We start from the raw sequence: 72,089 nt of genomic DNA, 5'->3' as shown, positions 1-72,089 counted from the left end.
TACAGAAGATCGCTACTCAAATGCAACCAAATCAAGGGAGCACATCGGGAATGCTGGTACTTACATGTAATCGTTGTGGCATAGATCATTTGATTGCTCAATGTCCACATAATCCTAATGCACCCAAGATTACGCCATTGAATTTGGTTGAGGTCACCAACCAAGCACGAGGAACCACACCCGTTGTACCTGCGAATGTAGTTACACGGTCAATGCTTCAAAATCAAAACTACATTCTTGAAGAGAGGGATACTGCATCAATCGCTCAGGCAAAGAAAAAGAAAACACGACGAAAGAAATCGCTTAATGCCACGAGCTCCAAGCCCAGTTCAAAGACTAACATAGGGACAGGAGACGACCCCGTGTATATGAATGATCCTGAAGATGATTTTGATTCAATAGAAACCATGGGGACCAAAGCCACTACCTTAAGGAAGGAACCCACTCGGGAGCTCAATGAAGGAGAATCAAGCGAGTACATAAATAAGGGGAAACAGAAGGAAACTTCCTCAGCCCCACAACCAAGTCAGTCAATGCCTTCTCGGCCACCCAAACTGACTGAGACTCCCCAAGACAAGCCACATGGGCCAAAAACCCTCAAGAAAAAGATTGGAACTTACCCAAACCCAGTTGAGGAGATTGAACAAGTGCAACACTTAAGGGGTTTGGTGGAAGAAACATAAAGAGAACTGGAGCCAAACCCTAGAAAAATCAACATTCCAGACACAGTGTTTCCTACGTAAGTTCAGCCTCACAGGAACCATAAACCGTTAGCTATACCTAGTATCATTCGAGAAGAAAGTGAGGATAGGACATCAGGAAGTGGGCAAACACCCTTTTTGCTTGAAAGAATGTTTAGTGAGGGAATGCCTGACCCCATTGAAGAGGAAGTGATTCCATCTTCACCAGTCCCTAGTCAAGGGGCGATGTCTCGAAAAGTACCGTTGAATGTGTCTAAGCTACTGGATTTCATGTCCTCTGAAATCAGAACCACGATCATATCCAAATTATACGGAGATCCTGAGCTATTCTTAGCTCTTCGGGCATTTCTCAATGGAGAACTAAAGGCGGGGTTACCACAATTTGCAAATATGGATAGACCTGACACGCTTCAAGATGAAGGGGAACATTGGGATCTACAACCCAACCTAGATGAAGACTCGGTCATTGAAATACCTGTGAACAAGTTGGGACAGTACTTTGAAGGTGACGAATCTAATGCAACCCTCCCCATTACTACCAAGGGATTAACTTTAAAGGGAATCCTTGATGGTGGTGCTAGAGTGAGCATTGTGACTAAAAACTGTTGGGAATCTATGGGGAGACCTCACCTCGAAGTCACAAACATAGTGGTTAAGATGGCAAATGGAACTATTGCTAAACCTATTGGAATGTTAAGGGACCTTAAGATCAAGGTTTTGGGATACAAGGTAAGACATACCTTCATTGTAATGGATTTCTCCAAGCATCCTATGTCATATCAAATGATCTTAGGACGTCCTTTCATGAGGGAAGCACAAATGGTGCATGACTGGTCGAAAAACCATGTCTACCTACAATTCCAGGACTCTGTCATTCGAGTTGATCTTGAGAATGGTCGTGCACATCCTTTAGGAAGCAAGGTTATCATTGATAATCGATCGGATACCACTATTCACTCCGCCCCATTAAGGTATTGCTATACATGCAAAAAAGAGACTGATGATGGGAAAGATTCTCCTTATATGGATGTCCTACCGGGTATGACTGAGTCGGATAACGTGGATTGGGTACACCTAGCGGCAACCATAGACACATGGGGAAATAGAGGCACAAGTTGGGTAACACCTGAGGGGCAAGATATGCCACCGTTAGTGCCAATAAACATGATAGGTGTTATGCACTTGACTCCTGATGGCGAGAACGTGGCAAACTCCATCGACAATGAAAGTAGCAAAGACTCTGACCAATGCAACTCTGAGTATGAATCTCAAGAAGAAACTGACCCTGAGCCTGATGGGAAAAATGAATCAAATATTCACCCAAATGTGGAAGCAAGGTGCTCAAGGCTTAGGACAGTGACCTCCTGCAGTTCATTCGAAAGTGAAGATCGACCAAGTGAGTCCGAATCTGATAGAAACAAAAATAAAAAACTTGGTAAGAAGAAAACGAGACATAAGCGCCAACGCTATCGAGCTAATGTACGAACTGCAATAAATAAGGAGAGATCCACTGCAAAATGGCTTAGTTATGTAGGAGCCATTGACGCTCATCGGAAGATAGCCTCCAAAGTGTCATGTGGTGTATTCCGCAACCTCCTGACATCGCCCAATTAGAAATCGAAGAGAAGCCAAAACTAAGTCGTACTGCAAGAAGGCGGCAAAACCAAGAGTTGGCTCAGCAACAAAAGGAAGCAGAATTGAAAGAAAAAAGCCTGGCACAACAAGAACCAGTAGACTTACACCCCGCCCCCGAGCATTTCAAATCATTCACTACAGGGGAACGTAAAGTGGTCTACACAAAAGCCCAATGAACACCTACCAATGGGAGTAGCGGTGTCTACGATGGCCCTGCGGTAGTTAAGGAGATAGACTTAGCAGATCCGGGTGAGGAGTCTAAACCAGTTTTTATTGCTCAAGACCTCACCAAGGTGGAAGAAGCTGCACTTACGAAGCTTCTTAAAGAATTCAAGGACATATTTACCTGGACATATCATGATATGAAGGGTGTTCCACCCTCGGTGGTGCAACACACGATTCCAATGATTAGCACTGCTAAACCAGTCCAGCAACGTCCCTACCCAATGAATCCTAAGTACGCAAAGATTGTACAAGAGGAAATTGAAAAGCTTGTAAAATGTGGATTCATATACCCTATTGAGCACTCAGAATGGGTTTCTCCGATAGTCTCATCGTACCAAAGAAGAATGGGAAACTCAGAGTGTGTGTTGATCTCAAAAAGGTTAATGCAGCCACCAGAAGGGATCATTACCCCTTGCCATATTCTGAACATGTGCTTGAAAGAGTGGCAGGCAAGGAGGCATATAGCTTTTTAGATGGGTACTCGGGTTACAATCAGATCACAATTGCAGTCGAGGACCAAGCTAAAACAGCATTTATCACGGAGTTTGGAGTGTTTGCCTTTCGTGTCATGGCTTTTGGCTTGACCAATGCACCTGCAACATTCCAACGATTGATAAACACGGCCTTTCAGGAATATCTAAGGGACTTCTGTGAAGCTTTCTTAGATGATCTTTGTGTTCATTCCTCTTGGGACGAGCACTTGATGTGTTTACGAAAAATATTTGAAAGGTGTAGATTATATCGCATCTCATTGAATCCTTTCAAATGCCAATTCTGGGTTAAACACGGAGTTATCTTAGGGCATATAGTGTCCAAAAATGGGATCTCCACCGACGAGAGTAAAATCAAGGTCATTCTGGAATTGCCTCCACCCACCAACTATAAGGGAGTCCAACGCTTTATGGGCCACGTTGGTTATTATCGAAGATTTATTCTATTCTTCGCCGAGATAGCTCGACCATTGTATAAGCTTCTCATCGAGTTTATTTGGACCGAAGAATGTGACCGTGCCTATGAGCTATTAAAGAAGGCCTTGGCGAGTGCTCCAATCTTGAGAATGCCTAACTGGGATTTACTCTTCCATGTGCATATTGATGCATCAAACTTTGCTATTGGGTGTGTTTTAACTCAACCTGGAGAACACAAGCTAGACTATCCCATTAGCTTTGCCAGTCGCCAGTTGAACGATGCTGAGATGAACTACACCACTACGGAGCGAGAAGGGTTGGCAATGATATATGCAGTAAGGAAATTTCGTTATTACCTCCTTGCCACCAAGTTTGTTTTCTATGTAGATCATCAAGCATTGTTGTATCTGGTAAACAAACCATGCTCCACAGGAAGAATCACACGATGGCTATTGATTCTTCTTGAGTTTGATTTCACTGTTGTTGTGAGACCTGGCAAAAAACATGTTATGGCTGATCATTTGTCTCGCATACCTAATGGTGAGGCTCCTACGGGGGTTGATGATGACTTACCGGACACTTTCCTGTTCATGGTGGAGACAATGCCTGAATGGAGTGAGAAGATTGTTAACTTTTTGGTTAATGGCTTTCCACCCAAGGAGCTTCGTAAAGATCTAGCTCGAAAGCTGATCAAAGAATGCGAACCCTATTGCCTGATAGCTGGGAATCTTTATAAAAGAGGAAAGGATGACGTTCTTAGGCATTGTGCCCGAGAGGATGAGTATCTACACATTTTCCAAGAGGCACATATGGGCGTAGCCGGTGGTCACTTCTCAGGAGACTTAACTGCGCGAAAGATCTTACAATCAGGGTATTGGTGGCCCACTATGTTCCAAGATGCATCACTCTTTGTGAAGGGTTGCGATGAATGCCAACGATATAAGAAACCCCAGAGGAAAGATCAGATGCCCCTACATCCAATCAAAGTAAACCAACCATTTGAAAAGTGGGGTTTAGACTTTGTAGGTCCAATTAGCCCAGCGGCCCGAAACACACAATCTCGCTATATTATTGTGGCCACTAACTATATGACCAAATGGGCTGAAGCGAAAGCGACACGTAAGGCAGATGCGAGGACAACAGCCAAGTTTCTCTTTGAAAATATAATCACACGCTTCGGTTGTCCTTTTGAACTTGTGAGCGACAGGGACTGTAATCTTAGGGCACAAATGGATGATGGCCACCAAGTGCAATATCGATTGGGCAACCAGACAAGTCACAACGCAAGAACCAACACTAGGTCGGACCGCTCAAAATCCCGCTCCTAAGCCATCGACTCTGGACAAAATGCTGGATAACGAAAAATCACAAAGTCCAGTGGTGGCAAAACCATCTTCGATTGTTGGCCACCCCTCTAACGCTTCAACGCTAAGAGTGGAAACAGGCAAGGTGGTCCCTAAATCTTCGCTTACTATGCCAAAGAGTACATACAAATGGGTCCCCAAAGCTTCGTTAACAGCTACTTCCCCTACTCAATCTCGTTTAGCCACCAAGAAGCCTCGTAAAAGGAAAGCAGCTACCCACCCGAGAAAGTGCCGGCAATGTAACATCACGATGGATCCCTAAAAAATTATTAGTAGCCCAAGGGTACTACGAGGGGAATGACCAGATTTGGGTCCCTAAACATAAGTTGAATCCCTCTACATCACCTATAAAACCTTGCAAACCAATTGTTGCCACCCCAATGACAATTCAAGACCGTGGTAAGGGAAAGGTAATAGAGTGCTCCACACCACTTCTTCCAGAGTTAGTTTGGATTCCCAAACGATATCGATCATTACCACCTAGCTCAGGAAGGGGGGAGCCACATGAAGCTTCTAGCTCCTCATGCCAGGCACACACTCATATAGAAGTTTCTACATGCTCTGCACCTACTCTTGTCAACACCCAACAAAAAACCGATGAGTCTACGTCTCCCCTTGTAATAGTATCGTCGGAAACCATTTCCTCCATTCGTCATGGGAGCGTACACTACCATCTTTGCAATTGGATGTAGCCACAAGGGTCATAAAAAGCTATCTGCCCACATCACAACCTATGACCCGCTGGACAAATTGGTTCCAAGAGGCTGCAACATCATTGCAAATAATATGATCTACCCAAGGAAAGGGGGAGCATGTACTCACGCTTGAAATTCTATTGCTTCCTCCTTAACCTTCTCCCCTGACCATGTAATTGCCAAATTCAAGGGGATGTATATATATAGCTTCATACATAGAAAAGAAAAGAGAAAAACAAAAATAGTAAAAAGAGCAAGAGCACAAAAACAAGAGAAATATCCGTATACAATCAAGAACTAGATTGACCTGTCATAAACCTACTGATGCTATATCTGTGTTTGCAGATATGGGAGATGCCCGATCATCATACACTTCATCCACTCCTACCTTTGGTGAGAGGTATCATCTGTACCTTTCTCAGATATTCCACATGTGCTATCCTGTAATTGAAACTGAATGGGATCATATAGATGTACTAGCCAGAGAGGAAAATGTTGAAGAATTAGAATGGCTAATTCGCTTATTGACCATGACTGACCCCTACTCCATAGAGGACATATCCTCGATAGCCCAATGCTTTCCTTTTTCACAAGATGACTATGACTGACCCCTACTCCGTAGAGGACATATCCTCGATAGCCCAATGCTTTCCTTTTCCACAAGATGACTATCCTCGCATGGTTACATTTTTGATGAGTTTATGTGGATGGGAAAATGAAAAAGAAATATCTGACAATGATGAATGGACGGATGAAACTCATGGCACTACTGAGATTGACTTTATTTGTTTGGATGATGCGGATAGAGGCTTAGCCTTAGGACTAGAGCCAGGACTCTACAACATCCTCTTACCGTATCCTCAGTAGTAGTGTGGTGACTGGTAGGTAGGTTAGTGTTTTTAAGCTTTTTCTAGTTTAGATTCCTTAAACAAGTCTTGAAATTTTCACACTGATATGCCTCTCGAGGTATAGTGCTTGTTAGTTGATTGTACAGGTTAAAAAAGTTTGAGGTGGGTTCGCTTTCAAGTCCTGAGACTGCCGCAACGTTCATCAAAATATATCTACATCAAATTGCAAGCTATCTCATTGAATCAAGGAGATCCCCAATTACAGGTGTAATTCTTCCATACCCACTCTCTTTCCTTTTTACTATTCAATCAATTGCATAAACTATAATGCATGACCACATGGAAATTGTCAATGTACTACTTAGTTTTTGAAGTTGCTTGCATGCTAGTGTAAATCATTAATGAGCTTAACTTTATTGGAAATATTCCTAGGCAGCATGACGTCTTTAGTTAACCTTGGAATATGATTGTCTTAGGTCTAGGGTCAAACCATCTTAATGTTTGACACCTGGCCATGTGTGTGTTGACCTCTAGGACATAGCTATTACCCCTTTGTCGAAAGGATGCAAGACAAATTATAGTTCAGGAGCGAAGATCAAAAGAAATAGATTTAAAAAAAAAGCCTACAATAAATGGCAATACAAGTCTATGATGTGCTTTAGTGTTGGCCTATCGCCTTATTGATACTTGGTAGGCGAGGAGTATTCTACTCCAGACCGATGCCTTGGTTGGTAGGGGGTAGCCTTACCTAAAGTGAGCTAATAGATTCCTGGATAATGCCTTGTGTTAAACATGGTACCAGGATCGATGTTAGTTTTGCCTTAGGAAGGTCGCCATTGTGTGTAAAAATTGTCACGTGCAAAAAAAAAAAAAAAAAGAGGCAAAAAGCTCCTGTAACTCTGATGTTTCTTGTTTCCCTAGGCTTGTGGTATTAACTTGTTCTAGAGTAGACACAATGTGGTCATGTGTTTATTTATTAAGCTTGGTTATTTTCCTTGACTTAGGCCAGTTATAAACCTTGATTAACCTTTGACACCTTGCTTACTCTTGATTTACTTTCAATAATTTTAAACTCCTATTAATTTGCTACACTAGCTCACTCATGTGACCCTTAAACTAAGTTCTCATACAACATCCATTGTGGTCTAACATGCTTGAATTTATACACTTTATATCTTTTGAATTCCAGCATACTTTCACTCTACTTCCCTGTTTTGCAGACGGTCAACAACAACCCTCTCGAGCTTACCATACCACCATAGCTTCCGAGGACAGAATCTACATCATCAAGAAGGGGGGCATGTTAACCCATGAGACGGACATTGAGACGTACTATGTTTTACGTCATTAATTTAAATATTCTGAGTCATGGGCCGGGCTTGTCGGCACCATATGTTAAGGATGAAGGGATTGGGTGATCGCCGATGAGAGGCGCACCTTGAATATTAGTAGGATAAGGGTTAGGGTCGGCCGGCCATGTATGGGCGCACAAGTGTGAACGGCCAAGTCACCTATAAGAGTCAAATGTAACCCTAAAATCCTCATTCTCATGTGTTGTGAATACAAGAGTGCTCTTGCCTTATCTCCTTGGTTTTCTTCTCCTGCGTGTGTGTGAGAGAGAGAGAGAGAGAGCGTGAGAGAGCGATCGAGCACTGTGTAGCGGCACGGCGGCGGCGGAGAGGCGGTAGAGCGGCGCGACGGCGGCTCCTTCTTCACGGCTGCGACGCGGGAATCCTTCAAGGCGGCGGTTAAGCGGTGAGTGACACACCTTTTGCATTCTGTTTTGAGCTTGCCTTACTGGTTGTATGCTTGCAGCCATTCGTGGCTCGCATATACGGTGTCCGGCAAGTCCCCAGCTACGACCTGTGCGGCAAAAGCGCACAATAAGAAAGCATGGCATGTGATGAAGTAGAAAAATGATGGTGATAAGACTAGAAAAACATTTAAGTAAGAGGCAAAAGATGGAAGGAAAGGAAAAACCAAATCACTATTTTTAGAAATCACAACATGATTAGGGTGGAAGATTTTCTATAATGGTAGGCGCCCCTTTTTTTTGGAATCTATTAATATGTGTCAATTGTATTGGGAACGACATTTTCATGGTCGTGAAAAACTAGAGATTATTACAACATGAAAAACTTAATGCTTTTCTATCCTTTATCTTTTATTCTCACCTTTGATCTTTATGAAGTGCATTTAGCAAAGAAATATGTCATACACATGAATGCATGGAGACGTGTAAATGCAAGAATTTTTTTCATTGAGTGAAAAATGTTGAGTGACTGTGTGGAGACGTGAAAAATGCAAGAATGTTTTTCATTAAGTGAAAAACTAGGAGTTTTTCATGGTGCAAAAAACTAATGATTCTTTGATGTTCGACTTTGAAGGGTTAAGTTGTTGTTTTTTACTTTAAAGGGTGAAGTTGTTAGAAAATTTTGGTAAGGGGTCCCCAATAATGTTTTCCTCTTGGCTTTCATGGTTATGAAAACCCAAAGTTTTTTACAGGTGATCATCTACTTAGTTTGTCCTTCTCGATGCTTAGGGTTGATGGAGAAGTTAAGGAGGCTTTCAGCATATGTTATGTGTGTTCCTCCTTGTGGCATAAAAACCCCTAATTTTTTCATGGCCATGAAAAACTAAATGGTTTAGAGTTGATGTGGAGAAGTTAAGGAGGCCTTCAGTATAAGTTATGTGTGTTCCTCTTGTCATGGTTAATTTTTTACCTAAATCTTTTTGGTTTTTTGTCATCTTGATGATTGTGTGGGTGCTTGGACCCACAAACATACTTATACTTTTTTGTAGAGGTGGATGGAAAATGTAAACTTAAAAGGTGGATGGCAAGTGTAATCAGCGATTCTCCAGCTCTTGTCTTGAAGAGAACATTGTAGCTCTTTCTCCATATCCAATGTATTAGGGTGTTCACCATCGTCATTGTAGTAGGTCCTTGTGGTTCCTTTCCTTTGTTCAGATTGGGTGCTTGTGTTTTTGCTACCTTTTCTTTCCCTTTGGATCAAGCATTCACCTATTTTACTCTAGCCTTTGATGCTAGTTTAGTGTTGTTTTTGCTACAAGAATGTTCTTGCGCTTCTTTTTTAACATCTTCTGAGGTTATTGTGACTTCTTGCCATCACTTTTCTTCTCTTCTAGGTTGGTTCTAGGTATCCCTTTCTTGGGGACTCTAATACTACTGTTTCTTGTGCTTCTTTCCCCATATCTTCGAGGTTATTGTGGCTTCTTGGCCATCACTCTTCTTCTCTTTGGGCTGGTTTTAGGTCTCCCATTCTTGGTTGGACTTTTAATGATAGAGGACTCTAATACTACTCTTTTTTAAATCCTCTTTTTACTTTGGTATCTAGATTTTGTTAAAATTACAGCAATGTGATGAGCTATGGTGGATCAAATGCTAGAATTAATATCATTAACAAAAAGATTAGATGGTAATTAAGATGTGATTAGATGGTAATTAAGATGTGATTAGTGAGCAATTAACTGATAGCTTAATGTAGGTATGGATAATAAAAAACCAGCAAATTCTCATTAGGCAAATGCCTCAATTTATAGAGTTTACATCCAAGCATCTAATCCCACATTTCTCCTTGATTCACTCCACCTCTTTTGCTTGATTCTCTCCACCTCTCTCCCAGAATATCTCCACACCTCCTAAATCTCCTCATGCTACCCTTTACTCTCTCCCAATAGATACTTCTCACCTTTTCACTCACATTCATAGATTCTCTTTTACAGCCTCTAGCCAACCTGGACCCTATACCAAGTTTCCCTCTTACTTGATAGTCCGCGACTAGTGCCTCAAGTCCCTAAACTCATATTCCTTGACACTCTCTCTCTCTCTCTCTATGTGTCCAAGGCTACTACAAGTGCCCATGACCTTGACTAAAGTGCTCACACATACATCTACCACATAGCCTACATCATCGATGGCTCAGAGGTGGTTTTACTCTATTGGGGCAGGTTAGATTGGGTTGTGGGATTTCTCTCTCTCTCTCTCTCTCTCTCTCTCTCTCTCTCTCTCTCTCTCTCTCTCTCTCTCTCTCTCTCTCTCTCTCTCTCTCTCTCTGAGATTTTCACATGGCTCCTCACTCTTTGGAGCCTCACATCTTCTCTTGTCTCTTCAGTCTTCTTGTCGTGGCAGCTTCTCTTCACGCGTCCATGTCTTCCTCTTCTTTCAGTCTTCTTGTTGTGGGGCAGCTTCTCTTCACACATCCATGTCTTCCTTCAATGCTTCCTCTAGCTTATCTTCTTGGTGTGGATCTTCCTCTTGGAAAGAGATGTTCTTATTCTTTCATGGCTGGGGCCATGAGCTTGTCTGTCAGTTCTTTCTCCATGTGAGCAATAGACTTGATCAAATCAAATTCTAACTTCACCAGCTTGTAGAGCACCCTTGAAAACCCCTAGGGCCAAGAGGAATTAGACCCATTGCATGTGATGAAGCAGATATTTCAATTTCTCCTCAAAAAAATGGCACCTGCAAATTAGCAAAAAATCTAGAGCTCTGGTAGGCGGTTTGCTGCGCTGATTTGATGGGCTAGAGCACAAGTGAGTTAGCTATGTATACCTAAAGTGGCTTGAGCTAATGTTGCTCCCTTCTTGGAGGGAGGGAGATCAAGCCCCTCCACTGGCTGGGGGTACAGTGGGCTACTTGAAAATAACTTAAAAATGATTATTTTCTAATCATTTACTAATCCTAATTAGTTAGATAATGGGCTCATAAGCTTGATGGATTCTAGGCTAGGCTCTGATACCATGTTAAAATTATAGCAATGTGATGAGCTATGGTGGATCAAATGCTAGAATCAACATCATTAACAAAGAGAGTAGATGATAATTAAGATGTGATTAGTGAGCAATTAACTGATAGCTTAATGTAGGCATGGATAATCAAAAACCAACAAATTCTCATTAGGCCAATGCCTCAATTTATAGAGTTACATCCAAGCATCTAATCCCACTGATTTCTCCTTGATTCACTCCACCTCTCCCACAATATCTCGACACCTCCTAAATCTCCTCATGCTACCCTTTATTCTCTCCTAGCAGATACTTCTCACCTTTTCACAGGTTTTCTCACATTTACAGATTCTCTTTTATAGCCTCTAGCCAAGGGCTTGTTCCATTCACTTGTATATTTCAACAGATTTATGCTACAACTTCATAGTAGCCTTGATCTTCTAGTGCCATTACTAGTACACCCAATAATTCTTAATCTACTTTGAGGTTTTTCTTAGGTGTTCACTTTGTGGCCTTGACCTTTGTTGAGGGTTTGGTCATCAATGTTAAGAATTATCATGTTTAGTACTTTTCTTGTTCCACATGATGACGTTTTGTTTTGGTATACCTTCTTTTTTTCTTCATACTACCCTTGAGATTAAAGAAGATATTTCTTCATACTACCCTTGAGATTAAAGAAGATATTTCTTTACCCATTGACTTCGAGATAGAATTAGCCTTTTATATTGAAGGGTGGTTCTTCATGGCCATCTCCTTCTCCATCGATAGCTTATTAGTAGTGGTTCTTCATGGCTATCTCCTTCTCCACACAGTTCATCAGTCATCACTATGAATTTACTCCCTAGCTTCTACTAGCATACAACCTTTGTCTTAGCTGTTCTAGATCTGCAATTGAAGCTCCCTTCATAGGAGCACACGAGTGTGGAGCTTTGTTATCTATTGTATCACTTCAATAATACAACATTCTTCACTATATCTATTATTATGCAATTTGAGTTTTAAAAGTGTGTGATATGAAAGAGCATACTTCTTATGAGTGTTCTTTTGTATCCTCTTATAGAATTATTATGTTCATATTTTTTTGTATTTTTTCATGCATTTTTTGCAAGCTAAGAAACATGCAAATATATATATAAAAAATAGTCCTAAAAATACTTAATTACTTGTATAAAAGCCATTTTCTAGAATTAGGACCATTAATCACACCCCATCAAGCCCAAAATCCTCAAAAACTACCAAAAACCAAGATACACTAACTCTCGGGTTAGGGACATGAGCCCACAATCCCATGCAAAAAGACGTGAGTCTGACCACGTAAATCTACATGGACACATGAAATGTGATCCTCGACTTGTGAGCTCTGAGCTTGGACACGTGAGCCTCCATACATGAGTTGTGAACCTAGACTTGTATAGCTATGAGTCTAGACATGGACATATGTGAGCTGTGAGTCTGGACATATGTGATGTGAGTCTGGACACACATGAGCCTCCATACATGAGCATAGAGACACGAGTTTAGAGAGGTAGGTATACCCAACATTGTACCAACTAATTGTTGAAATATACAAGTGAAAAGGGTGTGTGCGGCAGGAACAAGCCCTTAGAGGCTGTAAAAGAGAATCTGTAAATGTGAGAGAAGCTGTGAAAAGGTGAGAAGTATCTACTGGGAGAGAATAAAGGGTAGCATGAGGAGATTTAGGAGGTGTGGAGATATTCTGGGAAGAGGTGGAGAGAATCAATCAAAAGAGGTGGAGTGAATCAAGGAGAGATCAGTGGGATTAGATGCTTGGATGTAAACTCTATAAATTGAGGCATTTTTCTGATGAGAATTTGCTAGTTTTTTATTATCCATGCCTACATTAAGCTATCAGTTAATTGCTCACTAATTACATCTTAATTATCATCTAATCTCTTTTTTAATGATGTTGATTCTAGCATTTGATCCACCATAGCTCATCACATTGCTGCAAATTTAACATGGTATCAGAACCTAGCCTGGAATCCATCAAATTTATGATCCCATTAGGTTGCTAAACACCTAGCTAATTAGGATTAAGAGATAATCACTTTTTAGTCTTTTTCCAACAAGCTCTCTGCACCCCCAGCTAGTGGAGGGGCTTGATCTCCCTCTAGGCTTAACAATAGCCTCCAAGCTTTTAGCCACACATAGCCACAAGCCCCATGCTCTAGCCCATTAAAGAGATTCGTCAAACCACCTTCTACACAAGAGCTACAAATCGTGAAATCACTGGTGCCTTTTTTCTGAAGAGAATTGGAGATCCTGTCTGCAACCAGATGAAATGGCTCTAATTCCTCTTGGCCCTAGGGGTTTTCAAGGGTGCTCTACAAGCTGGTGAAGACAATTTTTGATTTGATCAAGTCTACAGTGAGATCCAAGCTCTTCATAAAATCTGCCAGGTGACTTTGGTAAAACAGAGATTAAGCATTCAATGTTTGGTCAAATCTTGTGTTTCTTGGCTTAAACCTCTACTAGACTAATTGCTATTGATGGTCTTGAAAGGATTTGAGCTCATTTGAACTCTAAGGCCCCAGATCTGGACTCCCCACATACTCTGTCTTTTGTACATAAAATAGAGGATTAATTTGCTAATCAGTGATTAATCAACACTAATCATTGTATTTTGGTAAAATTGAGGGTTCAAATTAACCATTGGTGGGTATCTGATACTAAAGATCCCTATAACTTCATATTGCAATTCGGAGATGGTTTGATACTCTAACCATTCCGTACAGATTTGTTACCCTTGGTTTAATGTAATTTCTGGTTTAATGTAATTTTTGGTGAATGTATGCTGATAAATCTGTTGTAATCATCACCTAAACACCAAATTGAGTTGTAAAAGGGTAGACACTGCCCTTGAATCTTGAAATTGGATCAAGAGGTAAGACCCCCTTCACATCATCATGAGTACGGCACAAGAGATAGCCAAATTTAATGGGGAGCAATTTTATACATGGCAAACAAAAACCATGTATTTGCTCATGAGGAAAAATCTGTGGGGGCTAGTTGAGGGAAGAGATGAATGCCCAGAGGTGAGAGGGGAAAATGAGTGGAAGAGCAAGAATGAGAAAGCATTAGGACTTATCGCACTCAGTTTAAATGATGAAATCATTCATCACATCATAGGGATACAATGGGCAAAAGATGCATGGGATGAACTCAATAAATTATTTTACACTCAAGCAAAAAATTCAAAGATAAATCTGTTAATACAATTCTACAAACTGGATATGAAGGAAAGTGAACCTTTAATCACACACTTGAACAGATATAAAAGCATTAAGCAACAACTGTCAACCATTGGCAAAAAGGTAGAAGATGATGAGGCACTAGCAGTGCTTCTGAAGAGTGTGGACAAAGGTGAATATGAAAACATTGTAGCAACATTAAAGAATGTATCTGAATTGAAGTTACACGAGATAGAAGGAGCTCTACTAGAGCAAGAGACCAGAGTCAAAGAGAAGAAATGGCAAGACTCAACAACTGGAGAAGAAAAAGCAATCTTCACGCGAGGAGGATTCTCTCGAGGACGAGGACAAGGAAGAGGCAGAGTAGGAGGAAGGAACTTCACTTGCCACAACTGTGGGAAGCTAGGACACATGGCAAGAGACTGCTATCTACAGCAACCCAGTGGTGGAGAAGAAACGACATCGGCAAACTTTATGGAGGCTCCTAAGGAAGTGGAGTCAGATCATCTTTTCTAAGAGAGAGAGAGAGAGAGAGAGAGAGAGAGAGAGAGAGAGAGAGAGAGAGAGAGAGAGAGAGAGAAACCCCACAACCCAATGTAACCTGTCCCAACAAAGTAAAACCACCTCTGAGCCACCGATGATGTAGGCCATGTGGTAGATGTATGTATGAGTACTTTAGTCAAGGTCACGGGCACTTGTAGTAGCCTTGGACACATAGAGAGAGAGAGAGAGAGAGAGAGAGAGAGAGAGAGAGAGAGAGTCAAGGACTATAAGTTTAGGGACTTGAGGCACTGGTCGCAGACTATCAAGTAAGAGGGAAACTTGGTATAGGATCCAGGTGTGTTAGAAGTATTCACTTGAGGGGAGGTGTTGAAATGTACAAGTGAAAAGGGTGTGTGCGGGAACAAGCCCTTAGTAAAAGAGAATCTGTAAATGTGAGAGAAGCTGTGAAAAGGTGAGAAGTATCTACTAGGAGAGAATAAAGGGTAGCATGAGGAGATTTAGGAGGTGTGGAGATATTCTGGGAAGAGGTGGAGAGAATTAAGCAAAAGAGGTGGAGTGAATCAAGGAGAGATCAGTGGGATTAGATGCTTGGATGTAAACTCTATAAATTGAAGTATTGGCCTAATGAGAATTTACCGGTTTTTTATTATCCATGCCTACATTAAGCTATCGATTAATTGCTCACTAATCACATCTTAATTATCGTCTAATCTCCTTTCTAATGATGTTGATTCTAGCATTTGATCCACCATAGCTCATCACATTGCTACAAATTTAACATTAATTATTACTACCTTAAAGACTCTTATAGACATACCTATTCATGTTCTTGGAAGATTTTCCCATCATTCTAGCTATAATTCAAGGAAAATTATTGTCCTTCACAAACTATTAGAGATTTTTAAGTACAATTTTTACCTAATAAGTACACACGGACCTTGTCAAAGGCCCAAATCCTAGATTTATGTGCCCAAGTAGGCTTATTTCATAAAAGTTAAGTACATGAGCTGAGTTTATACAAAAAGGACGTGAACATGCAAACGTGATCTGAGCCTACAGGCATAAACCTAGATACGTGAACCTACACATGTGAGCCTATAGATGTGAACTTGTAGACATGAGTCTAGAAGCATGAACTTGGATACATGAGCCTATCTATATATGTGAGTCTAGAGGCATGAGCTTGGATACGTGAGCCTTCAGTTATGAATCTAGAGGTGTGAACATGGACATACATGAACCTGTAGACATAAACCCATAGATGTGAGCCTAGACTGGCGAGCCTAGTATCCTAGACTGGATACATGAGCCTATCTATATATGTGAGTCTAGAGGCATGAGCTTGGATACGTGAGCCTTTAGTTATGAATCTAGAGGTGTGAACATGGACATACATGAACCTGTAGACATAAACCCATAGATGTGAGCCTAGACTGACATACATAAACCCATAGATGTGAGCCTAGACTGGCGAGCCTAGTATTTTAAAAATAAGAGTTTGAAACCATTTTCACACCTACACCAGAAACACTAGAAGGACCTTTGATGTAAACCCTAATCTAGACTAATTATTGGAAATAATAATATAGTCAATTGTCATGCATTAAACCACACTTCCTCAAATCCACCAAAGTCTTTAATCCTAGCAAACAACCAACACTACAAAGTGCTCCCTTTTAAGAAGGCTAGATTCCATTGAATCTATTGGATCCACCTCAAGCAAGGAGAATTGGGAAGAAATGAGCCAAGAAACATGAGTGGAGGAACAACATAACCCCTAGAAATAAGAGGCACCATGATCCTCCAAGCTTCGAAATTACCAATTGGCTCTATCAACAATGTCATAAATTACCAATTGGCTCTATCAACAATGTCATAAATTTTATGAAGAAGGCATACAAGTGGCCTATCTTTGGGCATAGCTCCAATGAAGAAGGAGCGGAAGCAAGATCAGGAACCTCAAGATTTGCTCCCATAGGAAGGGATCAAACCATGTCGAGACACTATAGTCTTTTAAACATTTGGTATCAAATGACCTTGAGCTGGGTTTATCCCAAGCAAAAAATGACCAACAAGTAATCCAACAACCGTTTACGAAAATTAGGACATGTCTCTTTTGTTGTACCACAAGGACAAGTGTTCCACAATATAACAACAAGTGCACATAGCACAAGTAGGGAGTCCTGATCTCTACATGAGCTTTTCATAGAAGCATCTTCACCCCATGGAACCAAGTTCCAATTCTTCTCCATTTGGATAAGGGAGCACGGGGAAGTGTAAAGAGCCAATGTCTAAAACTACGAGAGCATTCTCATATGTATGAGTCCGCTGCCTCAAAACTAGGCCAACCATGGAGGAAAAGTACCACTGGAAACTACACAACCCAACCCCATAGGAAAAAAGATAACATACCTTAAAACAAATGGTTTTGTGCAACCACCTTCTTATGTTCCCTTGTCACACATGAATACATAGAAGACATGCTAAGGATGGTGTTTAAAATATGGGAAGGGGGTTATGAGAAAACACAATACCTAGAGGCTCATAGTTAGGCACAACCAAGCCTCAAGGATGATGACCAAATTTGATGGAACTGGAGATCCCATTCAATACCTGGAAAAGTTTGATGGAAGATCCCATTCAAAATAAAATTTGATGAAACTGGAGATCTCATTTAGTACCTAGAAAAGTTTGATCAAATTTGTGAGGCAATGGGATAGATTGATGATCCCCCAAGAGCTACCACCAAGAGAGATCATATTTAGTACCTATCAAATTTGCAAGGCCATGGGACGGATTAATGATCCCCCAAGAGCTACCACACCAAGAGAGATCCTATTTAGTACCTATCAAATTTGCAAGTCCATGATGGGACATATTAATGATCCCCCAAGAGGTGCTCATTCAGACATTGACTTGAAGGCAAAGCAAGTTAATGGTTTAAATCCCTAAATCCACTTGAAAAGGCTAGCTCTACAAGGTGAGACATACTTTCATCATGGGATTCTTGCACAATGGAGCTAAATGGATCCCCATTTCACGGATATATAACCTCAAGCAGGAGGAGGGAGAAACAATGCACTGAGATTACATTGCCAGAACCAAGTATCTCCACATAAGATACATCACCTCTTTAGAGAAAGGCTGGATGATTTATCGCACATCGGTTGATTCTTCATGATGATCAATCTTAAGAGGAAGAGGCTTCACAACTATCCCTAGAGGTCTAGGCACTACATCTTCCACCATGAGTGATGCCATGCTAGACTTGGTAGATAATCTGCAAGACAAGGATGTAGAAGTCATCCACCCGAACCAAGAGATAGTGGATGCATCATCCAAAGCCTCATCGGCAACCAGCACCAACCAAAGTCATGGTCAAGGACATGAGAATGGATGAGTTGATAGATATCTGCTCAACCGTTTAGGCTAGCAGTGGCAAGGTTAGTCCTAAGGGCAACTCCAAGGCCTGGTCAATTTCGCTCAAGCAAGACACCCACACCTATTCTCATGAAAAGATACGTTTATTGCACAATTTTCCATCAAACTCATACAAGTATGGAGTGTCCAATACTCAAGCCTAGAGATTGCTAGCTCCATGGGAACCATGGCACATCTTATTGTTGGTACTAAGGAAACCACCAGGTGGACTCTAGCACCAGAACAAATGCTCCTCATGTCAAGGCAACCCAACCCCATAGTCACTCCTCAATAGGCACAAGGTCCAATGCCTACCTATTAAAGCCCTTTACCATGAGGTATGTAGTATAGACCACCTCAATTGTCTTATCCACCTTTGGTACTACCAGCCCAGCAAGTCATGGCATGTCTATTCTTCATAATGACCGAGCTAAGTTGAGAGGACACATGTCTATATATGATTTTAATTGATCTTATTGCCTCAAAATCATAAGGAGGCTATCATATGTTAGAAAGATAATAATTAAAAGACATAAGGGATCATATTTTTAAGATCTTGTGATTTATTATAGATTGTTGATGCCTTGCCATCCTTTCCACATAACTTCTTGCTAAGCTTCAAGGACATCAAAAATATTTTCATTTTGAACCTTATAGTGGATTGAAGATGCATAAACTTATAATCTAGCCCTTTTATAATACTATATGTTTAATACTAGTTTGGTAATAGGACATAAAAGTGTCCATGGACATATTTATGTCCTTACTAACTAACTTTATGGAATTATTTGGAACACATGGATAATGAAAATCAAACGTTTCCTTTTTTTATATCATCTGAAGGAAAACTGGGACTTTTTGGGATCACATTGGTTACCTCTAGGCTTTTCAATTCGATAAGAATTCATAGGATAAATTCAATTGTCATAATGCAGAGCTGTTTGTACTATATTTGGATCAAAGGCTTTAATTAGCCAATTTCTCATTGCTTTCCAAAGTTTTTGGATGTGCATTACCTCACAAACATATATAAGGTGTAGTACAATCCATCTTAGGCTCAAAAATCAATTAGAACTTGAAAATTTAGGTCTTAATGAAAATTCTAAGGTATTTAGCTGTCTCAAAAAAATTTGACTTTGAGGATTTTATAGCTAATCAAACAATCATAGACTAGAACCAAATTCTGCACACATGTTATGCTTTGCTGGTGCATTTTGTGAGAGCCAATTACATATACACATATCCTTTTAAGCACTTTGTTTTAGACAAAAGTTTATCAATTTTAAACGATATTCATTACTATAGAATGAGAGACTACTTTATGCATTTTTAAACATCTCATAAGGCTTTAAGTGGAATATCTAGTCATTTTATATAATAATACACATTATTTTTTATAAGTTTCTCACTAGATAATCCAAATGTAAGCAAGTGTTCATATACGATATTTTGTTATCAATGCAGTTTTGAAATTTGAGACCATCACCTTGTTTTTCAACTAAATTAAAATGTTTAGATATAAATTCTTGACCAATTACTTTAGTGGAGACATTGAGTTATTAGTATAACTAAAGTAAATCAGCATATAAGCTCACACTATTGTTGTATTTTGGGTGTCAAAGACTCAACAACTAAAAAAGAGATTCTAAGAAGGAAAATTAATTGAATTAATTATTAATGCAATATTTTTATCATGAAAAATCTATCTCTCATCTTTTAAATATTATATAAGATTTATAACAAATTTATAACTAGGCGAGATCATTTTTTTCTTACATGTAGTAGGAACCTACTTTGTAAATTCGTAACCTGCTTGGATTATAATGCTGGATATATCTCTACTTATGATTATTTATCACTTATATTTAAGGTTATTTTGATTATTTTAATAATTTTCTAAGATTGAGCACATTCATGAATACATGCCTTAGAAGAGAAATGCTAAAATACTACTCCAATTCACAAGATATGAATTTTTTTAGCAAACCCCTAAAAAGACATATTCATGCCCTGCTCAGCTACTACCAAACTAGTGTTAACAAATAATGCGAGTGAACAATGAACTAAACATATAATTCGACCACTGTAAACGAATAAAACGAATTGTTGAGTATAAATAATGTAACGAAGCTTGCTATAGCTCGTGTGTTTTTTATTCACTTGATACCATTAGGGATTTATCCATTGATGTTATGGTTTATTTACAGGCCAAAGTTTGGGGGGTTCCATGGAAACTTTTAGAGATGGAGTTGAACCACTCCATAAAATTTTTTTATGATGATGATATTTTAAATGAGGGCTTGGATGATTTCTCTAGATTATGTGCTAATGAAGGGTTTTGGAAACGCTCTTATCTTCTTGATGAACATGTCCATGAAATTGATAATAAAATTCAAGGCAAGGATATGAAGGTACCAAGGGGGGGTACACCTACTCATGAAAACAATGATGAGATGCTTATTGGAGGGTTCATATGTAATAATGAACAAGGCTTATCTTTGGATACGCAAGGTGACAAAGCTCTATGTGGGTAAAGATTACCCTCTCAACACAAAGGTGCTTGAATTTTGGTCTATGAACAATGTGGTGGTGCTTCAACATGTACGTATTTCACTTGCATGGTTACTAAGATATTGTGGACCAAAGGATAGACATCAAGTATATGTTCATGGATTATCCAAAGATCAAGTATGTGTGTGGCTTGTAGTCTAAGAAGGGGTGTTCAAAGCAATTCATTTGAAGACAAAGACATGGATCCACATGGAAGCTTCATCATGAACCGTGGATAACGGCACAAAAAAATCGAAGGCCTCACTAAGTTACTAAGGACACCTTAGGAGAAGAAGGTACTCATGAAAACAATGATGAGATGCTTATTGAAGGGTTCGTACGTGATAATGAAGAAGGCTTATCTTTGGATGCACAAGGTGACAAAGCTCTATGGGGTACACATTCTTGGAGAAAGATTAGCTTCTCAAGAAAGGCACTTGGGTTATGGTCTACATGAACAATGTGGTGGTGCTTCAACATGTACATATTTCACTTGGATAGTCACCAACATGTTGTGGACCAAAGGATAGACATCAAGTATATGTTCGGGATTGTCCAAAGATCAAGTACTTGTGTGGCTTGTAGTCCAAGAAGAGGTGTTCAAAGCAATTCATTTAAAGCCAAAGACATTGCTCCACATGGAAGTTTCATCATGAACTCTGGAGGAGTGGCACAAAAAGATCGAAGGCCTCATTAAGTTTATAAGGACACCTTAGGAAGAAGGTACAAGGGGGGATACAAATTCTCATGAAAATAATGATAAGCTGCTTATTGGAGGGTTCGTACGTGATAATGAAAAAGGACACCTTAGGAAGAAGGTACAGGGGGGGGTATACAAATTCTCATGAAAATAATGATAAGCTGCTTATTGGAGGGTTCGTATGTGATAATGAACAAGTCTTATCTTTGGATGCACAAGGTGACAAAGCTCTATGGTACACATTCTTACAGGAAGATTGGCTTCTCATGTATATATTTCACTTGGATGGTTGCCAAGATGTTGTGGACCAAAGGATAGACATCAAGTATGTGTTCACAGATTCTCCAAAGATCGAATATTTGTCCATAGATTGTCTACAGATTGTTCAAAGATCAAGTATTTGTGTGGCTTGTAGTCCAAGAAGAGGTGTTCAAAGCAATTCATTTGAAGACAAAGACATGGCAACACATGGAATCTTCATAATGAACCCTGGAGAATGGCACAAAAAGATCGAAGGTCTCATTAAGTTAATAAGGACACCTTGGCCACGTGGAGAGGGAGTAAGTTATGCTATATATATATATATATATATATATATATATATATAGATATATATATATATATATATATAGATATAGATATATATATATATATATATAGATATAGATATATATATATATATATATATATATATATATATATAGATATAGATATATATATATAGATATAGATATAGATATATATATATAGATATAGATATAGATATATATATATATATATAGATATATATATATATATATGACTATCTTTTTTCCTCTTTATCCCTCATAATCACAAAGAAGAAAATCATACATACGAAAAAGAGAAGAATCAAAGGAAATAAGGTTTTTATATTTTTTTAAATCTTATCATTTATTGAAGATCAATGTTATGTAGAATACATAATTAAGAAAATAAATGTAGCCCAAGCAATTTGATTTGTAACTTAATGAATTATCCTATTTTTCTTAATTTTAGCCCATGCGATGTTATGGGCTAATGGAACATCATTCTCCCTTAGCTAAGGTATTTGTTGTGCAATAAGTTGTAACTTAATGAATTATCCTATTTCTCTTAATTTTAAACACATTCTCGTGAGAAGGTGGAAGCCCTTGCGATGTTATGGGCTAATGGACCATCATTCTCCCTTAGCTAAGGTACTTGTGGTGCAATAAGTTGTTTTCATGTTTTGGGTCTCACAAACTTATCCTTATAAAATTTATTACATTCTAAACAAAGATTTCTATAGTACCTCATCCTATTGAATCTTCTCCAAAATGGGCGTGCCTTGCCTTAGTGATAGCTAGCCTCTCTCTTGGTGCCAACCTTGTCCTTCCAATAATGTTCAATACAATGACATGTCCAGACCCAAGACTAAGGGGGATCTCCATTTATTAACTCAAATGCAATTTGGTGCTATAGACCATGAGGATGTTCTTACCCCATATTCAAATAAGGCTAAATCATTGGCAACCTTGTAAGGCTAAATGTGTCTGTAGTAGGTAATGATATCAATAGTGTTATGTTATCTAAGGAACTCTCACTATCATGTATTAATGAACAAACATGCACATGTGCATGCGCACACACGCGCGCGCGCGTGCACAAACACACATGATAGATAAAGTAAGTCAAAATGAGTTCATTATAGGGCAATAAAGCAATGGGAAGTTTCAATGGAGACATAAATAGAATTTAGAAAATTAAGAAATCCCTTCAAATGGATGGCAAAATGCAAGCGTTATCATTGATAGCGAGTAAGTGGGTGTTGCATTTGCACATCACATAGTGGCATCATTAATATAAAAAAGGTGTAATATCATCCACATACACTGACCATTTTCTTATAAGGTCAACTTATAGTCTACATTTACTAGAGGTTTTGATTATTAGCTCTACCAATTTATTTGATTCCCGTAGGCATGTTATATACACAAGAAGAAATTTTGAAAAGTAACCTCACAAAAAATCACCCTTCCAAGAAAAAAGAAACCTTGAGTGGTTTTTTAATCCATAAATAAGTTGCTTTTCCCCCCAAAAAAAGGGTTTATTCTACAATGTGTTTTTATCTAAGAATCTTAAGTTCCACTTGGTGGTGGTTTGTATTAGGAAAAACCAAAGCTTGTCATTTTTAACCTCCTTCAAAAAAATCACTTTAGAAAAGCTACTTGTTTAAATGCCTCTTTGGAGCTCTTTGAGGGTGGCCTTTTCAATCATTTCTCAAACTCTAGAAATCGCCCAAAAAAAAAATGTGCTTCCTAAAAGCTACCGTTACACATTTCACTACCACATACAAGGGGTTGTGGTGCATATGCACATGTACGAGTGGGTATGTGAGGGATCCATGCATGCATGAACATGCATGCTAACAAAGAGAGAGAGAGAGAGAGAGAGAGAGAGAGAGAGAAGATTTTGCTAATGTTTGATAGACCCAATGGGTCTGACCAAAAATTGTTACATAAGCCTCATTGTGTATACTACAAGGGCCACATGTACAATGAAAAGGTCAGTACAACCAATGGTGCTCATCTTGTGTCCTCCTCTATGACCATATACATGGAGGGAATGTCCACTACTCAAGACAGAGACTCTATGTCACTAGAGGATGTCCCGAATAGAGAGAGAAAATGAGATGAAATGTTATATTAACGTCTTTGAATAGAGAGAAAGAGAGAGAGAGAGAGAGAGACGTCTTCAAAAGATCTAAAGGGATGGGAGCTCCCCATATCGTCAAAGGATCTGCAGTTTACTCAGTAGAGCGGTGAGACCCGATCACGTGTCCATGTAGGCCATCGTAGACTAGGTTGTTCATGTTGCTGCACCTATCGACCGCCACCATAATCCATGGTTGTGACCCAAAAGAAAGCTATGGAGGTCTAGGAGTCACTTTATTGGCTATCTGCTACCTCAGCAATACCTCTCTATGGCAACTAGGCTCCAATAAATACATGCCTAGACATCTCTAGTCCTCATAGGGCATGCAAGCCTAATGTGTGAAAACAATGCTACAATGCACTGCGTGCCTCAGAAGTGTCTCAAGGAGGATCAACAAGGGGATGAATGATAATCTTCCATACGGAGATGTTTGTTGCAGCCTTGCAGATGTCGATGCCGCAAATGCTCAAAACAACAATAGATGAATTGTGCAAGATTAACATGTGCAAACAATGCCCTCAGGAGTGTCTCAAGGAAGGGGATGAATAAAAATCATCCACTTGTTTCTCAAGGACAGATCACAAGGGGATGAATGAGTAAGCATGAGATTTAGTGTCTGCGATTGTCAATTTGCTTGCTCCTTAGAACAGTAGGGAGGGTTCCATAAAAAAGAGGAGGATTTTTCCATTGAAAATACTTTTCAGCAATGATAAATGAAATTACGCAAGGTTATTAAAGAGTAAACAGAGGCTTCAGATTAAAATGTGAACCAAAGTTGCCACATGGTACCCAGATGATGGTTCCTAGAATGCAAAACCATGGGCAATCACGCATGAACGGACCAAGCACGGTGAGATACACATGCATTTGGCCCAAAAAATTCTTGAAGCTGATGAAAGGGACTGCCTTCAAGGTCTAGCACACATAAAGTGGCAAGCCTATCATATGACCAACTCCTACTTCACCCTGTATCTTTGGGCACTTGTTTGCTTGGTTGTGCAAGCACAGATGCTCAACCCCAGCCCAAACAAATACAAACCCACCTCAACTTTGCTCGCCCATGCTGAGGAAAGACCATGTCCAGTACACAAAGTGTGCTTAAATATCATGCTACATCTACGAATAACATTAACTTGACAATAGTCTGCTGACTGTGAGCATGCTATGGCTTGGGCAATCATTTACCTCAAGCAATGCAATACACAACCGAGTGCATAAATGATGCAAATACACAAACACAATTACTGTGTCATTCATGTTATAGCCCCTGATTGGCATAAAAAGCCAGCTCCAATGGGCCCAAAACCCATCACAGCTCAATAAATTATTTAGTCAATGAAAAGCATGTGGATGCCACAAGCATAAATCAGTGCAAGGGCCTCCTCCGGTGATACTTCAAAGTGTATGATTTGTTTAACATTGTCCCGAGCCACTTGGTTCTCGAGTGCAATGTCCAACCAGCTATACAGCTTTCGTGATCAAAATTTTCCCCACATGAATGAAACTATAGTGTTTCTCCGTATGCTTTTTAATATCAAATCCAGCATGATAAATTGCCATGCTGAAACGAAACTTTCCATGCATCAGCTTCCTTGTGCTGATGATTCTCACATCATGTAAAAGCTGGCTCAAGAGCTTTCTGGTAATAGCCCATTCCAGAGCAAAGAAATTCAAAATGAATGTATAGAGAAACAATATAGTGAAAACAGTAGCACAGGAGTTAACACCCATCTCTGGCTCAAATGCAGTACATGACCTGATATGTGCATGTAAGTCAGCTCTCTTCCTTCAATTTACACTTCTCATAGAAAAGAAGATAAGCTTCACTGTTAAGGACGGCTTGCAGTGTAGCTTTGCGGACACTTGAGTCACTTACATAATACCAGAAGTCCTTATTGCCATGGTCCATGGACTCACGTGTTTCCTCCAGACATGGTCCCCTTACATATGCTATATAATGGCCGCCCCTCATAGTGCCTCCATGCTCAACTACACCCACCAGTTGATACACACAGTTGTCCAAATCAACGCACCTGCACATCCAGTTATAGAAAAAGACGAGAGAGGAACTATTAGGCAATGGCGTATGAAAGACACTTCAAGTTATTATCAAACAAAATTTTTTTCCCCGGGAAAAGGGTCCTTCTATTAGTCATATGAAAAACCAGCCAGTAGACCGAAATACAGTGACAACCTCTAAAAGAGGATAAAGCCCAGGGGAGGATAGGCCCCTCCATGGCTGGCATTCTCAGAGGGAAACTACCTCATACAAGAGGGGAGGGGAGGAGAGGCTGGGGGGGGGGGGGGGGGGCACGCGCAACTCTGACAAGTGCCAGCCTCTCTCTGATGGAGAGCCAGGGGTGGGGATTGACTCTATCCTGCAGTGTGTGAGCCAGAGGGCCTGGCCAGCAGCTGTCTCATAGTGGAGGGCGGGCCCTGGTGGTGAATAGCCGAAGAATCCTCTGCCATACCTGCTGCGCTTTGGGGTCCCAAAGGCAGTGTCGCTGCAACTCCTACAGGTGGCTGCATCTAATGCACTGCGCTGGACAACCCCCAATAGCCAGCCACATGCCCACTACTAAACTCCTATGAGCCCCCTGCCAGAGAAACAAAGTGACCTTTCCAAGGTGGAAGCTATCCTTCCAATAGTCTCTGAGGAAGCTAGGCGAGATGTCTTGGGAGGACCCATGATCTGCTGAAGTGGGTGTACCATCAATCTCATGCTTCTGTATCCGACGGCCTAGCCTCACCGAATAGTGAAAAAAGGGGGTGGTGGGGCTCTCAGGGCTAAACGCCTCACTGGGGTCCCAACCAATCCGCATCAAGGGTCAGCTCTCCCAAAGCCAGAGTCTCCAGGACCTGTCTCGGGCTACCTACGACAGAGGGGGTTCGATGTGCCACCAGTGCTCATGGAAGCCAATGATCCGGACCCTCTGAAGTGAGCCACCACTTAATTCCTTTGTTGGGGACACAGAACCGCCGCCGCCACCCAGCTCCTGGTGGTCATTGCCTGGCTTGTTCTGCCCCCCTACGCCAGCTTCATCTATGCCAGCCATGGCTACGTTTCAATCAGATCTGTGGCTGCGTTTTTGGGGATCCTGCTCTTCTGCACCTCTGTGAAACCCCTTGTATCTCTGCCATCGACGCCCTCTAATGCCTGCTCTAGCTCACCATGAGCCGACCTGCAGAGCCTTTTCCCACCTACTTCCAGCCTTTGTACGCTCTGCATAAAACTTCAAAATGGATCGGGCCACCTCATCAAGCATCCATCTTATGGACAAGTCCTCAGGACTTGGGTTTCCAACATGGCAGACCAACATGCACTTACTCTTGATGCGGGAAGGACTGTGGGAGATTGTCTCTGACAATGGGAATGTCCTCCAGCTGAGGGATCAGAGTTGAAAACTTGGAGGCAACGCCATCAACAGGCAATCGCCATCATCAGCCTCGGACTTGCAGATTCACTCATGCATCATGTCGACTTCAAATCAACCAACTAAATCTAGAGCAAGTTAGACGTTATCTTTGGAAACAAAATCACTAATTTCAAAGTATTTTTGAAGCTTAAATTTTATGATCTGAAGATGGAAAACAGTGTAGAATTAAGTGACCATCTTGCATAGTTCTACTCATTAGTTCAGCAGCTCACTAGCTTGAAGTGTGAGCCTAATGATGAAGATAAAATGGTTGTTCTTACAAAAAGTATGCAAGACGTTACTCTATTCTAGCTTCAATGACATTTGTGGACATGGTAGCATTGCTTATAGAAAAAGACCGGAGAATCAAAGATGGCCAAGCATCTAGCAGCAGCCTCACGGATGATAAGGTCTTTGCTGGAGCACAGAACTGGAGATCCAACAAAAAAATAGTGCAGATACTGTCAACATTTGGGACACAAGAAGTCACAATGCTTTAAAATCTTGAGAAAGAGCAGGAGAAGCACCATGCAAATCTGATAGCTGAAGAAGAGGAGCCAATTGAAGAAATCAACACAGCAAAGTTTTCCTCAACAACAAGGAAGACTATGATTGGGCTTTTAAGCCCTCCTTTTAATGGTGTGTGAGTTTTGTTGGATTCTCTGCCCGGGAAGTGCTGACCTCACTACCTCGGTCCAAAACCCTGACTAGAGAGACTCTGTGACCATGGCACGGGAGGTGACACACAGTGAGCCTTGCTCTGAGGCAGCATGGATGGGGTAGGTGGTAGCATCTTTTCTTGTGTACCACGTTCGCTCCAAGGGGTTGGGGGTGGTTGGGGGGGTTTGTTGGGTATTTGAAGTTTGTGTGTGTATCTCTCGTATACATGTACCCCCATTTCTGTACCCACTTGTGTCCATGTGTGAACAGCCCTTGTAAGTGTGTAAATACTCACTTATGTATGTGTCACGTGCACCCTGCACTAGAGTGCTATGTGACACACTACCTCTACATCAGTGCAACATTCATTCAGTAGGAATACCTTTTTTGTTGTATGCCATGACCCCATTGTGAGCCCCAGTCCAAGACATGTCAGGCACGAGCTACATAGGCCAGTCTCCACAGCCATAGAGAGTCTGCATTTGTCAATCCTCTTATCCACATGGAGAATTCATCAGATGGGTTCGTGTAGATGTCAACCTTAGCTTTAGACAGTGCATTAGCAAGCATGTAGAAGCTTAGATGCATGTTATGCAAGCCTATGGGCCAGCCAAAGGCCAGGCTCCAGCCCATGTCACGTTTCCGACGAAGCGGTCACTTGGTGGCAGCATTGGTTGAGTCTACATGTAGACCAGATCACACAGGCTCCACAGTATGTATGGTACACCTTCGTGTCTGATCTCAAAAAACAGTTTCCAATACATGACCAACCTTGAGGATGAGTTTTACAGACTCCTAAAATGGGTCACCCTTGCTAACATACTCCAACAAAGTTGTTACGTCAACCCAGCAATTAGGTATATCCGAGGAGGATAAATTGAAACATTTTATTTGAGGTTTGGATACTAACTTTAGGTTTACTGTACGTAATTTCGAGCCACAATCCTGCTCTCGCTCTCGCTCAGAATCAAGAAATGACGCTAAACGGAGGTAAACCCACGCATATCAGGCTAGCTCCACACCCCAACAGTCATCATCTCAGGGAGGGAAGGGAGCTCAAAATAGCAAAGACAACAAGAAAGATTCCCAAAGCACCTCAAGAGGCGAGAAGGATAAAAACTTCACGCCAAGAAAACACCCGAGGAAAAGGCCAAGGACGACATCACTCGTGGATATCTCCAACTAGGAGAGCAAACGCGGTATAAGGAGGAGAACAGATATTTCTTATGCCACACCATGGGGCATGGTAAGAAAGATTGTACCAAGTGGCTAGCTCTACAAGCCTCCAAGACCTCTGCCTCCTCAGTAGCCACCCCTACAGTTACATCTACACCTCCCATATCGACCACCAACACCATCCAACTCTAACCCACCTTAAATGCAATGCCCACAGTGGTATTTGATGATAAGCAGGAGGGTGAGGGTGAGGGTGAGGGTGAGGGTGAGGGTGAGGGTGAGGGTGAGGTTGAGGAGCAAAAGAAAGCCCTCATTCGTGCTTATGGCACAGCAAAGGGACAACAATTCATTGTCTTCTTCGATATGGGCAGCTCTAAGGTTGCTCTAAGATTGCCATTTCTTCTCAGTTGGCTAAGAAGATGAGTTGTACACTTGTACCCCATTATCTGGACGTAGACGGGTTCACACTCACTCTCACATCTCTCATAAGGCTCAACAGTTTGAATTCATGGTTCAAAAGGCCACATTTCAGCGAGACTTCATCATCTCACCTCTTTTGGGATGTGATATGATTCTTGGCATTCACTGGTTTAGGGATTATGCGCCCATTCCTGATTGTAGGCACGACACTTTCACTATTGTTGATGGTGTTCCTAGCTTGTCTTGATTCGCGAGAATAGGAGCATTCCAAGGATTCCACTCATCTCACACATCCAAGCCCAACAAGCTATCAGAAAAGGAGCCAAGCGCGCTTTGATTTATGTCTGTAGCCAATAGTCTGCTGTTCAATTAGCAACCCCTTTGAAGGAAAAGCTAGATGGTCTCCTAGCACAGTTTCAGCACTCATGCTAAAGGATGATCTTCCACCCCAGCTCCCACCCAATCGTCCTGAGGATCGTCGCATTGAGTTGGTCCCCGAGACAGAACTGAGTTCCCCTATCACCTTTCTAAGACATCGGAGGGCGAACTGGAGCAGCAGCTTTCCCAATTACTGCGAGCTGGATTTATTTGGCCCTCATCCTCGCCCTTTGTTGCACCTAGCTTGTTTGTGCAGAAGAAAGACAAATCCGCACAATTATGCATGGACTACAGGGCTCTTAATAAGCTCACAGTGAAGAACAAGTTCCCAATGTCTACGATTGAGTATATCCTTGAGGGACTCAATGGTGCAAAGTGCTTTTCGAAGATAGACCTCAAAAGTGGCTATCACATTCAGATCTTTACAGCTGACATTCCAAAAACAACCTTCAGGACTGAACGTGGCTCCTACTACGAGTTTGTGGTGATGCCATTCGGCTTCACCAATGCACCGGCGACATTTAACAAGATGATGTCTTGGGTTTTTGTGGAGCTCATAGAAAAGTGTGTATTCATCTTTTTAGATAATATACTCATCTTTTCTACTACTACTGAACAGCATGCACAGGATGTTGAAAAGGTCTTGCAACTTTTGCGAGACAATGCACTCGACATCAATGCAAAAAAGAGTGAATTTGGTGTAGAAGAAATTCATTAACTAGGATATGTTATCAATGCAGACGAGATTAGCCTCAACCCTAAAAAAGTAAGGGCAATTCTCGAATGGGATGTTCCCAAAAATGTTTGGGAGATCCGCTCTTTTGTAGGTCTTTGCCAAGCATACAGTTCACATATGGACAAATTTTGCCAACCTTGCAGCACCTCTTACAGATCTCTCCTCAAGGATGTGAAGACGCGTCAACAGAAGGTGTCCGTCTCACGGGCAAAGCACTGCAGGTATTTCATGCAATGAAGAAAGTTGCCTCCAAGTCTCTAGTTCTCAAATTGGCTTCATGGGATGATCCTTTCAAGGTGATTACCGATGCCAGCAATTTAGCCATAGGAGTTGTCCTCCGAAAGGAAGGGTGCCCAGTGGCTTATTATAGCCAGAAATAAAATGATGCAGAAAAGAACTATTTTGAGTATGACAACAAGGAGTTATTGGGGTGATGATAGCTCTTAAGCATTGCAAACATTTCCTTTACACGAGAGGTTTCACAATTAAGACAAATCATCAAACACTTAAATGGTTTCAAACCATGCCTAGTGCCCAATGGAGTGACAAACGAGCCAAATGGAGTCAGATATTCCAACAGTTTGGAGGTATGATTGAATGCATTATTGGCTCAAATAACCCCGTTGTCAATGCTCTAAGTCGTAAAGGCACAATTCAAAATTTCCAAGAGTCCATTGTGCTTAAAATACATAGAAAAGATCCCGACAATATGAAGGCACAATACGAGGATTCTTTGGAGTTTGGGACTCAGTATGGATTGGCCCTGCAGTCAAAACTAGGTCACTATACCATCCATGGTGTCTGGTTATTTTACAAGAACCGGCTATACATACTTAGAGAAAAGTGAGAGACACTTCTTCATGATGCCCATGACTCTCTCATCAGAGGTCATCGAGGTATCAACAATACATTGGAGAAGCTTGAGTGATCATTCTATTGGCCTAAAATGAGATGGGATGTCTGAGTCGTCCTCAACGTCCATGTATTCTGCCTCCTTAAGGCTTAGTCCTGACTCTTGAGTCATGACTCATTTTGTATCTACTTAATTATTAATACAATCAACCGTGAACGCCTTCACTCTTTGATTGGCGTATTTTGTTAATATAACTCAAAAGCTTACCATTTTAGTGTAAATTTGTGCTCATTTTAATGTACTTCCAAAGTAGAATAAGTGTAGAGTAGAATTTTTTTTTTTTTAAAGTATTTTTGGAGTGTCGTTCCCTCCCCCGTCCCCGTCCCTTGTGACTATGAGTGAGAGTGTATTTAGGGTTTTCTACCTTTTCCAGAAGGCAACCCATGGCTGCAAGGATTCATGTACCTTTTTGTACCATATGATATAATGAATTTCCAGCTCTCTCTCTCTCTCTACTCTCCCTTCTGTTTGCATTTTTGCATCAGCACATTCTAGATGGTGTATAGGGCTGAAAGAAGACTCAGAGAGCTTCCGCATGTAACACTGACATTTCCTATTGCACATCCATTTTAAGTCGGTACTTCAATGCTCCTAAGGGGCCACATTGGAGTTCAGCAAGATGAGGGTTGTTCGCTATCTAGAGGGTACCTATATGTTTGGACTTCACTACAGTCGTGGGATCACCCTGCGTGGTTACACGGACTCTAATTGGGCCGATGATATCGATTCCCGATGTTCTCAAGGTGGTGGATCTGCCCCTTTCTCTTGGTCTAGCAAGAAGCAAGATACCATTGCAGGTTCTTCCGCCGAGGCCGAGGAGGGAATCTCGCAAGTCAAGCACCAGTATTTTTGGCTTCTTACTCTCGTAGACAGTTATTTGGTAAATGAGCCCTCTATGAATAATGACGCCACCACTAAAGCTATGTATCTTCATCAGCTTCTTGCAGAAATGCGTGTTACCATTGACACCGCTTCTACCATTTTCGTCAACAGTCAGAGTGCGATTTCCCTTGTTGGCAATCCTATTTTTTCTAACCATACCAAGCATGTGGGTGTCCATTTTTATTTTACCAAGAAACAGGTTGAGCTTGGTACCATTAGGCTCCAGTACATTCCTACAGCGGACAACCATGCCGACATCCTTACAAAGTCCGTCAACCGGCCCATCCTCGAGCATCTTCACGAACGGATCGGCATCGGTCCTCCACCATCACCCTCCATGTATTGAGAGGGGGACCATCCTCTCCTTTCAAATTTTTATCATTGTTGTATCGAGCGCATGAGTAAGTGAAAACCCCATGAGGACACAGCTCATGTGAAAACCCACTGCATTGCATTTACCATCTTGCATTCCTTTTGCATAGCATTCTGTTTTTTGTGTTTGGGGCGCATGTGTGAATGAAAACCCAAAAATGGGCATTCATGCATGTGAAAACCTCTTGCATTGTGGCATTGATCCAGTACTACCCGAACTCAAAAGATTCTACACGTGTCAAAGGGGCACATGATCTACACCCTCGACAAACCAAAGCCACATTCCTCTTCATGTTCCTCTTCAACCCCTTTTTTCATCTTCTCTTATGGTCCCCTTTTGGCCTGAGAGGGGGTGTGTGAAAATATGCCCAACTTGCTATTTTATCCAGCCCAAAAGGGTCTTTTTTTGGAATTTATTTATCTTTGCTGCTGGCTGACAGCTCTCCCTGGCCGACCAGCAGCCCTACAGCATATATATAAGAAACTCATCATAATTCAGCAATACAATACAAGAGCATCATTGCTTCAAATCTGCTGCAGCCGGTGCTTCTTCATCTACAGGCAGCGCATCATTCCATATCTGCTGCTGCTGGTGTTTCTTCATCTGCAGGCTGCACATCATTTAATACCTTCTGCTGCTGCCGATGCTGCATCCTCTACAGGCTCCATCTTACTCCATACCTACAGCTACTGTCGGCCACGCTCTCTGGACCAGCTGCGCTTGTTCTCAGGAGTTGTACTTCACCTCTGCAGCAGCCTTCGTCTACAGTACATCAGCGTTTTATATCTACATCATATCATTGGGACAGAAGCCCTCTCTGCTACTCATCATTGGGACAGCAGCCCTCTCTGCTACAGTAGAGCGTTCCAGCATTTTCACCTCAGCTCCTACTACCTCGGGATCGCGCCCCTCCGCGCCCTCATCCACCATCACTGGGACAGCAGCCCTCTCTGCTCCTTTACCTTGACATCGGGACAGCAGCCCTCTCTGCTCATTTCTTCGGGACAGCAGCCTACCATCTGCTTTGGATTGTGGCCTTCTCCACCCTCAGCATCAGCATGGGACAGCAGCCCTCTCTGCTCCTTCAGAGTCTCACACCAAGCTCTTGTACTGGATTTCATGATTCATCATATATACACTCACTCATTTTATGTTGTGTTGATTTGCGTTGCGTGTCACCTGCATCCCGCACTTGGATGCCACGTAGACATTTCTGTACAGAAGGTGCAAGACCTGGGATGGTGAACTGGTCCCATGTGAGCCCAATCCGGGACGAGTCAGCCAGGGATCCATCTCAATTGTCCGAGGTCAAGTGTGCATTGTCCTGCACAGGAGTCTAAGGTCAGGTGTGCACTGTCCTGCACATGAAACAGTGCCAGTCCGCGTTGTGAGTCTCCCTCTAGAATGATGTCAGTGATTCTGTGTATTTGGTATGGTACTGGATGCCAGATCATTGAGTAGTTAGTGTTTAGGACAAGGGGCCAGTGTCATGTGCACAGTGTGTATCTACCGTGTCGAAACTCGAATCCTACAAACAAACGAACAAACACACAAGCAAGGGGGTGCAGGCCTGACTCACCTCCCAACCATGACAGCCGTGGGCAAGCCCACAGTCTTGGCTGTCCCCACCGAGCCACGAGTTGAGCTAACTAGGATGACGTACCGACCAATCTCCTCCTCGCGACGTCCCATACCGCCACGAAGCTGCCCTCACGGGCCTCGAGATTGCTGCCGGCCTCGGCTGCGTAAAGCAGGTGCACGTCTGCACTAGATCCAGGCTCCAAGACCATAGAGCTCTCACAAGCTCGCGAGACTCTCTATATCCAAATAACTAACCTTGGGCACCCTTTTATAGACTCTTGGCCGGTCATCGGGCATCCACACTTGGGCGCCCGCCCGTCCATACTTGGGTGCCCGTCCGTTAGTATTTCCCTAACTCGGCTCGTCAATCAGCCTGCCTAGTTCCAAGCTTCCCCAAGCCTCGAAACTAGCCTTGCATGCGTATAGCACACGGTAGATACACACTGTGCACATGACATACTCCCCTTCCTCTAAGAGCTCACTCCTGAGCTCACTAAAAAGCTAGGGTAATCTCTCTGAAGAGTAGTCAATGTCTCCCATGTAGCGTCCTCCTCAACACGATCCTTCTAATTGTTAGAGTTTTTAAAAAAAAACCCTCTCTAAGATTTAAAAGTGTTTATTTTATTTTTTTAAGAACTTAGAATATATATATCCATATATATATATATATATATATATTAGGATTGACCTCCTCCCAGGCTCGGAACCCCCGAGCAAGTTTCCGTATCGCCTTTCCAAGGCCAACTCCAAGAATTGTTGCAATTTGGCTTCATCCGCCCCAGCGTGTCGCCATTTGCAGCACCGATCTTATTTGTCAAGAAAAAGGATGGGTCTTCCCGATTGTGTGTCGATTATCGTGCACTCAACAAGCTGACTATCAAGAGCAGATTCCCAATGCCTCGAATTGACTATATTCTCGAGAGGTTGAATGGAGCAAAGGTGTTCTCGAAACTGGATTTAAAGAGTGGGTACCACCAGGTGCGGATTGTGGAGGGGGACATCCCCAATACAGCCTTCCGTACGGAACGCGTCCACTATGAATTTGTGGTCATGCCATTTGGCTTGACGAACGCCCCAGCTACATTTAACCGCATGATGATGCGTGTTTTCCGGGATTTGATTGGAAAGTGTGTGTTCATATTTCTGGACGACATACTAATATTTTCAACTACGGTTGAGCAGCATGACGTTGATGTGGAGAAAGTCCTTCAGTTGCTGGACGGAATTTTATATGTTCCAAGTGCATTACTTGGGATATATAATTAGTGCTGAAGGCATTCGACTTGATTCGGCTAAGGTGGCCGAGATTGTCAACTGGGAAGTACCTCAAACAGCCTATGACGTTAGATCTTTTGTGGGTATATGCCAGGCATACTCCACTCACATCGACAAGTTTTCTGACCTCTCGGCAGATCTCACCAATCTACTAAAGGGAGTGAAGACAAGAAGGCAAAAGATTTGAATGACTCCACGAGCGTTGGAGGCATTCCAGAACCTCAAGGTGGCTTTGTCAGAAGCGCCTTGTTTAGCACTTGCCTCGTGGGACGACCCATTTCAGGTGATCACCGATGCAAGTAACATCGCAATTGGAGGTGTTTTACAACAGAATGGTCATCCAGTAGCTTACATGTCTCGTAAGTTACTGCCCGCCGAGAAGAACTACTCAGTTTATGATCATGAACTCCTAGCAATGATACAAGCCTTGAAACATTGGAAACATTTCCTGTATGGCCGTGACTTCGAGGTTCGCACTCACCATCAGGCATTACGCTAGAGTCAGACAGTGCCAAGTGCACAGTGGAGTGATCGACAACACCGCTGGAGTCAGATATTCTAGCAGTTCGGTGGTATGATTGAGTACCTTCCAGGAAAGGCCAATCCAGTGGCCGACGCTTTGAGCAAGAAGGGACAAGTGTCTACGATTCAGACCACTGGACTTGATCTTGTTGGTACAGGACTAAAGGACATGAAGCACACGTACGCGAATTCCGAGGAATTCGGTACACAGTGGGAACACGCATTGGATGCCACAGGACCATGCCGCTTTCTGATACGCGATGGTTGGCTTTTCTACAAAGGCCGATTGTGTGTCATGAAATCGTTCAGGACAGCTCTTCTCCATGATGCCCATGACACCATTACAGGTGGTCATAGGGACATGAATTCGACTCTGGAAAAATTGGAACGGCAATACTATTGGCCAAAGATGAGACGTGATGTGTTTACATATGAGAACGCTGTGACATTTGTCAAAAGGTGAAAGCTCCTCGTGGAAAGAAGATAGGGTTGTTATTGCCCTTGCCAATTCCTGAGGGTCCTTTCCAAGACATTTCCATGGACTTTGTCACGAATCTGCCTCCCAGTCCGAGTAAGCGCAATACGCAGTGCTTAACTATTGTTGATAGGTTCAGCAAATTTGTTATGCTTATTCCTTGCAGGGCCAATGTGACTGCCGAGGATGTTGCCCAATTGTTCATTTGGCATTGGTACCCAATTGGCGGGATTCCTAAAACCATAGTGTCAGACTGAGATGCCAAGTTGACCAGTCATTTTTGGAGGGCATTGTTTGATAATTTTGGTACTAAGTTGAATTTTTCAAGTGCATTCCACCCACAGACAGATCTACAACCAGTTGGCCTTTGATGTGCTGAAGTGTTATGTCCACGATCAGCAAGGTAAGTGGGAATCGTATTTGCCTTTAGTTCAAGCTGTTTTGAATGACTCTTTTTCTTCAGCTATTGGCAAGACTCCATATGAGGCAGCATTTGGAAGACCTTTCCAGTCGTTGTTGACCAGGACTTCGTCTTCAGTACCAAAGGCGAACAGAGTGACGGAGTCTTACCATGAGATTTTAGAGTCAGTAAAAGACAGATTGGCTAAAGCGCAAGAGGCCTGCACTCAACAGGCCAATAAAGACCGAAGGGATATGAAGTTTTCGGAAGGGGATTGGGTTTATCTTCGGATTATGAAGCAAAGACTAAAACAGGTGGACAAGCGATGCCCAAAGTTGTCTTTCAAGAGCTTCGGACCTTTTTCCATCCGGAAAAAGATTAATGAGGTGTCTATGCAATTAAACTACCTCGAGTTGGACTACGCACGATGTATTTCATGTCAGTTGGTTAAAGCCATATGCAGGTCCAACCCCTTCAAAGGTCAAAGACGAAGCGGAACCAGACATTGTGGATGAAGCAGAAGTTATGGTTCCAAAACAGATCCTTCTGCACCGTTTCAAGCATGGCTCAGGCCGAAGACTATGACAGTTCCTCACGAAGTTTCAGGACCGAGAAACCCATGAAGCAGTATGGCTTGACAAAGAGCTTTTCGAAGACTATCCGGCATTATTGACGGATTATTTGGAGGCTATGCAGTTTCCGTCAAGTTAAGCAGAAGGGGATGTCACGTGCATCCCGCACTTGGATGCCACGTAGACATTTCCGTACACAAGGTGCAGGACCTGGGATGGTGAACTCGTCCCATGTGAGCCCAGTCCAAGACAAGTCAGCCAGGGATCCATCTCAGTTGTCCGAGGTCAGTTGTGCATTGTCCTGCACAGGAGTCTAAGGTCAGGTGTGCACTGTCCTGCACATGAAACAGTGCCAGTCCGCAATGTGAGTCTCCCTCTAGAATGATGTCAGTGATTCTGTGTATCTGGTACGGTACCGGATGCTAGATCACTGAGTAGTTAGTGTTTAGGACAAGGGGCCAGTCCATAGGGCTACCCCGGATCTTAGTGTGGGCATGGGAATGGTGTGAACCACCCCAATGAGGGCTAGGAAGGCCCAGGCTGAACCCACCAGCCATGGAAGGGCTGTAGGACAGCCCTAAGGCAAGAATAAGGCAAATTCCAGGAATTTACAGCCTTTACATGGCTGTAGGGCAAGTATGGGGCAGCCCATACAGGCTGCCCAGCCCTTGGGATGTGTGCAAAAGGCTTGCCCAGCCATTGGAATGCACGCGCATCACCTCCCAGCTAGCTAGGAATAAAACGCAACATTTATGAGATTTATTTTAGCATTTATTGCTGAATTTGCATAAGTTGTGGGACTTTTATGCTGGCCGCCTGGATGTATGTTGGCCGACTGCTCATGAGGAGTAGTATAAAAGGCTTAGCCCACAATCCCATTCATTGATCTCATTATTCACCAAGAGCTCAAGCAAATCAAGGGCTAGACAAGCCAAGGGAATTGCTAAGCAAAGGGGTGGACTTCTGAAGGTCAAGGGGAGGGATTTCCCAGCCAAGAAAGGTCAAGAATTCTGTATTTTCTTTTCAGATTCACATCATTCTAATAAAGCAAATACACCATCCGTGGTGGGGGCATACAGAGGGTAATTGGGACCCAATACTGTGTCCTCTCCATCTCTCCCTTCTCTCTCTATTTTCTGCACATCTCGTTTCAGTTTGTGCGTTAATTTCCGTCGCGAAAAGAGTGCTGAATTTTGAGTATTGAAGTTACCGATTCTTCTCCAAAGCTTCCGCATATTACATTGCGTCCTTTTGCCCTCACAGATACATCTATGTGTCATGGCCCTGTGAAAATGGAACAGCACAAGTGTGGGCATGGTGGTTGCTGAGTCAAAATATTAAATGATTCACATGTGGGGTGCCCGGACAGAGATAATGATGTGTGGACATCCCTAGGTGTGAAGGGGGGAACTAAAACATTAATATTTTAATGTTTTATTGAAGGTTGCCCCTAGGCCTTAGTGGCCCCTAGGGAACTTTAATTATTATTAAAGTTCGGGCCCTAGGACGAGTTTGGAGAGGGGGCAACTCCACTTTTGGAGTGCATGCCTCTCTCTCTTCTCTCTCTCTCTCTAGCTTTTGGGCAATCGTGCAAGTCTAGGCGTGGAGGAGAGGAGAAGCAACGTGGGACTACTGTTTTCTGCTGCTGTTTTTCTGTGCAAACCAGCCGTACAGTCCACGTGTGCAGCCCGTACAGCCCTGTACGACTGCAAGTACAGTACGGCTGTCTTCTTTGCTGTGGGTTTCACTGCTGGTACAGGCGGCGCTGAGACAGGCTGAGCAGGTACAGGCTGAACTGTGGGCTCAGACAGAGGCTGTACTGCAGGGACAACCGTACGGACAGCAGGTACAGTTACTTGTACGACTGCTGACAGGTGGCTGTACTGCAGGTACAGAACTGTACAACAGGTACAGTCGAGTACAACAGGAGCAGGCGCACCAGTATCCTCAGGCGACAGCAGAAGCAGGCGCACCAGTACAGCAGGAGCAGGCACACCAGTACCCTTAGGCGACAGCAGAACTATCCGTACAGTTCTGTACGGACAGACTCTGACAAGTGTGCAGAAGCTGTACGGATTGGTACAGTACAGACTTTCAGGTCTGTACAGTCAGGTACAACACTGAAGTGGATGCAGATAGGAAGGTACAGACAAGTACACCCACACGTGTGAAGCAAAGTTGTTGAAACAAGTGTGCAAGTACAGACTGGTACAATTACTTCCTCCGGTGCAGATCCACGAGCTGATTTTGGTAAGCTCTGAATTTGTTCATCTATCTCTCTTTCTATTGCCTTATATCTGTTGCAGATTTGAGCTGTCTGGCCCCTTGTGAGAGGAGGGGTATGGCAGATTGAAAAGGGTGGAGACAGAGATTGAACAGTGACTGTATGTTTGTGCTAAGATGTTGAATCATGTGCATAAGATATGCCAAATGTATGCTCATGGCTGCCCTGCTAAATGGTCTTGGCTGATCAGAGGGAGGCACATAGTGTTGCTTTGAGACACAGATCTATGTGTGAATCCTCTATGCTAAGAGGTATTGTGGGCTGTCAGATTGGACATACATGTGTATTCTCTTGGCTGATTTTGTTGTACTCAGCCTTACATATTTTTGAAATTGAATAAAGAAATACCGCAAGGGGCGCCAAGCTTTGGGGCCAACAGGTGTCGTTTGATTTTCAGATTTGGGGCACTCTAGCTCCAATCAAATTTGTTTTCATATCTAGACTACAAGTGGACGGGTGACTGCTAGTCTACCGCACTTTGGTTTCTACCAGAGGCCGGTTTCAAGGTTCCGTCCCCGGGACCACTCATCAACTTTCAAAAGGGGGTGAGCTCGTGGTTGCCTCGAGGAAAGTCATCGCTGAAAAATTCAGCAAGCATGTCTGATATAGAAGATGAGTACTTTTATCATGAAGAGGAAGAGCAAGAGACCTCTCCTGAGAAGAATGTATCTGAGGATATTTTTGCAAGAGAACAGGCTGCAGATGTTGAGCAATATGAGGATGTAACACAGCCAGAAGATGTGCTTGGTAAAGAGGATGATGATGCTCGGTTTAAAGATCGTTTGGCTAGTGTTATGGATGTATTTATGCAGCTCACACAAAGTGAGAGGTTTGCTGAATTTATGAGATCCCGTACACAGCCCGAGAAGAAGAAGAAGAAGGTTCGTTCTAAGAACCTTCCTCAGGGTCATAGTGGTGCCATCCCACAGGATCCATCTTTTGGCCAGTTTCCGAACATGCAGCATGCTTATGGAGCAAACTCACAAAGTTCCTTCTTTGGACAGCCATCTATTCCTCAGCAGACTATGCATCCAGGTTATTTTGGTGGTGGCTCGGTGTTCCAATCTATGACTGGGGGTTATCCTCAGGGAGGCATGGGTATGCCAGGGCCTTTTGGAGCAAATTTTCAGCCTGGAATGCAGGGGAATATGTATGGTGGTATGCAGTCCGGTATGCAAGGAAATATGTTTGGGGGCATGCAACCTGGAATGCAAGCAAATATGTCACGTGCATCCCGCACTTGGATGCCACGTAGACATTCTGTACAGTAGGTGCAGGACCTGGGATGGCGAACTGGTCCCATGTGAGCCCAGTCCGGGACGAGTCAGCCAGGGATCCATCTCAGTCGTCCGAGGTCAGCTGTGCATTGTCCTGCACATGAGTCCAAGGTCAGGTGTGCACTGTCCTGCACATGAAACAGTGCCAGTCCGCGCTGTGAGTCTCCCTCTAGAATGATGTCAGTGGTTCTGGGTATCTGGTATGGTACCGGATGCCAGATCACTGAGTAGATTATGTTTAGGACAAGGGGCCAGCCCATAGGGCTACCCCGGATCTGAGTGTGGGCACGGGAATGGTGTAGAACCACCCCCAGGAAGGCCCAGGCTGAACCCACCAGCCATGGAGGGGCTGTAGGACAGCCCTAGGGCACAGATCAGGCAATCTCCAGGAGATTACAGCCTTTATATGGCTGTAGGGCATGTATGGGGCAGCCCATACAGGCTGCCCAGCCCATAGATTGTGGGCAAAGGCTATGCCCAGCCTTCTTGAAGCAAGCGCCTACCTCCCCAGCTTGCTAGGAAAATTATGCAGAATTTATTAGGATTTATTTGAGCATTTAATGCTGAATTTACTCAGTCGTGGGACATGGACTGTTTTTCAGCTGGCCGACTGCTCATGATGGGAAGTATAAGTAGGCCAGCCCATAATCCATGTTTCCATCTCATAATTCACCAAGAGCTCCAAGCAACCAAGGGCCAGGACAGCCAAGAACATTGCTAAAGCTAAGGGGTGAAGGACTGAAGGTCAAGGGCAGGTTTTCCAGCCAAGAAAAGGTCAAGTACTTTGTATTTGTTTCAGATTTACATCATTCTAATAAAGCAAATACACCATCCGTGGTGGGGGCCCTACAGAGGGTAATTGGGACCCAATACTGTGTCCTTCTCCATCTCCCCCTTCTCTCTCTATTTTTCTGCACATCGTCTTTCAGTTTGTGCGTTAATTCCGTCGCGAAAAGAGTGCTGTTTTTTCTGAGTTTTGAAGTACCGATCCTTCTCCGAAGCTTCCGCATATTACAGTGGTATCAGAGCCTACTTCAAGGACAAAGATTCAGCAAAGAAAACCAGAAAATTTTTCGCTCGTGTGGTTGGTTTTTAGACGCCGGTGGACTACCCCTTTCGGAGTGACTCCTGTCCCTTGAAGGACGGTTGGTTTTTAGCCTCCGGAAGCCTCCGGAAGTCTCCCACACAGATAGTGGATGGTCAGATTGCGTTCCGGAAAGGAACTGCATATTCCCGCTATGGCGAGCTTTGGCGACGAGAGAGAACCAGAACCATGGGACCAGAGTGCACCAGGCAGCCCAGCTCGGGCACCCGGCTTGAGTGTACAAGACATGTTCCAGCAGATGATGCGAGCAATCGCAGACCAGACTACCAAGTTGGATGAGCAGAAGGCGCGGATTTTGGCTCTGGAGGAGCGTTCTCGCTCTCCAGCGTCGCGTTTTCCATCTCCTCCTCCCTCTCCTTCCGTACCCCAGATACCAGATCCTCGTCACAGGGACCCTCTCGAGGGGTCACAGCCGCAGCCAAGCTCCTTGCTTGAGATGCAGATGCGTGCATTGGAGATTCGACAACGAGAAGACGAAGCCATGCGACGAGTGGAACACGAGCGTTACCTCCGAGCTTTGGACGCCAGATTGACACCGACGGCGCCCTCGAATCATTTTCCCGAGAAAATGAACTTCAGTAAGTATAATGGTAAACTCGATCCCACTACTCTGTATTCATGGTTACATCAATTTGAAGCTTACTTTGCCGCAGTTAGGAAATCAGATATTGACAAAGTGATCTTAGCCAGTTGGTATTTGGAAGGTGAGGCCATTCCTTGGTGGACTCAGTGGGCTCATGCCCACACCAGATCAGGTATGGCGGCTTATGGGTGGGACGAGTTCGTCCGTGACCTTAAGCAGCGGTTTTTACCGCCCCACTACCTTGAGCGACTCGAAGACGAGTTCAAGGGTGCGCGTCAGAATGCGCAACCAGTCCTTCAGTTTGCCAATAGAATTTCGACCTTGTGTCTGCAATTAGGCTTATCTGATAAGGACAAGAAAGGGCAGTTTTTGTATGGCCTGGACACGCACATCCAATGGGAGGTGCGTATGTTTAGACCAGCCACCTTTGAGGACGCACTCTCGCTTGCGCAGAGTGCAGAAATGAAACACAATGGTGGCAAGCCCAAGACTTCCCAGCCGGCTTCTCCCAAGGCTAACGCTTCGGGGGGCAAAAGCCAGAACCAGACGGGGTCTTCCCCAGGACAGAGCCCGGGAGCCTCTGGCTCCAAGAACTCGAACAATGCGTCTAAGCTTACTCCAGACCAGAAAGCGGAGGCAGGCAAGACAGGTGGCAAGTTGAGTGCTGAGGAACTTGCTCAGTACAGGAAGGAGGGTAGATGTTACTTTTGTCACACAAAAGGACATACTTCTCGGGAGTGTCCGAAGAAGCCTCCAAAGGCCGCCGCCGCCTCCACAGCTTCCGTGGTGAGCACAGCTCCCACACAGACCCCAGTGGCTACCCCTAGTTCTTCCACCCCCGGTGCTTCAGTTGGAGCAATTATTAGCCGGGAGCTAAGATAAGCAGAAGGGCGCCCATGACCAGGAGTATAAGCGCAACGAATTGCTCAAGTCCTTTGGCTACATAGGTGGCCAGAGAGTCGTTGTCTTGTTTGACAGCGGCAGCACGGAGGATGTGATCACGGAAGAGGCCGCTAGGCGTGCCCGTTTCGAGCTAACTCCGGTGGACAAACAAGTTGAGGGTTTTAGCACAGGTATGACAACGAGCGTCAAGTATGAAGCTCTAGGTGCTAAATTAGTGATTCAGGGCATAGAGTTTGTGCGTGACTTTATGGTTGCCCCTCTTGTAGGAGCAGACATAATTTTGGGTATCCAGTGGTTTCACAAGTTTCTTCCTGATGTCAAGTGGGACAAGCACACGTTCCAGATTGATCGGAATGTGTCAAACACCCCGGTGACCATTAAGTGTGAGCCGGGTATTCCAAACTTTCCGCTCATAAGCCACTTGCAGGCTAAGCGAGCAGTTAGGAAAGGCGCACAGTGTGCGATGATTTACATCCAGACAGCCCAAACGGTGGCCAGTGCTTCCGAGAAGTACTCGGTTCTCCATGAAAAGTTCCAGAAGATTTTTCTTCGGGACAGTCTCCCTCCCCAGCTTCCCCCGCCGTCCAGACCGGAGGATCACAAGATTGATCTCCTCCCAGGCTCGGAACCCCCGAGCAAGTTTCCGTATCGCCTTTCTAAGGCAATGGAATCGGAGTTGGACCGCCAACTCCAAGAATTGTTGCAAGCTGGCTTCATCCGTCCAAGCGTGTCGCCATTTGCAGCACCGATCTTATTTGTCAAGAAGAAAGATGGGTCTTCTCGGTTGTGTGTCGATTATCGTGCACTCAACAAGCTGACTATCAAGAGCAGATTCCCGATGCCTCGAATTGACTATATTCTCGAGAGGCTGAATGGAGCTAAGGTGTTCTCTAAATTGGATTTAAAGAGTGGGTACCACCAGGTTCGGATTGTTGAGGGGGACATCCCCAAGACAGCTTTCCGTACAGAACGGGCCCACTATGAATTTGTGGTCATGCCATTTGGTTTGACGAACGCCCCAGCTACATTTAACCGCATGATGATGCGTATTTTCCGGGAGTTGATTGGAGTGTGTGTGTTCATATTTCTGGACGACATACTCATATTTTCAGCTACAGTTGAGCAGCATGACATTGATGTGGAGAAAGTCCTCAAGTTGCTGGAAAGCAACGAGCTCTATATCAATGAAAAGAAGTCAGAATTTTATCTGTTCCAGGTACATTACTTGGGATATATAATCAGTGCCGAAGGCATTCGACGTGATCCGGCTAAAGTGGCCGAGATTGTTAACTGGGAAGTACCTCAGACTGCTTATGACATTAGATCATTTGTGGGTATATGCCAGGCATATTCCACCCACATTGACAAGTTTTCTGATCTCTCAGCAGACCTCACCGATCTGCTAAAGGGAGTGAAAACAAGGAGGCAAAAGATTCGAATGACTCCACGAGCGTTGGAGGCATTCCAGAACCTCAAGGTGGCTTTGTCAGAAGCGCCTTGTTTAGCCCTTGCCTCGTGGGACGAACCATTTCAGGTGATCACCGATGCGAGTAACATCGCAATTGGAGGTGTATTGCAACAGAATGGTCATCCAGTAGCTTACATGTCTCGTAAGTTACTGCCCGCCGAAAAGAATTACTCAGTCTATGATCGTGAACTCCTAGCAGTCATTCAGGCCTTGAAACATTGGAAACATTTCCTGTATGGCCGTGACTTCGAGGTTCGCACTGACCATCAGGCATTGCGCTGGATTTAGACGATGCCCAGTGCACAGTGGAGTGATCGACAACACCGCTGGAGTCGGATATTCCAGCAGTTCGGTGGAATGATTGAGTACCTTCCAGGAAAGGCCAATCCAGTGGCCGATGCTTTGAGCAGGAAGGGACAAGTATCTGCGATTCAGACCACTAGACTTGACCTTGTTGGTACAGGACTAGAAGACATGAAGCACACGTACGCGGATTCTGAGGAATTCGGTACACAGTGGGAACAGGCATTGGATGCCACAGGACCATGCCATTTTCTGATACGCGATGGTTGGCTTTACTACAAAGGCCGACTGTGTGTCATGAAATCATTCCGGGCAGCTCTTCTCCATGATGCCCATGACGCCATTACAGGTGGTCATAGGGGCATGAATTCGACTCTGGAGAAATTAGAACGGCAATACTATTGGCCAAAGATGAGGCGTGATGTGTTTACATATGTACAACGCTGTGACATTTGTCAAAAGGTGAAAGCTCCTCGTGGAAAGAAGATAGGGTTGTTAGAGCCTTTGCCAATTCCTGAGGGTCCTTTCCAAGACATTTCCATGGACTTTGTCACAAATCTGCCTCCCAGTCCGAGTAAGCGTAATACACAGTGTTTGACTATTGTTGACAGGTTCAGCAAATTTGTTATGCTTATTCCTTGCAGGGCCAATGTGACCGCCGAGGATGTTGCCCAGCTATTCATTCGGCATTGGTACCCGATTGGTGGGATTCCTAGGACCATAGTGTCAGACCGAGATGCCAAGTTTACCAGTCATTTTTGGAGGGCATTGTTTGATAATTTTGGTACTAAGTTGAATTTTTCCAATGCATTCCACCCACAGACAGATGGCCAGACAGAGATATACAACCAGTTGGCCTTTGATGTGCTGAAGTGTTATGTCCACGATCAGCAAGGTAAGTGGGAATCGTTTTTGCCTTTAGTTCAAGCTGTTTTGAATGACTCTTTTTCTTCAGCTATTGGCAGCACTCCATATGAGGCAGCGTTTGGAAGGCCTTTCCAGTCGTTGTTAACCAGGACTTCGTCTTCAGTACCGGAGGCGAACAGAGTGACGGAGTCTTACCAGGAGATCCTAGAGTCCGTTAAAGACAGATTGGCTAAAGCGCAAGAGGCCTACACTCGACAGGCCAATAAAGACCGAAGGGACATGAAGTTTTCGGAAGGAGATTGGGTATATCTGCGGATTATGAAGCAAAGATTGAAGCAGGTGGGCAAGCGATGCCCAAAGTTGTCTTCAGGAGCTTCGGACCATTCCCCATCCGGAAAAAGATTAATGAGGTGTCTATGCAGTTAAAGCTACCTCCGAGTTGGACTATGCACGATGTATTTCATGTCAGTTGGTTAAAGCCATATGCAGGTCCACCCCCTTCAGAGGTCAAAGACGAAGCGGAACCAGACATCATTGATGAAGCAGAAGTAATGGTTCCAGAACAGATCCTTCTGCACCGTTTCAAGCATGGCTCAGGCCGAAGACTACGACAGTTCCTCACGAAGTTTCAGGACCGAGGAACTCATGAAGCGGTATGGCTCGACAAAGAATTTTTCGAAGACTATCCGGCATTATTGACGGATTATTTGGAAGCTATGCAGCTTCCGTCAAGTTAAGCAGAAGGGGATGTCACGTGCATCCCGCACTTGGATGCCACGTAGACATTCTGTACAGTAGGTGCAGGACCTGGGATGGTGAACTGGTCCCATGTGAGCCCAGTCCGGGACGAGTCAGCCAGGGATCCATCTCAGTCGTCCGAGGTCAGCTGTGCATTGTCCTGCACATGAGTCCAAGGTCAGGTGTGCACTGTCCTGCACATGAAACAGTGCCAGTCCGCGCTGTGAGTCTCCCTCTAGAATGATGTCAGTGGTTCTGGGTATCTGGTATGGTACCGGATGCCAGATCACTGAGTAGATTATGTTTAGGACAAGGGGCCAGCCCATAGGGCTACCCCGGATCTGAGTGTGGGCACGGGAATGGTGTAGAACCACCCCCAGGAAGGCCCAGGCTGAACCCACCAGCCATGGAGGGGCTGTAGGACAGCCCTAGGGCACAGATCAGGCAATCTCCAGGAGATTACAGCCTTTATATGGCTGTAGGGCATGTATGGGGCAGCCCATACAGGCTGCCCAGCCCATAGATTGTGGGCAAAGGCTATGCCCAGCCTTCTAGAAGCAAGCGCCTACCTCCCCAGCTTGCTAGGAAAATTATGCAGAATTTATTAGGATTTATTTGAGCATTTAATGCTGAATTTACTCAGTCGTGGGACATGGACTGTTTTTCAGCTGGCCGACTGCTCATGATGGGAAGTATAAATAGGCCAGCCCATAACCATGTTTCCACCTCATAATTCACCAAGAGCTCCAAGCAACCAAGGGCCAGGACAGCCAAGAACATTGCTAAAGCTAAGGGGTGAAGGACTGAAGGTCAAGGGCAGGTTTTCCAGCCAAGAAAAGGTCAAGTACTTTGTATTTGTTTCAGATTTACATCATTCTAATAAAGCAAATACACCATCCGTGGTGGGGGCCCTACAGAGGGTAATTGGGACCCAATACTGTGTCCTTCTCCATCTCCCCCTTCTCTCTCTATTTTTCTGCACATCGTCTTTCAGTTTGTGCGTTAATTCCGTCGCGAAAAGAGTGCTGTTTTTTCTGAGTTTTGAAGTACCGATCCTTCTCCGAAGCTTCCGCATATTACAAAATATGTATGGTGGTATGCAGCCAGGTATGCATAATGGAATGTTTGGAAACATGACTGGAATGTATGGCATGCTAGGTGTGGGAATGGGTAATGTTGACCCAATGATGGGCATGAATGTTGGGGGCAGCAATCTTGCAAAGCCACTTCCATATGATAATCTAACGCCTATGGGTAAGGCGAAGGATTATAAGGAAGGGGGAGCTGCAGTGCAGTTTGATACATTCAGTGGAGCCAAAGATAAATTGATAGCAATTACCTTTTTACAGCAGATTGATGCTGCTTTTTCTGGTGGGAATTACACAGAGTCCTCTAAGGTGAGGAAAGCTGCCACTTTTCTCAAAGGCAATGCATTGCAGTGGTGGTCTACTCTTCTTTTGCAGGGCATAGCACCCACTACTTGGGTACAATTTAAACAGGTCTTCTCTTCCGTATGGCTCACATCTACATTTGAGGTGGATGTTATGACTGCATGGCACAAGTTGGATGCTTCAAAATGTGAGAATTTGGAAGATTATAACAAGAAGTTTTGGGAAGCTTTACTCCCAGTGACTTCTTACCGTGCAGTGCCTTTGTCTGTGCAGGTAGAGAAGTATTGTTGTGGGCTGCCCAAGGAGGTACGAGATTATTGTATCAAGACTCGAGTAACGAACATGTCACAGATGATAGAGAATGCTATGACAGCTAATGTGTTACTCACTGGAGGATCATCTGGGTTTAAAGGCAGTAAGAACTTGAGCAAGAAAGCTGAAAAATCTGGGCATGCTTCACGTGATGCTAAAGGGTCTTCAGAGACACAGTATAAGAAGTTGCCAATGCCCAAGAGAACTTCTGAGGAAAGACAGGCTTTGAGAGATGCTTGGAAATGTTTTTACTGTACTGAAGAGGGACATATGTCATTTAATTGTCCCAAGAGAAAGTCCCAAAAGGACTCTGACAATAAAGGAGAGCCCAAGTCAAAGAAACCAAAACCTTCTGCAGGGTTAGTTCCTGATCTTGTGGGGGAACAGCCAGGTGGTGAAGAGACAGAGTTGTGCAGGGCATGGGGCAAAGTGAGAGATCAGAATGCCTTGATATTCTTTGACACAGTTGCTAGAGCCAACTTTATTTCACCAGATTTGGCTGGCCGATTGGGGATCCGTGCGGAGGAGATGGGGCCGTTATATGAGGCTAACATGGCTTAATGGTTGTGATGTTTTGTTGGGTATGCCATGGTGCCACAAAGTACATGCGGTGGTGGATACATATAATAGGAAAATCACTCTGACTCATAGAGGGAAAGAACATGTATTGGATGTGAAACTCAAAGGGGAATCTGTTCCTGTTGTATCCGCTTCGGCGATTTCATCAGTAATGAAAAAGCATCTTTCCACGTACTTGATTTATGTAAAGGATGCAAAAGATGATGAGTCTAAATCTAATTTGTCTATGTTAGATAAGGACAGGACGTTTTTCCGAGTCATTGCCAGGAGAGCTTCCTCCTGAGAGGCCAGAAGATCATGCCATTGATCTAATTCCTGGTAGTACTCCACCGAATAGACCGCCGTACCGTGTTAGTGCAGCCCAACAGGAAGAGATTATGAGTCAGGTGCAGGAGCTTTTGAATAATGGGTTGATACAGCCTAGCTCATCACCCTTTTGCTCACCTGTACTCTTGGTGCAAAAGAAGGATGGTTCTTGGCGCATGTGTATTGACTTCAGGGCGCTGAACAAGAACACCATCAAGAATCGATTCCCCATACCGAGGATCGATGACATTTTGGACCGCTTACAGGGCTCCACAGTCTTTAGTCGCATTGACTTGAAAAGCGGGTATCATCAGATACGCATTAGACCCGAGGATGTGCATAAGACAGCATTCCGAACCACGTTTGGGTTGTATGAGTTTTTGGTTATGCCCTTTGGTTTGACAAATGCACCTGCCACATTTAACAGAATGATGGACAGGATTTTCAGGCCTCATAGAGCGTTTGTGGGCACATTCTTTGATAATATGATTGTGCATTCACAAACTGAGGAAGAGCATAGAACGCATTTGGCCATTGTGTTTGCAGAACTCAGGAACCATAGGCTGGTTGTTAATGGCAAGAAGAGTGAGTTTTTCTTGCAAGAGATACATTTCTTGGGGCATATCGTGTCTAAGCATGGAGTCCGTATGGATCCACCAAAGGTGGAAGCTATTCTTAATTGGCCAGATTTGAGGACCGTGCATGATGTACGCAGCTTTCTAGGATTGTGTTCCTATTACAGGCACTACATACGGTATTTTGCTGAAATTGCTTCGCCTCTTCATGCATTGACAAAGAAGGCAACTCCGTTTAGATGGGCTGATCGGGAAATTACAGCATTCAAAAAGCTCAAAGAAAAGCTTACTTCGGATCCAGTATTGGTGTTACCGGACCTCCGAAGGCTTTTGTTGTCCAGTGTGATGCATGCGGAAGTAGCATTGGTGCAGTTCTCATGCAAGAGGGACATGTGATAGCCTATGAGAGTAGAATATTGCAAGATGCCGAGAAGCATTTACAGGTTTTTGAGAAAGAGATGTTGGCTGTAATTCACGCTCTTTCTATATGGAAACACTACTTGCTTGGGGCTGATTTCACTGTGCAGACAGATCATCAGACCTTGCGTTATTTCCTCACGCAAACTAAGCTTTCAGAGAAGCATATGCGTTGGGCAAACTTTTTGTCTATGTTTCACTTCCAGATTGTGCATGTGGAAGGCAAAAAGAATATAGTGGCAGATGCTTTGTCACGCAAGCCACAGGTCTCCGCAGTTTCACTTGCTTATCATCATGAGCTTGATGAAATGAAAGAGCAGTATGCCCATGATGAGAACTTTGAAAGGTTGTATGATCACATGTCTGAGGGTCAGCGGCATGAGCATTATACTCTCAGAGATGGGTTTCTATTGATGCATGGCAGACTGTGTGTTACCAGGCCATTGCGCCTCAAGGTTATGATTGAAAGTCATGCTCCACCATATGCAGGTCATAGAGGTATTGACGCCACCGTAAAAGCAGTGGAGACTTTCTTTTATTGGCCAACCTTGAGAAGAGATGTTGATGCCTTTGTGAGACAATGCATCGTATGTCAGAAGGTAAAGTTTGACCGTCAAAAGACACCAGGGTTATTACAGCCTTTACCTATTCCAGATAGACCTGCCATGGATTTTATATTTGATCTTCCACGGACACAAACGGGCAATGATGGCATTTGGACTATCATTTGCAGGTTCAGTAAGCAGGCTCATTTCATTCCCGTGCGTAAGACGATCAAAGTGGATCATATGGTGAAGTTGTTCATGGCGAACATCTTCAAGTATCATGGCTTGCCTACGTCTATCATTAGTGACCGTGATCCACGGATGACGAGTTTGTTCTGGAGAGGGTTGTTTGACAACATGGGTACAACTCTCAAGTTTTCATCGTCATTTCATCCACAAACAGATGGTCAGTCAGAAGAGGCTAACTCTACAATGTTGGATCTTCTCAAGTGTTATGTGTCAGAGCACAAGTAACAATGGGAAAAGTATCTTCCTTTGGTGGAGTTTGCATATAACAACACTGTACATACCTCGACAGGCAAGGCGCCTTTTGAGATTGTGGAAGGAGGGAAGAAAGTACCACCCATTTTGCACACAAAGGATAAGATCTTTGAGGCTGATCAGTATGTGGAAAACATGGATGAAGCTTATCGGAGAGTTAAGTTGGCACTCCAGAAAACTCAGCAGAAGCAAAAGAAAGCCGCAGACCGTCACAGACGTGCTTTAGAGTTTGCATTGGGTGATTGGGTTCTTTTGCGCTTTGAAAAGGCTAGACTCAAGAAGATGAAGGGTAAAGAGCGCTTATTGCCTAAGTTGAGCATGCGTTATTATGGGCCTTTTCAGGTATTGGAAAAGATTGGTGAGGTAGCCTATCGTTTGAAGCTACCAGATCACTGGAGGATTCACAATGCTTTTCACGTGAGTCTCCTTTGAGTCAAAATATTAAATGATTCACATGTGGGGTGCCCGGACAGAGATAATGATGTGTGGACATCCCTAGGTGTGAAGGGGGGAACTAAAACATTAATATTTTAATGTTTTATTGAAGGTTGCCCCTAGGCCTTAGTGGCCCCTAGGGAACTTTAATTATTATTAAAGTTGGGGCCCTAGGACAAGTTTGGAGAGGGGACAACTCCACTTTTGGAGTGCATGCCTCTCTCTCTTCTCTCTCTCTCTCTCTCTCTCTCTCTAGCTTTTGGGCAATCGTGCAAGTCTAGGCGTGGAGAAGAGGAGAAGCAACGTGGGACTACTGTTTTGCTGTTTTCTGCTGCTGTTTTTCTGTGCAAACCAGCCGTACAGTCCACGTGTGCAGCCCATACAGCCCTGTACGACTGCAAGTACAGTACGGCTGTCTTCTCTGCTGTGGGTTTCACTGTTGGTACAGGCGGCGCTGACAGGCTGAGCAGGTACAGGCTGAACTGTGGGCTCAGACAGAGGCTGTACTGCAGGTACAACCGTACGGACAGCACGTACAGTTATCTGTACGACTGCTGACAGGTGGCTGTACTGCAGGTACAGAACTGTACAGCAGGTACAGTCGGGTACAGCAGGAGCAGGCGCACCAGTACCCTCAGGCGACAGCAGAACTGTCCGTATAGTTCTATACAGACAGACTCTGACAAGTGTGTAGAAGCTGTATGGATTGGTACAGTACAGATTTTCAGGTCTGTACAGTCAGGTACAACACTGAAGTGGATGCAGATAGGAAGGTACAGACAAGTACACATGTGAAGCAAAGTTGTTGAAACAAGTGTGCAAGTACAGACTGGTACAATTACTTCCTCCGATGCAGATCCACGAGCTGATTTTGGTAAGCTCTGAATTTGTTCATCTATCTCTCTTTCTATTGCCTTATATCTGTTGCAGATTTGAGCTATCTGGCCCCTTGTGAGAGGAGGGGTATGGCAGATTGAAAAGGGTGGAGACAAAGATTGAACAGTGAATGTATGTTTGTACTGAGATGTTGAATCATGTGCATGAGATATGCCAGATGTATGCTCATGGCTGCCCTGCTAAATGGTCTTGGCTGATCAGAGGGAGGCACAGAGTGTTGCTTTGAGACACAGATCTGTGTGTGTGAATCCTCTGTGCTAAGAGGTATTGTGGGCTGTCAGATTGGACATACAGGTGTATTCTCTTGGCTGATTTTGTTGTACTCAACCTTACATATTTTTGAAATTGAATAAAGAAATAACGCAAGGGGCACCAAGCTTTGGGGCCAACAGGTGTCGTTTGATTTTCAGATTTGGGGCACTCTAGCTCTAATCAAATTTGTTTTCATATCTAGACTACAAGTGGACAGGTGACTGCTAGTCTACCGTACTTTGGTTTCTACCAGAGGCCGGTTTCACTATGACAAGATGCCACCACACCCTATATATGGCTTTTTGACTTCCCATGCTCTCGCATATGGAACAATCCACCAAAACTTCCAGTCAGTCCTGCGACAACCCAAGAGTAGCTACACAAATTGCCACCTCCAACACCCTCCCTCAATTCAAGCACCTCGAACAACAAAGGCTAGGACCACACAAGCCCGAGCTCTGATACCATGTCAAAGTCACGCAACAACAACACGCACACCACCCCAAGGCACTAAGCAACGTCAATGGTTGGGCTCCCACGAGCTTGTACACAAGCCTCTAACACGACTCAATTAGCTACGGCACCGGTCGCATTTCCCCAAGGATGTCCCAGGGTTCCTCCACCGAACTATGAGACAGAATCGTCTCCGAAGATTTCGGTTAGAGCAGGCATATGCCAGACGTGGATACCCCCCGAAGCTAATCTCCTAGCCGTTGCTCCCCCAAAAAACCCGGCCGGAGGAGATATCTATGACAAGGTGCCACCACACCCTATATATGGCTCTTTGACTTCCCATGCTCTCGCATATGGGATAATCCACCACAACTTCCAGTCATGCGACAACCCAAGAATAGCTACGCGAATTGCCACCTCCAACATTAGGTACATAACAAGTTACAATATGCGTGAGGTACATGTGCATATAGAACATGGTATTTCGGCAGATGCCAGAGAGCTCTTTGGTTTTTGCGACGGAAACATGGTCCACCAACATCAATCTCTACAAGAGCATAGGTGAACCATGTAGGATAGAGAGAAGTGAGAAGATTATCCAGCAAGTGGAGGACCAATTGGCAACTTGCCGACAATTATGGCTAAAAGCTTATAAATAAAGTATGAAAGCTTATAAATAAAGCATGAACGTTCCTAAATAAAGTAAGGGCCAATAATGAAATTGATGATTTTCCAAAGAAGTTACTTCAATGTTCTGTGAAGAAGATTTTCTTGGACTGGAGAACGGCATATAGAGGGCTGGTCGGATCTGATACACACGGCCTGCTCTTTCTTTGAAGTCGATGTTAAGATGGCAGAGTAATAGAAGTTGACCTTTTTTATTGAAATATTAAAGTGGTATGCAAACTAGGATATAAAAGCTTTAATATTTTATGCTGTAAAAATTTTTCGAAAATAAAAAACTTCATCGCTTAGAAAAAACAAATAGCCGACAGCTTTCAACCGGGAGAAATCAACAAAATTGGCTTGCGCATGACTTCGTGGAGTTCACGAGTGTTATATTTCATATCTTCTCTAATAGGTGTACAGCCTCTAAACCCTAATTCAACGATTAGCAGATTGCCAAATATTACACATAAACAGAAGTAAAAACTAAAAACGTCTAAGGGCTTGCTTCCTTCTTCACCTCCAACCTTAGTATGGCCTAACTCTTCTGCACGACACTTTCCTGAAGCCCACAATTGGTATTTCCTTGAATCGTGCTATTTCCATGTGCTAAGCCACAGAACCCTTGCCTAATGCTTGCCATGTGGCCAATTAATGCTCTAAGGTGTAAACCCTTTTTAAGTCTTTCACCTTAATCACTCAATTAATGCCTCAGGGAATCCCATCGATACAGGACATGTAAGAGTATCTAAAAAACAAAAAGAGGCAAATATAGTTATCCAACATACCTGGGATCCAAAAATGGCCGAAGATCTAAAACCTCCGGAAAGGTAACATGGCCAGTTAGCTTGTTTAATCGTCCACGGATGTCCTGGGCAAACCTTTTCAAATGCACAGTCAAAATTGGTGGGGCCTTGCTGATTGATAGCTTCTTGGTAGCATCCCTTTTCACAAGCTTCTCTGGCTGCTGCTGATTTTTAGCCTTACACTTTTCTGTCTTTGAGGATTTGCCTATGGGACCGGCCACCTTTTCCTTGCTCAAGCTTGACAATGTATCAGAGCGTATACGCCCTAGACTAGTGCAATGCACTTGCACCTCTTTTTTGCTTGAGGGGTGGACAATAATAGACCTTTCTGTCTGTAAGCTTTGAGCACTGCCTGTGCTGTCTTGAGGACCCAATTCTCCACTACCTACTTCATTGTTTCGATCCACCGTAGGCATGTCAGCTAACCTCTCAGTGATGTTTTCACCATCTACTAGAGTGCTCGCTTCATTGTCCACCTGACATAGGGGAGACTGACTCCCACAAAGTTGACCACTATCTAGTTTGTTCAACTTAGCACTACCATTGCAAATCCGCTCCCACTTGTGATCCCCAACTGCAGACACATCAGAGTTATCTTTCATGATCCCATTAGAACCACCTGACAAGGCTTCACCATCTTCTGAATCTGGAAGGTATCTGCTTCCGTTTTCAGTACATCTCACTGAATGACATTTAGCCCGGTCGCTAAGATTCCCAGTTGAATACACCATGGAGCTGGCTACATCCTTTCCCACTGGTTGTTCTGTGAGACCTTTGCCCAGGTCCCCACCACCCACCACGTCTTTGGTAGACAGACAACACTCTGTGTTCTTACCAACAGTATCTAATACTGAGGAAAGTGTCTTCTCCTTTATACGTCGAGAGCAGCTTTCACATTCCCATGCATTTCCCCCAGACAACAACTCAGACTTGGTAAAATCTGCTAGGCAACCTTCAAGGGACATAGGTAAAATGGGATCCTCATATTCGCCTGATCTCCGAGAGCCCACCGCAATCTCACCCCCATCAAAAGCTGCAGTGTCTGCCTCCCAGCTACCATCATCCACAGAACTCTCTTCTGTAACCTGATAACCCTCTATGTTACCTCCAAAAGATTCTCCACTCTGATTGATCACAGAAAGGCTCTCGTCTTCCTCAAAAAGCTGAGAGAATCCATCAAGACAATCCCCCTCCTGCTCCAAGAGTGAGGTTGATACATCCGAACTGCACTTAGCTGCTGCCTCTGTGGACTCTGATGATTCTTCTCCTCTAGAATTGCTTGACAACTCTAGATGCTCATAAGGCAGCAACAAAATCCCCGATGCCAAAGGCAATGGCCCATCCTCTTCCTCAGACTGGGCCAAAGCTTTTTCACCCTCCTTGTCTCCAGGCATTTCATATACATCTGTACCAGAACTTTCTAAAGAAAGCTTACTGTTTTGCAAACCTGCACCTGGCACAACACCAACAGATGTGTTCCTGCACACCGCATCTACTGGTTTGCTTGAATGCAAGCTACTGCTGTTGTCAAGAGTTGAAGGCTCTAATGCAGTTATAAGGGCATTTCCTGAAATAAAGTCTTCTTCACCAGCAATCAAGGTATTCTCACTGATTTGTGCACAGTTTAGAACATCACAAGGTCCCCGTAAAGAGCCTTCTGCAGACTGTACTCCACCCCCGACAAAATCCAACCATCCAAAATCATCCTCGGCAGAATTATTAATGGGAGCAACTTTTGAAGAACTAGCTTCCTCTGCTGAGAGTGAATCAATCTGATCGGCTTGAGCAGATGAAGAGACCTGTGAAGAGACCTTCTTGTTCTCAACTATGGCTGGACCCAATGCATGGGAAGTTTCTTGTGAACCTGTCTTTTGAGCTGCTTTGGTGTGTTTCACATCCCTGTACAAGGACCCCTTCTGAGATCTTCCCTCGACAGAAGATGATGTGCCCTGGTTTGCACGTGCCTGAGCTTTCTTCAAAGTCTGCCTGGCGGGGATTTGTAAAGAGAGATCAAGCATAGGTTCATACACAACAGATGAATGCCCACATTCACAGCAACGGACAGTACTACAAAGCTGACCTCCAAAGAAACTCTCCACAAAGGTAGTACTGGCTTGGGTGAGGGTTGGCTTTTCAGCGTTTCCATGCTCCCTTTCTTCCACGGGTGGTTCTGAATCGCCAGCTTCTCCATTCTGTATCGGCACTCTGCTTGCTGATACGCTCACAACTTTCTTGTATCCTCCATCGGTGGTGTTCTTGGCCTTCACACAGCGTTCTTCTGAATTCAATCCTTCCAGCAAACATCTCAAAAGCTCATGGCTGTCCTGTTGTTGAAAACCCTTGAAGCGGGGAGCCTTTGCACAGATGGCACCAAAGAGAGACCTCGGATTGCAGGCTCCTCCACTATTTTCCCATACAGATCGACCCTTCCCACCTTTTTTCAAGCCAGATTCATGACCTGATGTTTCTAGAGGTGCCATTGACACCTGGCCACCACTGTCGGGGTTAGTTTCTATATATAACCTTCTCAAGGATGATGTAAGCGGTCCTTCACCATCCCGCAGATCTTGACTGAAGTAGTCTCGAAGCATATCCAATGCTAGGAGGTTTTGCATAACAGAATTGAAGAAGCATGTGTTGCCCAAATTCATCAGACCTCTTACTGTGCGCTTCCTTTGTGACCCGGTGAAGTGCGCGCTTTTCAGTGGGCTTGGGTTCAAAACATCAGTGGAGTTTGAATGAGATGCAGTATCAATGACACATCTAACAGGCTCAATTGTATAACCCCTCTTTCCTGGATCCTTCAAAAATCCTGTTTCTTTCACTAGCTTTTCATGCACAACTTTCACTGCCTCCTGTAAAGGACTGCTGCTGCTCACTAGCTGCCGGTTGACATCGACATCGCACAGCAATGCTGGCGGAAATGTGTACTCCACGGCCATGTTGCACATAAAGCACCAGCAGACAAGACTATCCCCGGCCTGCAAAGCCAGGGGATGCTTTGCAAAGAGAGAGTGCTTCCAGGCATGTCCGGTGGGAGCTCCGTTGTTGTCATCCCCCTTCCCGTTCTCTGCAATGTTCTCCTGCTCCTCATCAGCAGGCCTTTTACTTTGGTGGGCTAAGAGTGCCCCACATGCAACATGGCCGCATGCTAGGCAGACCCATTTCTTCTCCTGATGAGACAAACTTTGCACTGTAGCTGTCGCAGCTGCTGCCTTTTTTCGGGTAGATCTGCCTTTGCTCTTCTTGCCCGTGCCAGCTTTACCATCTTTGACACAATCCTGGCATTGAGTGAGGCTGAACTTGGACTTGGAAAGCAGGGAAGAGAGCTTGTCGATGTTAACACCTCTCTCAAGATGTCTGCACGTCTTTCCACATCCACCCATCATTGGGGAAGGGGCCAAAACCTGGTGGGCGGGAGACTCTTGATCAACAGAGTGAGAAGTCTCCTGTGGATCGCACGCAGGAGAGGGTGATGCGGGACTGGGAGACTTTGGTGCTGAGAAAGGCGTCCTCAGATGGACCTGCTTTTTCTTGCTTCTCTTCCCCGCCATAAAAATACACTGTCCCCCGCAGCAAATCAGAAAAGAAGAAGGATTGATACGCACCGTTATGGCCGCGCCCACAAAGCTTGATCCCGAACCTCGATGAGAAAAGCTGCTTGGGGCAAAAAGCAAAAAGTGATGCTCCGATTTCAGAAGGAATCAGAGCTGGGAGGAGAAAGGGAGGGGGGGCTAAATGGCATAGCAAAAGGAGAGACTCCTTATGCTGCTAGTCACAAAGGCGATGCTAGTGGAAGTCCAAGAGTGATTGATGCCGTCGGAACGCTCCAAGCAAAGGTGAAATGAAAAATGAACTCATCACCCTCCCTCATTAGCTTTCCATGACATAGTGTCACTCTACATAACCATCATTTGTGGGTAAAATGGTGGATAAATCTCACTTAGTGCTCCTACATGTGTGAGGAACCTGAGGTTGGAACTCACACATGGATGGGTAGCATTGCTTAGGTGCCTAGTGCAACTCTCAAATGGATGGGTAGCATTGATCAAGGGCCCACCCAAACAACTTCTTTGATGGGAGGGCGTATTTGTAAATGTCATAAGTAGAATGTGTAGAATGTGTAGAATGTGGAAATGATACACATTCATATGCGTATCCATTTTTTGGCATATACAATCCCTCATATGATGACTTGTGACAAAACTCATGGCATTGCAAGCGTAGTGTGCCTTTTTGCTTTGTGTACTATTGACCACATAGATGGTTTCTAGTCATAGCATGTAGTTGTAATTCCATAAGCTTTTCCATGCCTATACTTGAATAATGTATCATACAAGTGTTCTCTTGTATCGCACATGCACATCAAAAAAAGTGATGCATAAGATAAAGGGTTAAAGGTGATGCTCATTCCATGCCACGGTGAATTGGAATAGCATATTTGTTAGTGCCCTTAGCAAAATGTGCAGTGGAAATAGATGATACACATTTGTAGCGGCATCCATTTTCTAGTCCCTCATATGACTTATGACTTAACGTTATGGAGTTCCAAGTGTAGTCTACATTTTGGTCTTGTTTGTATACTAAAAGAAAGCAAGAATTGTCCACATAGTTGGTTTCTAGTCATAGCAAGTAGTTGTGATTCCATAAGCTCTTTCATGCCAATACTTGAATAATCTACCATAATAGTCTTCTCTTGCATCGCACACTCACATCAAACAAAAAAGTGATGCATAAGATAAAGGGTTAAAGGCAAGGCTCATTCCATGCTTTGCTAAAATGATGCTAGCCTATATTCTTACTCAAAAAGGAAGATGAGATGATTAATCAAATCACACAATAGGCAAACTTTAGGTGTTGCTTTGTTGTGCTCATGGTCAAACTTATCATAATAGTACACAATGCACGTAATAGAATGGCCCTCAAAATGCATGCAACATAGACATTGTCCACCCTAATCTTGATGCAATGGGGGCACTATAAGCAATCATTCAATCTTTAAGTAGCAACATGGATACTTGTATATTTTACCTAGACAATCGTTAGAATAAATGATAGCAACTACCATAAATTCTCAAACCTAAAGATGCAAGGACTCTTCTAAAGCACTACATGTGGATGAATTCACATAGCAAACACAACACATTATTAGCTGATCATCCTTTTATGGCAAGCATGAGCTTCGTTTTGCCAACATACAAACAAGTATATTACAAACAACAAATTTCATAGAGAGATATTGATTTCAATAAAAACGATGAAATCATGTGTCAATCAACACTTCAAGAGCACATATGCCCCTTTACTCTCAATGCTGGAAGCTCATGGTAGGCCCTCCATAAAAATAAACATGAGAAGAATTTTAAAGGCTCAAAATAGATGAAAAGCTTATGCACGTGACACAAGAATGGGTTAAATCTCCCCCACCATGAGAGTGGCTCACTTCCTCTTCATGGTGTATTTAAATATATTTCCTTGTACAAAAAGCAAGAGCCAAAAATACATGTTGGCAAAATATATGGATCTCCACTTTGGGCTTGCATAAGCCTAAATACAAAAGTGTGAACACTCTAAGGTTCACTCATGAAATAGAACTAATGTATGTCAAAATGTTGCACACTAATGTGCACACAAAATATCATTGCCATTGCCGATCATAAATAATCGCCATGCGTCAATAAATTTTCGTTGATGCAAGCCCACCAGTGGATCCATGCACTGTTGAAATTCGTGGTGCTTATGCTAGATTAAGATGAGTGGAGGAGAGAGACCCAAAAATACAAGAACAAATCTTGTTTATTAAGTTGCTTATGCATACAACTTGGCCTTTGCAAACTACATAATGCCTTCTAGCTTTGCCTTTAAATGGGTGAGCTAGTGGACCATAAGTCCATTCACACACACACCCTTCTCCTACACCCTTTTACATGACCTTAGTCTTTTAATACCCTCCCTCAACTATGAAAGAATTGGAATAGGTGGTATTGGACATAGGTTGCCTTTATAACATTAGGCGTACAAGGTTAGGAATATAGGTGTTGTTACATTAAGATTTAAAACAAGTGCTCAGTGGAGTTAGAGGTTGATGCAAACTTAACCTCTGACTCTTTGTTAGGACATTTAGAAGTGATATGTCCTGTTTGTTTACACTTGTTACATTTCATCTTATTGGGATATTTGATCCAACAATTATTTGCAAAATGACCTACCTTTTTGCAATGGGTATACCTTACTTTGCTCACTTGATGTGACAAAGCTTGTTCAATATTCAATGAAGTGGTTGCACTTGAAGATTCGGTCCTCCCTTTGGCCTCTTTTCTTCATCAAGACAAGATTGAATGACTCCTTCAAGGGTGGGATTAGGTATGTTCTTCAAGGTGGTGACTAAGGTGGGGAACACCTTCTTAACTGCTTTTAACAAAATAGCCACTGCATCATCTTCATCCATTCTCGCATTCACTGATGCAAGTTGAGCCATAAGGCCCTTCAAATGAGAGATAAAGGTTCCAGTGCCGTCTCCCTCTTTGAGCTCCAAGCTGAAAAATTCAATTTTAAGTGAGATCTTGGAATTCTTACCACACGAGCTCCATAGAGCTTGTCAAGCTCATCCCATTTCTCCAAGCTGGTCCACGTGATGAATAAGAGCCTCATCAAGATGGATCATGATGATGGCTTGTGCCCTCTCATCATCTTGAATATCTTCAGCCTTAGTTCGATCAATAACTTTAGTGCCGGAAATGAATGGCCAAAAACCTTTGGACATCATCTTATACTTGACAAGAACTTGCCAAGTGTGGAAGCCCTCTCCTGAGAACTTCTTAATTTGGGTGTTTTCCTTTGACATTGGGTATTGAAGGGAGATTACAAGAGTGTTAATGGGCTAATTTATGAAGAAGAAAACCAGAAAATTTGTGATGTTTTGGCTTAAGTAGAAAGAGAATGGCTTATAAGAGTGCAACAAACCTTAATCAAGCTAAGGATGTTGCATAAAAAGAGATTATGTTGATGAAGCTTATGGTTTAGCACTTAGGGTGTGTGTCCAACCACAAATTCTGATGGAGATGAGCTTCATTAGTGTCAAAGAAGCACTTTCTTTGGCGATTAAGATCACCATTAGTGTTTAGCAACACTATTAGTGCTTAAGAGCACATTTTTTTTAAGTGTCAAATGACACTTACATTGGTGATTAGATGCACCATTAGTGTTTAAGAACACTCTTAGTGCTTAGAAGCACTCCGTAATGTCAAGAGGCTCCCCTTTGCTGATGGCTACGCCCACCAATGGTGTTTAGCAACAACTTTAGTGCTTATAAGTATACTTTGGAACCTTGTACACTTGATGAAGCTTGATGACAATGAGGCTTATGAACACCTCATGGTGTATGCCCACCACTTCATAAGATCTAGAGCAAAAACACTTTCAAGGAGCACTTAAGTGATTAAGATCAATTAAACAAGGATTAGTGTAAAAAAATACTATTTTGAAGCTTATTGTTTATTAAGTTTCTTATGCATACAACTTGGCCTTTGCACACTACATAATGCCTTCTAGCTTTGCCTTTAAATAGGTGAGCTAGTGGACCATAAGTCCATTCACACACACACCCTTCTCCTACCCTTTTACATGACCTTAGTCTTTTAATATGCACATCACACACTAACCCTGCCATTGACATTCACAATATAAGCTCAAAATATGTGACAAGTTAGAGGTGATCAGTCTCACTTGCACATAAAATAATATCCATAAATGCCAAATAATTCTAACATTCCTCCCCCTGGTGAAAAGCAACTGTCCTAAGTTGCTAAACATGCAATACCTCAAAGTCGGTACCTTTGCATATTTAAACAACTACGTGCAATACCTTAATTCGGTGACGTGCATGAAAGAAAATATTAAGTTCAAAATAAATCCATCACAAAAAATATGATTCCCCAATATCAAAACCTCGTGCAATACCTCAATTCAGTGACCTTTGCACAGAAAATAACCATGTGTGATATCTCAATTCGGTGGTCTTCTCACATACCAATGCCAAATACCAAAATAAAGTGCCAATCATGTGATACCTCAAATCACTGACCTTCACACAACTACACTGGTCTCAATACCAAGTGTAAGATTCACTGCAATTGTCTGTGAAAGGAGTCGATCAAGGCAGAGTGTGTAATAAGGGCATGGTTTGGAATCCACTGAGATTCTTCTACATGATAATTCTTGTACTTAACCAAATACCTGACATAAACATTGACATTGCAAGTTGTAGTTTGCTCAAGAACTAAAATTTTTATATCAGCCTCTAGGAGAGGTGCGTCATAAACGGGGGTAGAAGGTGGTGTACCTTTGAAGGGTCTAAGTAGACTAATGTGAAAGGAATTATGAATATTCCAATGGTCGAGAAGGGAAAAACGATAAGCATTGTTATTGATCTTAGTAGTAATTCTTAAAGGCCCATAAAATTGTAGAGATAATTTAATGGTTGGATGTTTCTCAACAAACTTTAATCTGCGCTTTTCTATGCAAAGCCAAACTAAATCATTTTCTTCAAAAGTCTTTAGTCTTCTATTATTGTTAGCTAGTCTAGTGTAAGCTTGATGAGCCTTAAGAATAGACTCACAAGCTTCGGCCAAAATACGGTTATGAGTCACGGTAAAATCATCGGGCTGGAACTTCATGAGAAAGTCTAGTAATTGGAGTTGGAAGTTTCTTACCATAAAAAATATCAAAAGGAGCTTTTTCAGTGATTGTATGAGATGTGTTATTATATGCAAATTGCAAAAGATGCAAATACTAATCCCAATTTACAGGAGATGAGATAATGTAAGACCTAAAAAGATCTAAAATAGTGCTACGTATGGCCTCACTTTGTCCATTAGTTTCTGGAAGATATGCAGAATTAAAATCAATCTTAGTGCCTAAGTTTGAAAATAATGCCATCCAAAAATGATTACAAAAACGAGAATCATGATCTGAAATAATGATTTTAGGTAAAGCATGATTTGTGAAAACAGTTTTGATAAACAATTGTGCAGTATGTGAAGCATTCAATGTTTTACGAGATAGGCAATGAAATAAGCTTACTTACTAAACCTGTCTCAACAATTGTTCATATCATATCATTTCGAGAAGATGTGGTAGGTAAACCAATTATAAAGTCCATATAAATTTCTTCTGAGTAGCCCATATTGTTTTCCTTGGTGTTTTTTAACTTGTTGACATATCACACATTCCGATACAAAAGAAGCAACATCATATTTTAATTATGGCTAGTTAAAATATTCTGCTATCGTGCGAAGAGTGGTGAGAATGTCACGATGACTAACATATGGGAGACGATGCATCTCTTCAAGAATAAAAGATCCATAAGGAAGTGTAATGCATAAACGCTTTTAAAAGAAAAGGAATCATCATTATATGCATAATCATGAAGAGGCAACCAATTATTAGTTTCTAACTTATATCAAATATCATAAAGATAAAGATATGTAACATATGAGTCATACATATCATGCAAAGAATGAATGTCAATTACTGAAATGTTAGAAATAGAAGGTCATCGACTAATTGCATCAGCCACTATATTCTCTTTACACCAAGTTGATATTGGATAAGGGGATGAAAACTCTGAATAAAAGATTTCCATTTAATGTGGCAGTCTATGTGATAAGAAGTTGATTAAGAGGTTGATTAAGAAGATATCTAATACTTTGTTGGTCGATCTTAATCATAAACTCAGAACCCATAAGATAATGTTTCCACATGCGTAAGGCATGGATAACGACTAATAACTCCTTGTCATATGTACTATACGAAAGTTTGGAAGGTGTCAATTTTCTACTCTCATAAGCCAAAGGATGTCCATCCTGCATGAGGACAACACCAATTCCTCAGCCACTAGCATCAGTGAGACTACGAGGAAGAATGGTCGAGTAAAGTCTGGAAGTTGGAGGATAAGGACATGAGTCAACAAATATTTTAGTCTATTAAATGACTTTTGTTGGTTTTTACCCCATCAAAAAACTAGACCTTTCTTAAGCAACATTGTCAAAGGAAGTGCTATCAAAATGAGAAATTATGAACAAACTTTCTATAAAAACCAACCAAACCAAGAAAAGATCTAACTTCTTTAACACACGTTGGAGTAGGCCAAGTCTCAATGACTTTTACCCCATCAAAAAACTAGACCTTTCTTAAGCAACATTGTCAAAGGAAGTGCTATCAAAATGAGAAATTATGAACAAACTTTCTATAAAAACCAACCAAACCAAGAAAAGATCTAACTTCTTTAACACACGTTGGAGTAGGCCAAGTCTCAATGACTTTTACCTTTTTTGGATCGACTTTGATACCTTCACCTAAAACAATGTGGCCTAAGTACTCAATTTTATCTTGGAAAAAGAGACTTTTGTCCAAATTAGCATAAAGTTGATTTTCTTTAAGAAGATTAAACACTAATGCAAGATGCTCTTCATGTTCTACATGATTCTTACTAAAGACAAGCAAATCATCAAAGAAAACAATGACGCAATTCTGATGGTTAAGAAATATATGATTAATCATGCGTGCAAAATTAGCAGATGCATTGATTAGATCAAAAGGCATAACCAATAATGACCAGTTTGTGTACGAAAAGTAGTTTTATAATGACCAGTTTGTGTATGAAAAGTAGGCATAACCAATAATGACCAGTTTGTGTACGAAAAGTAGTTTTATATAATGACCAGTTTGTGTACGAAAAGTAGGCATAACCAATAATTCATAATGACCAGTTTGTGTACGAAAAGTAGTTTTATAAATGTCAGAACTAGTCATTCGAACTTGATGATATCCAGATTTCAAATCAATTTTACTAAATACAGATGCACATTTAAGCTTGTCTCTAGCAAATCATCAACACGAGGAATGGGATATCTATTCAACTGTGACCTTATTTAGAGCCCTATAATCAATACACATTTGGTAAGTCTTATTTTATTATTTTCAACAAGAAGAACAAGTGTACCAAAAGGAGAACTACTAGGTCGAATAAGTTTCTTGTTTAATAATGATCTAATTTGGCATTCTATTTCTTTTTGTTGAAGAGGGTTTGTATGATAAGGAGCTCTATGAGGTGGTTGGCTACCTGGAAAAATGTCAATAGTATGGTCTTCAGGATGTGAAAGAGGTAAGGTAGGAGGTAAATCATCTACAAAACAATCCTGAAACCTAGCCCCATGAATACTTGCTAAGAAGAAGTGGTATTATTTTCATATGCTTGCACTTCATTAACTAAAATCATGTATGCATGCGATTGCTTCCGAAGTGCACGTTTCGCTTGGGTATGGGATAATAATGGATACATCTCAAGAGAACAATCACAAACGAGTTGTATGAGAGTACCATTGTGTGTGAAATCCATAGTATGCAAGGAATAATCAATATGTGGATTGAATTTATATCTAAATGGCATACCAAGGATGATGTCATTAGAATGCAAAGATGTAATGAGAAAGTTTTGTTTTTGTTTATAAGGTCTAATTTGTATCTCAAGGTCATGAAATTCACGAGTTCTTGTGTATCATGTGCCTTAAAATGTAGATTTAACCTTATAACACGAACGACGAGTCTCCAAATTCAATTTACGAATGACCTTTTCAAAAATCAAATAATGTGTACTACCATCGTCATGCAAAATAGTGATATCGTTTCCATTAATAGATCCTTTTATATAAAGTAAAGAGTGAGGAGTCATTGAAGTACCTACCGATTCGCTTTGTGTACCCACTTCTTCATTGTTGAGTTGACCAATTCGGAGCCGTATCACCATCACCATCATAGTATGGGTCATCTTCGATATTGTGAAGTTGTGCCACTTGAGTAGGATGAAAAGTACACTTGTCAGCTCAATGTCCCACTCGATGGCACTTGAAGCATGTAGGCACATTACCACCTTGACGAGGTTGGGTAGGGTGAGGAGTGGGTGCATTACTATTGTGACTAGAATTGGGTTTGGGGTGTACATTGCTTTGGGGTGGTAGCATTAAAATTATTCTTTACATTTGAATTGGAAAGAGTGCTTGCATTACTACTACCATTACCAAAATTACCATTATTACCATTCCATAGATGTTGTTGTTGTGAAGGAGATTGATAAAATTGAGGGCATCGAAAAGAAGATCTGAAACCTTGATTCCCCATGAAAGAAGATTGTCGATTGGGTGGAGAAGCATATTGACCATTGCAAGGTAATTGAGGAGGCAAACCTTTCTTACGCTCAAAATCATGAGCAAGAGAGTTTGTGTCATCAAGAGAAGTTGGCTTGAACGTGTTCACATCCGCGCGAATAGTTGTCTCAAGACCATCTTCATACTTTTGCTGGAGTGACTCTTCATGAACATACTCAAGCATATGAAGCATAAGAAGTGATTGCCAAAATCTCTCCATGTGTATTGAGAAACAGTATCATGATCTATCATACGGAGAAGATTCCATGCTCGATGAGTGTTAAGGTGGAATTGTGAAAGAAAAGCATATTTGAATTTGTCTTGGAATTGATCCCATGTGAAAGGCTTGGTAGGACCCATGCAAAGTGCATTCCACCACAATGAAGCTCGGTCACTCAAATGATTAGTAGCACACTTTATTTTATCTTCATCAGAGAAGCGTTCACCAGCAAAATAATCATCAAATTGAGTCAACCAAGAAAGAACTAAATGACCATCTTTTTTATCGTCAAATTTGGAGAACGTGAATCCACAACATCTGATTTTGGAGTCCTTTGTGAGTCTGTTGCGTTTCGAAAACGGATTTGAGAATCTTACTCAAACGATCATCTTTGGGAGGCATGACATCAGGAGATTCTTCTTGAATGCGCTAGCATTTGCGTTGTTCTTCAAGTTCCATCTCGAGTAGAAGAATGCGCTCCTCCAAAAAATAGGAGCGAGAAGAAGAGGTGACACATTCGAAGTCGTTGGAGGTTTAGTGCCATCATCGGAATCCATGGTTGTAGATGCTTTGAAGAAACCAGAGATTTTGAGAAAAACAAAGGTATGAAAGATCTTTGAAAAAAAAAGAGACCCCTTCAAAAAGATGAAAGAACTAAATGACCATCTTTTTTATCGTCAAATTTGGAGAACGTGAATGCACAACGGCTGATCTTGGAGTCCTTTGTGAGTCCGTTGCATGTCGAAAACAGATTTGAGAACCTTGCTCAAGCGATCATCTTTGGAAGGCATGACATCAGGAGATTCTTCTTGAATGCATTGGCGTTTGCGTTGTTCTTCATGTTCCATCTCGAGTAGAAGAATGCACTTCTCCAAACTAGGAGCGAGAAGAGGTGACACATTCGAACTCATTGGAGGTTGAGTGCCATCATCGGAATCCATGGCTGTAGAAGATGCTTTGAAGAAACCGGAGATTTTGAGCAAAACAAAAGTGTGAAAGATCTTTGGAAAAAAAAAGAGACCCATTCAAAAATACGAAAGATATAGATATATATATATATAGTTTTTTTTGTTTTTTTTTTGTTTTCTTCTTCTTCTCTTTTCTTCTCTCCTTCTTCTTCTTCTCTCACGGGCTCACTAGGAGCTGCCACGCAGTCGCCCAATATCCCATATAGCGGTGTGATAGGGGTGTGTTAGACGGGTATAAAGGGAGACTGGTCTTGGCCTTTATCTTGTCTCTTAGGAGACACCCACGCTTGATCGATGCGCGTCTATTGTCGGTGCTGTGTATTCTGGCCTATGCGCGTGTGCTAGAGGCTGGTGCTATGTGCTTCCTTATGCTGGTTGTTGCCGATGATGTGTGCTTGCTTGCCGGTGTATTTGCTTTTACCGGTGCTGGTGCACTGGCAATTGTCCATTGTAGATGCCTGTCCACTTGGATGGCGCTCTGACAAACTGTTGTTGCACTGGATTTTGTGCCGACATTCCTCACCTTCACGCAAAGGACAATAGTCCCGGGCCGTCTGAGTGCCCAATTCACAAACTTTTTTTCCTGACAAGAAGGTACAACGGTAGAAGTACAGTAGATCTCTCTGGCCTTGGCCCTAGCTCTGGCTCTAATACCAATGCTGGAAGCTCACAATAGGCCCTCCATAAAAATAAACATAAGAAGAATTCTCAAGGCTCAAAATAGATGAAAAGCTTATGCACGTGACACAAGAATGGGTTAAATCTCCCCCACCATGAGAGTGGCTCACGTCCTCTTCATGGTGGTGTATTTAAATATATTTCCTTGTACAAAAAGCAAGAGCCAAAAATACATGTTAGCAAAAATATGGATCTCCACTTTGGGCTTACATAAGCCTAAATACAAGTGTAAACACTCTAAGGTTCACTCATGAAATAGAACTAATGTATATCAAAATGTTGCATACTAATGTGCACATAAAATATCATTGACATTGCCGATCATAAATAATCGCCATGCGTCAATAAATTTCTGTTGATGCAAGCCTAGTGGATCCATGCACATCCCGCACACTAACACTGCCCACTGATCTGCACTAACATTCATAATATAAGCTCAAAATATGTGACAAGTTAGAGGTGATCAGTCTCGCTTGCACATAAAATAATATCCATCAAATAAATCCATAAATGCCAAATAATTCTAATAATTCTAACACTCAACCTTATAACCAAACCTTCTCTTGATCTTTTCAATGCAAGAAGTACATGGCCAACCAATGAATCCTACCTTGCAAAATGTTTTGTGATTTCTTTTTTGCATGGCATATTTGCTCCATTTATGCACACTTGTTGAACTTCTTGCAAATTCTAAACATCAAAATTACAACCAGGCCATGTGCTATTTGAGGCTTGCATTTAGCCCACTATTTGCTCCATTTATGTACACTTGAACTTCTCGCAAATTCTAAACATCAAAATTACAACTAGGCCACGTGTTGTTTGAGGCTTGTATTTAGCCCACTATATCAAAAGAAGCATATCCCTCCTTATTCTAAATAGGCATAGGTGATTAACTACTATAACCACTTATTGAAGTTTCTCTATGTAAGTTTAAGTGTTTAAGCAAATACGTATTCTTTGACCAAGTATTTGGAAATAACTATTCTTGCTTATAAGCATAAAATGGCAAAATGTACATCATTTTAAGAGAAAATGAAGTCTCCTTTAAAAATGCTATAAGTTGTTAGCAACATTCATGAATACCACAAAAACAAGTAGTTAAAAGCATCAGGTTAGCTTTGTATTTTAATACTTAGCCATAACATGGAAACATCTAACTTACACCTTGATCAATTACCCACCTCTCACTTATGATAGTACAGGATTTATAAGACTACATATAAGGTCCTCAACACAGTTTTCTGGAGTTGCAACTGCGTTTTGTGTTCAGATCCCAAAATATTCAATGAGACCTACATAGAGAGAGAAATCAACGTTTACACACAAAGACACACACCAAGCCCATAATGAGGTTTACCAAATGTGATAAGTTTAGTTCTTCATCCTTTAAGCAAATGTGATAAGTTTTAGTTAAGCCTCGTCCTTTAAGAAAAAATGTGTGGCAACCAATTAAACTTGCCTTAAAGAGTTGTAAGGACACATCCACCCACATCATCCTCATAAGATTTTCTTGTCATACAATTTGACCGTATCAAATTCCAAGAAATATTCTTGTCCTTTATAGTTTTTGGAGCATTAAGTACACTTATTGCTCACCAACCTTGACTATGGCACCAAGCTCCACAACACTATTTGGAGTCCTTATTTGAGCATGCCTATTTCATAAAAGAAAAAAATTGGTGGACCTATTTTATAAAAAAATAAGCGAGTTCACTAGGTGTGAGACGCGAGATGGGAGACGTGAGACGTGAGTGTGAGATGTTAGGCGTAAGTCATGATTTATATTAATCACTTATTTATTGGTATGTTGCCCAATTTTTATCATTCAAGCTCTTCAATCACACTAGGTGCTTGCACAGGGAGGTGCTTTGCTTTCTTGCCTGTAAGTTGCGATCCATCCACAGTCTTTAAGATCTGTCCAAAGACTTGGATTTCTTTATAGCAACACCCAATAGATATTTTGATTTTTAGGATAAGAATGCAGTAAGTCCAATAATATCCCTTAGGTAGTGCTCACATTTTGTCTCGTGATCTGTGGATTACTCACATGTGATTAAGGTATAATCATCTCTTTTGAAGGCATATGTCATCCTCATCTTGGACATCTAGTCATGCTCTAAATCTCCCTTTGATTTCTCTTTCTGAAAGTTTGGCTTGGAATATCCAAAGGCTTTGCATATTGTGGGGCTAATATCACATTTGGGGATGTATTACTTTATGGAACTTACTAGGCTTAAGCTTAGCTTTAAAATTCTCTTAGCACTTATGTACGTGATTTATAGCTTCTTCTAGCTCATCTCTTGTGCTTAGGATTAGGGTAGTCCCCTATTCCTTTTGAAATTTTGGTTTGAGCCTCTTTTTGTGTTGTAACGG

At 42.6% G+C, this 72,089-nt stretch overlaps 1 protein-coding gene across 1 annotated transcript; it reads right to left on the bottom strand.

Moving 5' to 3' along the window:
• Positions 1-25,286: 25,286 nt before the first annotated feature.
• Positions 25,287-59,532, bottom strand: LOC147622306 (ubiquitin carboxyl-terminal hydrolase 2-like). Its single transcript, XM_086823408.1, has 2 exons — positions 55,627-59,532; positions 25,287-26,235 (listed from the first exon to the last, which is right to left on the bottom strand). The coding sequence occupies exons 1-2, from the start codon at positions 59,196-59,198 to the stop codon at positions 25,977-25,979; spliced, it is 3,831 nt and encodes a 1,276-aa protein (XP_086679534.1). The 5' UTR covers positions 59,199-59,532; the 3' UTR covers positions 25,287-25,976.
• Positions 59,533-72,089: the final 12,557 nt, after the last annotated feature.

The sequence above is a fragment of the Cibotium barometz genome, chromosome 29 (genome assembly GCF_041138505.1).
Source record: "Cibotium barometz isolate CiBa-2024 chromosome 29, ASM4113850v1, whole genome shotgun sequence".
In the NCBI taxonomy this organism is placed as follows: domain Eukaryota; kingdom Viridiplantae; phylum Streptophyta; class Polypodiopsida; order Cyatheales; family Cibotiaceae; genus Cibotium; species Cibotium barometz.
Note: the sequence above shows the minus strand (reverse complement) of the source record. Positions and strands in the feature narration are given on the sequence as shown.

Coding starts and splice junctions, on each gene's coding strand:
- LOC147622306 (XM_086823408.1), bottom strand. CDS start 59,198: ATGGCGGGGAAGAGAAGCAAGAAAAAGCAGGTCCATCTGAGGACGCCT. Junction 26,236..55,626: donor CGGCCATTTTTGGATCCCAG/GTATGTTGGATA, acceptor CTGGATGTGCAG/GTGCGTTGATTTGGACAACT.